General features: G+C 53.6%; 1 protein-coding gene across 1 annotated transcript; it reads left to right on the forward strand.

Moving 5' to 3' along the window:
• The first annotated feature begins 2,829 nt into the window (after positions 1-2,829).
• SLC1A1 (solute carrier family 1 member 1) lies at positions 2,830-57,569 on the forward strand. Its single transcript, XM_075558910.1, has 12 exons — positions 2,830-3,024; positions 28,205-28,345; positions 36,347-36,439; positions 37,407-37,521; positions 38,696-38,738; positions 41,787-41,885; positions 45,647-45,831; positions 47,109-47,216; positions 48,520-48,642; positions 48,865-49,059; positions 51,371-51,505; positions 57,297-57,569. Exons 1-12 carry the CDS (start codon positions 2,934-2,936, stop codon positions 57,541-57,543), a joined length of 1,575 nt encoding a protein of 524 aa, XP_075415025.1. The 5' UTR covers positions 2,830-2,933; the 3' UTR covers positions 57,544-57,569.
• Positions 57,570-70,599: the final 13,030 nt, after the last annotated feature.

Here is a 70,599-nt window from a genome sequence, read left to right on the forward strand (position 1 = left end):
TCCAGGGCGGTGAGTCTGGTTTGGGGTTTTGGTGGTGTGCGGTGGGACAGACCACCAGCCAATCCCTGGGAGAAAGATGAAGCCGTCTCTCCCTGCAAAAGATTCGCAGTCTCAGAAACCGTAGCCGGCCTGTAAGGGTCCCTACGAGCCAGGATCAACTCAATGGCAGTGGATTTGGGGCCTTTTACCGTTAAATTTATCCCAAGGGAGAGAGAGGAAGCCTAGACATGCTGACCTCACCTGCTTCTGTCCTGTGGACAGGACAGACTGGTCGGCTGGAGAGGCTGCGGGACGCACTGAAGGAGGCTGTTACCCATGAGCCCTTTCTCCCGGCTCCCACAGCACGAGGGCAAAGCAACCAACTGTGGTTGTTTTATGACAGCCAGACTCATCCAGCAAACTATTTCTAGGTGACCGCAGAAGCTGACACCTCACTTTGCGTTTCCGAACGCCTTTTCCCGTTTATATCCCAACCTCTTCTGCCAACTGAACGTGCTCTGGCTGCATGCACCTCTCTTTCCCTTCATAACTAGCAGGGGGTACTCGGTCACCTGCCGGTAACATGGAAGGAATCAGTGGCGTTCCTTACACGATGCCAGGCACGAGAAGCAGCTCATTGGTAAAGTATCGTCCAGGGGCAGTGAAAAAGAGGCAGGCCCTGCACCTTCCTCTCGTTGTTGGGGGTAGGCGCGGCGAGTCTGGTGTGGTTTTCTTTAAAGAACATGCAGGACAGGTCTGTCCATAGAGACAGGGCCTAGAGGAATAGTTTCTTAGGGTGATGGCAGGGGAGGCTGGGAAGAAATGGGGAGCTCATGAGAACAAACGTGCAGAAAGTTTCCCAAATGGATTGCAGTGATGATTGCACATTTTAAATGTACACAAGTCAGTGAAGTAAACAGTCTATGAATTCTATGTGAATTAAAAACGTCCTGCCACCGAGTCAATGCTGACTCACAGGGACTCTGGAGGACAGAGTAGAGCTGCCCCATGAGGTTCCCAGACTAACTGCTGGCAAGAGTAGAAAGCCCCATCTTTCTTCCGCAGATGGTTTCAAACTGCTGACCTTGCAGTAACCCCACCACCAGGGTTCCCTTTGAAGAGCAATAAAACTGTCCAATTTTGTAAAGAAATAAAATAAACCAATCCTGATACCCTGATACGAACAGCTGAAGAAGACTGTTGCTGAAATTCTGATGTGCTTCCTTCCAATTGTTTCCCCAGTGCGTTTGTGTTTGCTTTGTCTGCGTATTGTACAGAATTTTACTTCATGTCTGCACAACGTGGCTCTTGCTCTTCCCCCTCATAATATTAGAACCTGGGCTCGCCTGCGCTGCTAAACACTTCATGAACTTCCTCAGACAGGCTGCGTAGCCCACGCAGGGTGCGACACAATATGTGGTCCAAGCCCCCCACGGTGGGCACTGGGGTTTTTCCAGTTTTGTTCGTTTGCTTTGTTAACTGTGGAATGAAGTTTACTCTTCTCTTTCTTGATCTCTTCCCCTATTCTGATATGTCTCCAGTTCTTCCTCGGGCATCCAGTCACCTGGGAGCCCTCTGTTTCACTCCCCTCTCTCTGGAAAGAAGATCCTGGACGCATTCCTAACCCACTAGACACGACTGATAGGCTCCCTCCCTTCAAGGATACTTGTAAACATTTAAACCAAAAGGAAGCTCTGGTTTTATGGGATGATATGCTACCAGAAGCGCCAGTAGAGGAGATTTTTTTTCCCCAGTCAGCATGGAGATTCCACAGGTGAAAAAGGTCATTTAACTGTAGGAAAAGGGAATCCGAAGACAGCTGACAGCTGCAGATGGGAAGATGAGAACGACCGCCCCCCCTCCCAAACAAATTCACTGCCACTGAGTCAATGTCACCAAGATGACCCTACAGGACAGGGTGGAACTGCCCCTCGGGCTTCCCAGACTGTTAACTGTTTACAGGGGCAGAAAGTCAGGTCTTTCAGCCCCCAGAGAGGCAGGAGGTTTACCAACCTCCAGGGTCACCACTATGTACCCTTGAGGGTGTGAAAGGGTGTGAAAAGGGGGTGCGAAGAGAAGACCGCGAAGCAGCACGGAGAAGGAGAAAACCCGGCTGCCATGACGAACGCAGTCTCCCCCACTCCTGCGTGTGCCCAGCCAGGCGTTTGGCACCGGCTGAGGGCCGCCCATCCCGTCCGCAGAACAGCCTGGGCCGGTTCTCAGCCTTCCATGCTTTGCCAAGTCTCCCAATGGCCACAGAGCAGGTGTCCCGGAACAAAAGTGAAATTCAAAGAGGTCCCACTGAATGCGGTCTAGACGCGGAGTGCAGGCCCACGGCACCCAAGAGTCCTGCGGGGCGCTCGCCCCCTCCACTCCTAAAAGCAGTCACTGATACCTGTGCTTTGGCGTGTGTATGGGGGGGCGGGGGTGCCCACTCTGAATAATACCTAGGTCTGTGGGGTTGGGGGGGACGAGGCCGGATTTGCACCCAGCACAGTGCGCCCTTCCTCCAGGAGGCTTCGGGCTTCCAGGGGGAGTAATGGGGACCCAGCGCAGTACTGTCCCCCTTCCTTCGAAGGTACCCCCACTCCCCAAATCCAAGGGCGCTGGGGGCCGGCGATGTGGTGGGGGGCGGGGAGGGGAGGAGGCCGGCGGCCCGCCCCCAGGGTTAGGGCCAGCAGGAAACCCGAAACCGCAGCACTGGCGTGGGCGGCGCCGGCGCGAGCCCCCCGCGGCAGCGCCCCCGGCCCCGCGCCCGCCCCGCCCCGCCCTGCGCGCTGGTTGGCCGGCGGCCGCGGCGGCGGGAGGAGCCCGCGCCGCACGCAAGGAGCCGGCGGCGGCTCGGGCTCGGGCGCGGCGGGCCAGGCGCTGACAGTCGGCGGCGGCGACGGCGGTCCGCGCGCACCCTCTCCGCGACACTCCGGCCCTCCGCGCCCGGTCGCCCAGCAACAGACATGGGGAAGCCAGCCCGGAAGGGCTGCGACTGCTGGCGCTTCGTGCGCAACAACTGGCTGCTGCTCGCCACCGTGGCCGCGGTGGTGCTAGGTGAGCGCGGCGCCTGGGGGACACGCGCCCGGAGCCCAGGCCGCGCGCGCACGGGGGTGGGCGCGCGCCAGGCTGGGCGCCGCGCTGGGGCACGCGACCCGGCGGGGAGCCGGGGCTCGAGCTCGGCCTGGGCTCCTCTCCGGGCGCGTGGATGTCTGTGCGCGCAGAGCGCAGCTGCTCGGGACCGGGTGTCGGGGCACGATCCAGGGGGCTCGCGGGAGAAGAGAATGCTCGTTGCTCCCTTTCTGGAAGCAGACATGGTTTAATTTTTGAAAGCTCTACCCGCGCCCCCCGCCCCCACTGCAGCCCGCACCTTCCCCCTGAACCCCGAGGCCCCAGCGAGCCCTTGCGTGTGGATCGGCGTCCTCCGCGGTTGGTCTAGCAGAGACGCCTTGGGCACAGGATGGCTGGGCTGGGAGATGCAAGCTGAGGCTGCTGCCATGCCTTGCCCCCCCCCCCTCGCTGAGAACGTGCCTTCCCACGCCCCAGCGCCCAGAGCCACCGAAAGCCCGCCTGTGGCGTGTCAGAATTTGGGGATGAGCCAAGTTTGACCCCTGAATTAGGAGTGTGGGCCCATCGAGGGCACGGGACGGTGCCCAGAGAAGCGGGATCCCACCAGGGCCCCTTCCCGGATCTCGCTGCTCCTCCTCCGGAGCACTCTTGTTCTCCCCGGTTGTGCCTCCGTTGAAAGCACCTTGTAAGCCATGCAGGCTTGTTTTGAAACCAGGCTGTATTTTTAGGTGATTCAGCCCTAGCTTGCCGGTACGGGACTGGGTGCTTGCGGGAACCTTGCGCAGACATCCTCATACTTCAGTTCTCAATGTTCTCTGCCGCCTGGTGGGGCTCTGGGGTGCACTTGTCTGGGGCAGGGCGCTATCCGGCCATCCTCTGGAGAGTCACACAGATGTGTTCATCTAGCAGGTGAAGGTTTCTTCGCCTTCTTTCTGGCAGCAGTAGGTGGTCTCCACCTTGCCCTTTGGGAGTAAGAGCTGGGTTTATGGAATGGGCAGGTGGGGGGGGTGGCACACCTGTCCCTTTCCTAATCTCTCCCGCCTTCCTTTCCACCTGCCACTTCCCCATCTTAGAATGCCTGATGTTGCCTGTTCCCTTTCCTTCCCATCTCCTCCCGCCCAAAAAGAAAATTGCCTTTGAGAGTTAATGAGATCATCAGGGTCCAATGCCTTTCTCCAGAACCTTCTGCCCAGCAAAGTCGGGCTCCTGGTAAATCAATAACACCCTGGAATGGCCTTGCTCACAGCCCTTGGTGGGAGCGAAGGAGAGAAGTAGAGATGCAAGTCTTGGCTGCTTCATTCCACTTCTGCAAGAAGCCCAGTCCCTTCCATTCATCACCGCTAAAGGCGCATAGCCCACAGATAAGTGCAAGTGAGGTGGCTTTGTCTGGCCAGGATTCGTGGTGAATTCTTTAAGGAAGTTGGGGATAGCCCTGGGCTTGTGGCTCCCTCTCAGTTCCCTGGGGCATGGAAGAGAAATAAGGCTGCCTTTGCCATCTTGAGGTGTTTCTTGTGTAAGGACACAAGAGACTGGTGTGGGGAGGGTTAAAGCAGTTCCATAAAAATGTCTTCAGGGTCAGCAGTGTAAAACAAAAGCCAGCCCTTGTCATGGAGCTGATTCTGACTCAGAGTGACCCCAGAGGACAGATTAGAACTGTGGCAAAGGCTTCTAAGGCTGTGCTACAGCATCTCCCAAGGAGCAGCTGGTAGATTTGAACCGCTGACCTTGAAACCACGCCCACCATCAACTCCCATATCCTGCCCCATTTAGGCTTTCCCCAGAGCTCGGCCCGGATGGAAATGAGACCCGGTGTCTGTGCAGTCGGTGCTGGCTCCTGGATAACAGTTACTTCAAGAATAAAATTCATTAATAATTATTCACTTTTTAAACCCCAGTTGCCATCGAGTTGATTTCAACTCACAGCGACCTCACGTGTCAGTAGAACTGTGCCCCCTGGGTTTTCGGTGCCCGGTTTGGGGGAAGCAGATGGCCAGGACTTTCTTCCAAGGCACCTTTGGGTGAGCATTCAAACCCAGGAACCATTTTCCCCACCAAAGGGCTTTGGTTAATTAGTGACAATGATCTAGAAGTGACTTCCCATCAGACTTGAAAGCACTGATACTGAGCTGCCCTATACGTTTGTTTTAGTCCCTAGCGACACTATAAGGTTTACGAGGCTGTAAATCTTTATGAGAGCCTCATCTTTCTCCCAAGGAGTGGCATGTGGGTTTGAACCACTGGCCTTGATGTTATCAGTCCAAGGCTGCTTACCGGACAGCAAGTCTTCCTAGAACATGCTATTAAGAGTTATTAAGGTTAAGTCTTACTAGAACATGCTATTAAGAGTTAGTTTTGATAGCTACTTTAATTCAGGAAAATTACAAAGGGGCCTTCCACAGCCCCGACTGTAGACCAGTTGGTGTGTGCGGGCCTGAAAAAAAAAACAAAACACAAGAGCCCATTAAATGTATGACCTGCCCTGTCAAAGTGCCCTCTTCTGATTCCAGGCACTAAAATGTTTGTACCCAGAGGAGGGAGACCTGGTGACGGAGTGGATCCCAGGTTGGGCTGCTAACTGCAGTGTCAGCAGTTCAAAGCTACCGGTCACTCCAAGGGAGAAAGATGAAGCATTCTGCTCCCATAAAATGTTTGCTTCCCAATATCTAATTCAACAAGGTTCCATTTGGAAATATTTTGCATATTGAAATAAGGGATCTAGATGCTTATGGACCACCTGAAAGCCTTTGATTTTTTTCAGACCCAGCAAGTCAGGGAAACAGTAAGTAAAGGTGAACTCTAAATGATTTGTGCTAGACCACCAACCTAAAGGTTAGCAGTTCAGACCTACCCAGCAGGGGTGCGGAAGGAGGCCTGGCATTCTGTTCCCACAAAGGGGGCATGGCGATTGTTAATTACTGCCTCTTTGTTACAGCCAAAAGCATCCTTTGGGGGCAATTCTGCAATGTACCACTTGGGGTCACCATGAGTCAGGATTGACTGAGCCGATGGCGGTGACAGGGGTTTCTAGTTTGGTGTGTTAGGTGTGAGGGTTCACTTTGCACAGACAAAACCAAGCAGCCAAACAGGCTGCCAGCCATCCGGTTCCCACTCAATGGCGATTCCCCGGGTGTCCCAGCCAAACTGCTCCATCGGATTTTCTGGATCCAGAGATAGTCACTAAGGCCCACTCACTGCCTTTGAGTTGATTCTGACTCAGCTCCCCTACGGTTTCCGGGCTGTAAGTCTACCGAGCAGGGGCCCCACCTTCCTCCCAAGGAACAGCTGGTGGGCTCAAACTGCTGGCCTGACCACCGAGAAGCTTGAAGCATCGCCCACTGGGACCCCCTTTGTTGGGCGCAGGCTTGGTTGAGTTTTGTTAAACAAAAACCGTAAGCCTGATGCCAACTCATGGCGACCCTGTGGGACAGGGTAGAACTGCCCCTGTGGGTTCCCGAGACTGTACCTCTTGGTGGCAGTAGAAAGCCCTGTCTTTCTCTTGTGGAGCAACTGTAGTTTCAGACTGCTGATCTTGCAGGAGAACCACCAGGATGCCCAAGCCCTAGAGCAGCGGTTCTCAACCTGTGGGTCGTGACCCCTTTGGGGGTTGAACAACCCTTTCACAGGGGACGCCCGATTCCTAACAGGAGCAAAATGACGGTGATGCACTAGCGGCGAAAATAATGTTATGGTTGGGGGGTCACCACCACATGAGGAACTGTATGAAAGGATCGCCGCTTGAAGAAGGTGAACTGCTGCCCCACAAGGTCTTGTAAATACCTTGGCTGTTCTTATGAGAAGCTTTTGTGAAGATAACAGTGGGGAACCATTTGCATGGTTTTTATTGCCGTCTTGCAGGCTTTGTCTCCGCTCTCAGGTTTAGAGAACAAGCCCAGGGCCTGGAGTTCAGGGTGCTGGATTTGAATTCTTCCTCTGCCACTTAGACAACTCTCTCATTCCCTGGGATTCTGTTTTCACACCTGGAAAATAGGGATATTAGTCATTCCTTCATGCTTTCTTAGGGTTAATGACGATAATGTGGAAACACCCAGCAGGGTGCCAGGCATGTAATAGGCCCTCATGATGTCTTATTTTTAAGGTTAATCAGAGTCATTGGCTTCCGAGAAAATCAACCTTTCTCTCATGAGGCCAGGACTCTGGGGCTGTGTCTGCAGGGTGCCCACGACTGTCTTGTTGACACGCTCTGCCCAGGCAGACGCCGGCCTCCATGATGTTGCTCGGGTTTTGTATGAAAGGAAATGAAACGCATTCATCATTCGGTGTCTGCCCTTGGGAGAAGGTGTGTGTGGGCGGTCCTCTTACCCTCTGACTACACAGGCAAAGGAGGCCACCCATTTCAGCAGCTGCCCCAGGCTCACACAGGCCCCCAGCCTCTTCCCCCTCTGCCAGCTCAGACCCCAGCCTCCCCACCCAACGAACTCCCTACCTCTCAACTGGATTCCATAATCCATTGAAAGGACCACACAGAACTCCCAGATGATACGACTGTGGGGCTTAATAGGGACGCCGTTAATGCGTTACCATGCCCGAACCAGAAATCTTCAGGATCCAGTTCTTGACTCAGGACAGCCTCTTCTCCGCCATGCCTGCCAAGCTGGGCTCTTTCTGGGGCTTCATTGGGCCCCTGGGCCTGATCTCCTCTGCGCCTGGGCAATGATAGCACTTGTTGGCTATGGGCCAGCTTAAAGCCTTTGATTGTTTCAGAACCCCGTTAGCACTGCTGATAAAGGCCCAAGGACACTCATAGCTCAGCCTGGAGACACCCAGCTCTGTCCCCACAAGCCAGCAAACCTAGCTCCCCATGTCAGTGCCTGGAGGTCCCTCCACCTTGCTCTGAGGGCCGGGAAACCTGCCCTGGGTCTGCTGCTTGCATCCTCTGAGGCTCCTCGAGAGTCCCTAGATGGAGGAGGATTATGCACAGGAATCTCAAGGCCCCAAAGACATACTCTGTCCCTGGCTCTTCCTTCTTGAGGGCAGGGAGACACCCTCCTTCCTGGTTGCTTCTGGAAACAAACAAACAAACAAACAGAAACACTAGCACAGAGTCGATTCTGACTCAGCAATCCTCTTAGACAGATTAGAGCTGCCCTGGTATTTCCAAGAGGGTAACGCTTTACAGGAGTAGAAAGCCTCGTCTGTCTCCCATGGAGCGGCTGGTGGCTTCAAACTGCCGAAGTTTCGCATCGCAGCCCAACCTGTAACCACTACGTCACAGGGCTCCTCGTTTCTTCTATCATTTCACACCCAGTTTATAGCAAAATGGGCCACTCCCCTAGCTTAGACTTACAAGGTTTTGGGGGATCACAATTCACCCCAGTGACAATCACTCACACCGGAATCATAATCCGATCAACATCTTCCCTGTCTCCTCTCACGGAGACCCGTAATTCAAACTCCTCGGTCTGCCTTGTTCAGTGTCCTCCTTCCCCGGGCAGCGGAGGAGACTGTAAAGACCGTGGCTGGCTTGGGTCAGGCGCTTCACTTCTTAGTCCTCAGAGAAACATCCATGCTTTGTCACACTGTGGAGGGGTCCTGTGGGCCGTCTCCATGTGAAGACCCCAAAATGGATGTGGGGCTGTGGCTGTCATCCCTAGCCTTCAGCCGTAGCGCTCGGGATCTGGACCCTTACGTCAGAGCAGAAAGCCTCCTCGCTGGTCCCCAGCATGTGGCCCTCTGCTACCAGGCCTCCTCTAGGGGACTACGGGAAGGTTAAAGGTCACCCTTCGCCCTGGCTGTGGAGTCAGGGGGTGTGCATAGGAACCTGGCCGTGACCATGTAAACGGTAGATGGGGCTGTGACCCTGGTCACGTGCCATGTCAGTGAGCCAGGACTGCTTTATTGTTGCCAGTAGGTAGTAGAGGCTGTTCCGACTCAGAGCGACCCTGGTCACGACGATGAAGGAACGAAACCCTGCCCAGGCCTGAGCTGTCCTCACCATTGTCGCTGGGTGTCAGCCCATCTCCTTGAGGGCTTCCTCTTGGTTTTTGAATGACCCTCTGTTTTACCAAACATGATGTCTGTCTCCAGGGCTGATCCCTCCTGGTAAACACGCCCAGTGGGTGTGCAATGAAAGTTTATTGCCACAGTAATGTTTTATGATAGCAATACAGAGGGCTGATAAACATTTGCTTTGGGATTCCATAAATCTCCATTTAAAATGCTTGGGAAGCATCAGACTCAACCAGAAAACACAAACAGTCCTTGAACTAACTACAAGCTTTCCTTCTTTGTTGTTGTTGTGTTGTTTTTTGTCATTGGCTTTTTGTTGTTTTGTTTTCTTTTGTTGCTTTGTTTTGCTCTGCCTTGTTTTATTATCTCCGCAGGTCTGTCTAAATAAGACAGGCTGGATGAACAATCTGGAGGAGAAAACAACCAGACCCACAGTTCCAGGGGGACATGGGAGAGGGGGAGGTGGGGGGAAAAGAAGTGGTGTTAACAAACCCAGGGACAAGGGAACAACAAGTGATCCAAATCAGTGGTGACAAGGGTGTAGGAGGCCTGGTGTGGTGTGACCAAGGGTAATGTAACCGAGAGGAATTAATGAAACCCAAATGAAGGCTGAGCATGATAGTGGGACAAGAGGAAATTAAAAGGAAGTAGAGGAAAGAGCTAAGCGGCAAAGGACATTTATAGAGATCTAAATAAAGGCATGTACATATGTAAATATATTTATATATGAGGATAGAGAAATAGATCTCTGTGCATGTATTTATAGGCTTAGTATTAAGGTAGCAGATAGACATTTGTCCTCCACTCAAGTACTCCCTCAATGCAAAAATACTTTGTTCTATTAAATTGGCATTCCATGATGCTCACCTTCCCAACAATCGCTGAAGACAAAGCAGGTGTATAAGCAAATGTGGTGAAGTAAGGTGATGGTGCCCAGCTGTCAGAAAATATAGCATCTGGGGTCTTAAAGGATTGAAGGTAAACAAGCAGCCATCTAGCTGAGAAGCAACAAAGGCCACATGGAAGAAGCACACCAGCCTGTGTGATCTTGAGGTGTCGAAGGGATTAGGTTTCAGGCATCAAAGAACAAAAAAATCATATCAATGTGAATGGTGGAGAGTGGGGACCCAAAGCCCATCTGTAGGCAAGTGGACATCCCCTTACAGAAGGGCCGTGGGGAGGAGATGAGCCAGTCAGGGTGCGATGTAGCAACGATAAAACATACAACTTTCCTCTAGTTCCTAAATGCTTCCTTCCCCCACTATCATGATTCCAATTCTACCTTACAAATCTGGCTAGACCTGAGAATGTACATTGGTACAGATAGGAACTGGAAACACAGGGAATCCAGGACGGATGATCCCTTCAGGACCAGTGGTGAGAGTGGCGTTACTGGGAGGGTAGAAGGAGGGTGAGTTGGAAAGGGGGAACCAATTACAGGGATCTACATAATATGACCTCCTCCCTGGGGGATAGACAACAGAAAAGTGGGTCAAGTGAGACGTTGGACAGTGTAAGATAGGACAAAATAATAATTTATAAATTATCAAAGATTAATGAAGGAAGGGGAAGTGGAGAGGGAGGGGAAAAATGAGGAGCTGATGCCAGGGGCTTAAGTGGAGAGCAAATGTTTTGAGAATGATGATGGCAACAAATGTACAAATCTGCTTGACACAATTGATGTATGCATGGATTGTGATAAGAGGTGTATGAGCCTCTAATAAAATGTTCTGTTTTTTTAAATGCTTGGGAAGCACAGAATGTTCCAAAAGGAGAGGACTAGATGTGCCCTCCTCTCGAAGGGGTTCCCGGGAGTTGGAATCCATGCAGTGGGAGTGAGTTTGGTCTTTAAGGGGAGCCCTGGTGGCCTAGCAGGCTGTCTGCAGGGCTGGTGAGCTCAAGGTCGACAGTTCAAAACCCTCCACGCTGTCCTGAAGAAAGAGGAGGGGTCCTCTCGTAGCGATGTGCAGTCTTAGAAACCCTCTACAGAAGTCCTCTATTCTGTCTTCCGGGCTCGCTGTGAGTCCCAATTAACTCCACAGCAGTTAGTGCATCTAAAATGATCGTGGAAGCATAGAAGACACAGAAGTAGAAGAAAATAGTTGTTTTTAAAAAGTGAAAAATAAATTGTTTAGAAAATGATGGTGGCAGCAGACGTACAAATATCCTTGATACAACTGATGTGGGGCTTCTTATAAGAGCTTTAACAGCCCCCACAAAGTGATTTTTTTTTAAGTGAAAAATAAAATGGTGTGGTGGTGTTCTGAAAGACTCTTATTTAAAGTAATGGAATAGCCTCGCTCCTGTACCTTCAAAAATCCGTTTCTCCACAGCGCATGAGGAACATTTCCTTGGCCGGGGAGGAATAAGCCAGGGGCTGTAGTCGGGATGTCTGCTTTTAAAGAGAAACATAGTTTTGCATGTGTATTATTGGCAAGCAGGTGGAAATCTATGTGGGAGCTGCTGCTGCTGCTGTTGTTGTTGGGTGCCATTGAGTCAGTGCCGACTCACAGCGACCCTGGACACAACAGACGGACACACTGCCCAGGCCTGCACCCTCCTCACCGCTGTGTTTGTGATGCAGCCCATTGTTGCACCCCGTGTCCATCGTGTCAAGGGCCTCCCTCTCTTTCGATGACCGTCCACTCTACTGAGCATGCTGTCCTTCTCCAAGGACGGTCTCTCCCGACAGTGTGCCCAGAGGATGAGGGTCACAGTCCCACGGCCCTTGCCTTTAGGGAGCCTTCTGGCTGTCCTTCCAAAACAGATTCATTGTCCTTTGAGCGTCTGTACAATTTGAGTTTTCCACCCGCCCGTTATTCAAATGCACCCATCCTTCCTCCGTCTTTCCTATTCCGTGTCCAACTTCCACGGAGGTGATTGAGTCTACCAGCCTTGGGTCTGGCACACCTTAGTTCTCAAAGTAACCTCTAATGTAGATGTATTTATCTGACTTGGATTTGTGCATTTACACGGTAGCACACTACAGATATGGCCATATCATTAGCAAAATAATTAACACTCCTGCAAGGATTCTAGGAGCCTTTCTAGGAACTTGGGAAGTAATGGATTTGTGAGGGTTGCTTTTGGTTGAAATTTTTGTACATATGCACATGTGTATAAATAGATAGATGTTGATTTGTTGTTCAGGAGCCCTGGTAGCACAGTGGTTATGTGTTGGGCTGGTAACCACAAGGTCAGCAGTTCAGAGCCACTAGCCACTCTGGGCAAAAGATGAGGTTTCGCCTTGTAGCACTGTATCAGGAAAATGTCCTGTGGCGGTCCATCAGGATTTCTTGGCTAATGTTCAGAATTGCCAGGGTTTTCTTCCTCGTCTGCTTCGTCTAAAATGCCACTGTGACCTGTCCACTGCCGTTGACCCTGCCGGTAGCTGATCCACTAGTGGCTTCGTGTCCAGCCTCAGCAACACGCAAGCCACCGCTGCACCTCAGACGGACAGAAAGAGGGTAGAGGTGGGTAGATGGAGGAGGATGGCGGATGAAGGGTGGGTAGGTGGTTAGATAATGATGAGCGGATAGAGGGACGGAGACATGGGTGGATGGATGGATGGATGGATGGATGGATGGATTGGTGGATGGATGGATGGATGGATAGAGCTCACTCATTCACTGCCATTGAGTCAATTCCAACTCGTAGTGACCCCATAGGACAGGGTAGAGCTGCCCCTGTAGGTTTCTGAGACTGTTACTCTCCATGGGAGTAGAAAGCCCCGTCTTTCTCCCATGGCGTGGCTGGTGGTTTTGAACTGCTGACCCTGTGACGAGCAGCCCAACAGATACAGACTTGCTACGCCACCAGGCTTAGATCCTTTTACCCCTCACGCCTTCCCTGAGGGACCTTGCTTAATGCAGCCTCTAAGGCAGTGGTTCTCACCCTTCCTCACACCGTGAACCTCTCATACAGTGCCTCATGTGGGGGTGACCCCCAACCATAACACTATTGTCATTGCTACTTCATCACTGTAACTTTGCTGCTCTTAGCAATCTGGCGACCCCTGTGAAAGGGTCATTTGACCCCCCTCCAAAGGGGTCGCGACCCACGGGTTGAGAACCACGGTCTTAGAGAAAGGGCCATTCTGCGGTCTTGGTCCACGTTCCACACATGGAACATGCAGGTGTGGCATGGGCTCTGAATGTCTGTGCAGGTTGCTTTGAGTTTTTTAAACCAAATCAGCACCCATTGGACTCGAGGAGCCGCATGGAAGATGTGACGTCTGCCGCTTGTGTTTAGCACGGTGCTGACCAGCTGTTTCGGGCCAGAACGACCCCATGCAGCCAGCTCCTATAAAGACCTAGACTGCTTTGGGGCTTAGACTGCAGAAACTGCTGTGAGTGCAAATCCGGTGAAGTCGGCAACCTTCGGGCATGAAAACATCAATATACTTGCCTGCATTGTGTGAAGATAGGCACTATTCGACACAATAAGACCACAGAATTAAAGCTTAAGTAGCTTATCAAGAATCTGAGCAGCAGGCGTAAGAAGGACAGCAATGCATCTGAAGGCACAGTGCACAGTATCGTGGGTGACCGTTTACTGCCTGGCGGAGCTCAGGGAAGGGGCTCTGGTGGCAGAGTGGGCTGTGCATTGAGCTGTCAGCCAGGAGGCCAGCAGTTCAAATCCACCAGTCACTCCTCAGAAGAACGAGGAGGCTGTCTGCTCCCACCAGTATTTAAATTCCCAGCACCGCTGCGCGGGGTCAGTCGGCGTCGAATCAATGTGATGGCCATGGGCTGGGTGGTCCCGGGATAAGAGCTCAGCTGATAACAGAAAGGTCAGCAGTTCCAACCCCCCAACAGCTCCACGGGAGGAAGTGGCAACAGTCCGCATCTGTAAAGGGTTACGGCCTGTTGGACGGTTCCACTGGGGTGCCACGTGTCGGAATCGACCTGGCATGGGCAGGTTTGGTTTTTGTGTTCTTGGAGCTCAGGGGTTAAGTCGGTCCTGGCATAAATGCTGATCGCTGAGATCAGAGCAAGCTGGTGGGATGGTGTATGTGTGTACTTGTGTGTGCATGCACACGTGTGTGTACACATACGTGTGTGCGCGCGTGTGGCCATGGCTTGCTTGTGAGAAGAAGCTTTCCACATTAATTACTTTTGGGAAATTGTGATTACCTCCAACAGATACTGAGACTAAAAATAACCATGCCGGGTGCCCAGCAGCCGCTGGCCCGTGGAGGGAAGCCTGAGGCACTGCTGTGTGTGTCCCCTGTGGTTGGATATTGGGGTCACGTTTATGGTGGGGACTCTCAAAGTCCATACACTCGCTTCCGATGACATCACGTGGCCTACTTAAGACCCCCAGGGCAGTGTCTGTCAAAATAGCATGTGTTCTAACTGCTGCTATAAAGTGCAACATACACTTTCTCGCTGAGGGCGTAACCGAAGACTTCCATATGACGTCGGTCAGTGAGTCCAGCGCCTGGGTTCGCTCCAATTGGATTGCGAAGGAGCTCAGGCCTTGTCCTCGCTAAGGAACAGCCCTCCAAGTGAAACAAAGAGAGCTCTGTTGTGAGGCGCCGGACTCCACAGTAACACCTCTGACGGTAGACAGGAAGTGTCCCAGTGACTCACGCCATGCGGGAATGTCACTCCCCTATGTTTGAAAAACATCACCTCAGAGGCTGAATCTTCCCCTTCCTGCAAATAAAGCCAGAGAAGCAAACAAGCCCCTGCGGGTTGCCTCTAGCTCACTCAGGCTGCCCGTAGGTGTCAGAGCGGAGCTGCTCCATGGGGTCCTCCCATTGCTGCTTTGCTGGGATTTTGCCAGGCCTTTCTTCCAGAGCACTGCAGGTCGAACTCAAGACTCCAAACTTGGGTAGCAGCCCAGAACATGAAGCATTTGTACACATAGGGACTCCTTCCAATAAACACAGTAGACTTCCCCACCCCCACCCCCTGTCTGCAGGGAGCAATATGCTCCAAGATCCCCAGTGGGAGCCTGAACTCAAGGATAGTACTGAACTCTGTGTGTGGTAGTTACATAATTTGTTGTCATAGAGTTTCGCCTGTCAATCAGGTCGCAGCTTGATGGCCTTGGTTAGAGGCACTGAGTTGATAAATAGCTCGCTGGAGAGGGACACACCACTCTCTCCAAGAGACATTCCTGTTGGGAAGACACATGGAGCTATGCTAGCACCCTGGAGCTGAGGAGCCACGCCAAGACCCCTGCCAGCGCTGAGATGCTTAAAACGCCACTGGACCCGCAAGACTTGCCACTCCCTAGCCTGTGATCTTCCTGCATTTGGCGTCATTGCATGTGTTGCATGAGTCTGAAGAGGACTTTATAGCTTGGTATCGGACATAGGGGCTAATAGCAGACTTAGGAACTTGATCTGGACTGGGATGTTTTCTCAGTATTCAATAGTTCTTGTATATAAAGCTCTTCCTGATACACATAGGAGTCTCCCTGGGTTTGTTTCTCTAGTCCACCCAGACTAACGCACGGTGGTTTGACACGGTGCCCGCAGCAATGAGCTCACGCAGGACGATGGTCAAGATGCAGCGCTTCCTTCTGCTGCTCATAGATAGGCTCGCTGTGAGTCAGGACCAGGTTGACGGCCCCTAGCAGCCGTCTGGATGCTGTGTCTTGCCCTGTGCGTACAGACTGGTTGTTTCGTTCATCCAGAGAGACAGGAACGATAACTGATAATGAAACAGAAGAGTTATCACGGTGATATGGGTGGCTGGAGCACCTCTAGTCCAGGGGCAGCACCAAGCACAAGATGGCCCTGGGCAGGGAGCTACGCCCCTAGACACAGGGGGCAGCAAGATGGCAGGAGATTTTTCGTTGCCATCCTCAGATGGGCTCGCAGTAGAGACCAGGCTCTCTGTGCCCAGAGCCCTTCTGAGCCGCAGGGTCCCCACCTGTGCCCCCCAGACTGTGTCGGCCGATCTGAGCCTCGACAGCAGCACAGTGGTGTTCTGCCTGGTCTGCAGGAAGAGACCTTTGGGACTGGAAGTGCAATTCAGAAATGACTGGAGGGTGTGTCCATACGGTCTGTTTAGTCTGACACCGTCCCCTCCCCTGGCAGCTATTTGGGTTCAGTGCACTTGGGTGGTTGTGATGACAACGTTAACTTCCTCAGCCAGTAGGAAGAAACCCTGGAAGGATTTGTCTGATTCCATTCTTTCTCTGCCACTGTACTGTGGTTTCTGTTGACTGCTCATCGTCGGGGGGGGGGGGGGGGGAGGGGATGGGGGGGCGGGAATTAAACCCACCACGGGAAAAACAAACAAACCCACTGCATCTTCAGACGTGCCTACCTAGTGAGAGACCCTCCTCCCCAAGCCTTTCTCCACTCTCAGAGCAGAAAGAAACTGTTCATGTAGCAATTCCTGTGGATGTTCACATACTTTCCTTCTGAGCGAGCGCCTTGGTCTCTTGTCTCGGATAAGATTTCTCAAATTGCAAGGCAGTGAGAGAACGTGTCCTTTGCAGGGCCGATGTCTCTCGGAGCCAACCAAACCCGTTGTTGCCAGGTACGCGCCAGAACAAGACCCTGCTCTGCCCTGCACCATCCTGACAGTCTCTGGTACATACGAGCCATTTCTCCCAGGCTCCTACTCGGTCCACGTCCTGGTTATGAACAGATGTTTGCAGAAGTTTCTTCTCATTTTGAGTCTTGCTCCATCGACAGATGGAGGAAGGGCCTGCAGCGTTGCTCCCTCCATGTGATCAGGGCCCGTTCTGCCTTGAGGAGACAGCTCTTCCCTGGTCGTAATCTGAGTTCCTTTCAACCCATGGGGGGCTCCTCTTGTGGCAGAATATCGGACAACATCCTGCTGCTGTTTATAAGCTTTTCCCTGGCCAGTTCCTTCAGAAGCAGGTGCCGGGTCTTCTTTCCCAGTCCGTCTTAATCTTGGACGCTCTGCTGAGACCTGCCCACCGTGGGGTGACCCCGCTGGTATTTGACATACCACTGACGTCATCTGCAGTGTCACAACCCCGTGCAAGCCACCACAGTAAGTGCGGCCAACTGACAGCGCTGGAACCAAGGCCAAGCAGTAGTACTTCCTGAGGGCCGGCCATGAGTTTGTACAGTCACAGAGAGGGTAGACGAAGACGAGGGACCTCCTCAATGAGATGGATGGGTCCACTGGCCGTGAAAGTGGCCCCAAGCCCTCTGATGATCTTGAAGGTGGCATGTTTCATTCTACTCTTGGTCGCTGTGCATCAGAGCTGACTCAGTAGCAACTAACAGCAGTTACGGGCATGGTGCTTGTTGATATTTCCCTCTGTGGGTTAGGGGCCTCCCCAGCTTTCCAAGCAGGAAACTGAAACTTGCCGGGCTTCAGCACACGCCGGTGATGAAAACGGCGGGGCTGGAATTTGCACCTAGGACCATCTGACTCAACACCTAGTCTATTAACCATTAAGCAATGCAACGTCCCTCCTCAGTGGAAAACCCGGCCAAACCCATTGCTTCTGGAGAAGATTCCAACTCAGAGAGCACTTGTAGGGACCAAGAAGCACTGCCCCGAGGGTCCCCAAGGCTGTGGTCCTTAGGGAAGCAGGCTGCCACATCATCTTCATGCCGAGTGGTCCGTGGGTTCAAACCACGGCTCCGACCTCTGTGCTTGCTGCTGAGGATTTAACCCCTGGGCTCCCAGGGCCTCTCGCTTCTTGCTCCCAGCTCCCAGGGGCCCGCTCTGAGCAACAGGACGAGGCACCGCCTGGCCCTGCGCCGGCCTCACAGTCTCTTCTGTGTTAGAACCCGTTGTTGCAGCACTGTGTCTGTCTGTCTCACAGCGGGCCGTGGGGCTGGGGGTCTTTCTCTTTTCTGCTTGACCAGGCATGATGTTCTCCAGAGACAGACCCCTCCCGGTAACACGTCCCACCATCCCTCCGCCAAAGAGCTTTCTGGTTGCACTTCTCAGGAGGCAGACTTGTCTGTTCTTCGGGCACTTTATGATCTACACATTGTCCTTCCTAGCAGACCTCCACTTGCCTAATGGACGGTGAGAATCTTCTGGCAACCAGTGCTCCGGCGAGTGCTCTGGGCCCCCCACTCTTCTCCCACACAAGCCTTCCAGGTGGGTTTGTCTCCCAGTTGGCCCTGCCTGGTAGTTGCTGCCCGGGGTGTGTTGTATCTCCCTTCCCTGATCGTTTTGCTCTTGTATTCCACCATTGTTATCCTGCTCCTCCTTGGAAATGGATCCGATGTCCACTTTCATCACGCCAGCCTGCGCTGAGCTCTTCCCCACCCCCAGCCTCCTTCCCCGGGCCTCCTTTAACTCTTCATTTAGATCAGTGTGGTTCTCAATCTTCCTATGTGACCCTTTCAGACAGTTCCTCATGTTGTGGTGACCCCCAACCATAACATTATTTTTGTTGCTACTTCATCACTGTCAGTTTGCTATTGTTATGAATCGGGTGACCCCTGTGAAAGGGCTGTTCGACCCCCAGGTTGGGAACCACTGATTTTGCTTCTCCAGTGGTGGACAGCTTGGGCCCAGTGGCAGACATCACTAGTCAGTGGCTGCACTCTTTCCCATTGAGCTCTGCAGGGGCCACGGCCTCCTCACAACGTTGGTGCAGGCAGCCTCTGATCATCCAGTAGCGCGCGCATGCACCATGGGAAGCCGTGCCCAGTGAGAGTCCCGTGAGGAGGTAGGGCCTCCAACTCAGCAGAGATGGGTCTCTGGTAGGAGACACAGAACTGAACCCTGCTTCTTGTCTTCCGTCTTTGGGGAGCAGTTGTGCAGGCCCTAAAGTGGGGGCGGTGCTGGCAGGGAGCCACAAAGCCGGGAGGGCTTTCCAGGAGGAGCGGCACCCCCTGGGGGACCATTCTGGAGAAGGTGGGAGCTGCTGTGGCCTGGAGGTATAATGCTCCCTGTGAGCCGGGGAGAGCAACTGCAGGTGGACTCTAGATGCCGCCTCCCTGGCCAGCATCCAGTCACAGGGTTTTATCTCTGCACTTCTTCACCCCTCAGCTTCCTGAGGATAAGAATCCTGTCTTCCGTGGGTCTGTCACACTCATGGGAGAGGCCCCCAAATGCCTTAACCGGGGACTGACTAAAGCTTCCTTGCCGAAGAAGAAAGGCGGTCAGTCCCATGGGGGAGCCCATCCCACTCAGTTGCATGGGTTTGTGGGTATAGACACTGCGGGACGGCTTGCCCAGGCGTGCGCCATCCAGAGGGCCCAGAACAAGAGCAGGTCTCCAGTGGAACACCCTGATGCCACTGCTCCAGGAGCGCAGCAGGGCCCTGAAGCTCCCTGACCCGAGGGCCTCTAGCCAGCCTGCCCTCCTGAGAAAGCGTTGGCTACTGAGGGTTGGATTGGCTGGGCCAAAGTGTACAGCCTAATTCGTCAAGGTGGGAGAGCCTTTGGGGATGTGGTTGTGTTAGTCTGGGTAGACTAGAGAAATAAAGCCATGGATATACATATGTGTATAAGAAAGATTTATATACCAGAGCATTTGAACATTGAGAAAGCATCCCAACCCAGTCCAGATCAAGTTCATAAGTCCGATACTAGCCCACATAGCCTGGAAACTGCTGACACCCAGCAGGATAATACAAGCCTCCACGGACAGATCAGTGGTGGCTGTCGGTGAGGTGCCTTGGCTGGACGTGAACCCCAGTCTCCCCTGTGGAAGGTGAGGATTTTACCACTGAGCCCCCTCGCCCTCCACACCTCTGAGCTGTGTCCCCACACTGTAGCCATCCTGTTCCTTTTTCTATGCCTAAGGGTGGTTTCTAAGGAGCCCTGGTGGTGCAGCTGGTTAAGTGTTTGGCTGCTGGGTGGGTCTGAAGTGTCCAGAGCTGAGCTATTTGTGCCACCCGGGGCTCCCTGGAGAGGCTCAGGGAACGGAATTCCTTGTGTTGCATGGAAAATGCACAGCAGAGAAGCAGGCAGGGCTCTCTGCTCCCTGCAGGGACAGCCTGGAGGTCTCTGGAGATTTCACAGCCTGTGGCGAGGGAGGGTTAAGGGGAAGGGGGGACCCTAAGAATCCATAGCTGGCGGGGAAGGAATGGGCAAGTACTCTCCATCTGGTCAACAGAGGGGTCTAAAAAAACAAACAAAAACAACCAAACTCACTGCCAGTGAGTCGATGACGATTCATGGAGATCCTCTAAGACAGGGTAGAACTGCCCTGTGAGTTTCTGAGACTGTAGCTCTTCACAGGAGTAGAGAGCCTAGTCTTTCTCCCGCAGAGAGGCTGGTGGTTTTCAACTGCTGACCTTGTAGTTAGCAGCCCAACGCATAACCACTACACCACCAGGGACACCTGTACCAAAGGGTCCAGGCGGCCTGAAAGGATGGCTCTCTGTAGCAGTGCCCTGGACGGCGTTGGAATGATACGGGATGGCCGCAGAAATCGACACCTGGGCTTTATACTGGATGCAGGGCTGAGGGCAGCAGGGTTAAGGACCAGGAGGGGCACGGAGTAATATTTTGGGGTGTGTTTTTTGTTTTTTTCTGAAAAGGGGGCGGTAGGTCAATAAGCTTGGGAGTGCACGGTCTGACAGCTTTTCATGAGTTGGCACAAGCTCAGTGACAAGGGGTGAAGAAAACCCTGCAACTGGACGCCGGGCAGGGCGGCGGCATGTAGACTCCACCTGCAGTTGCTCTCCCCCCGCCTTCACGCTCACAGGGCGCATTACACCTCCAGGCCACAGCAGCTCCCACCTTCTCCAGAATGGTCCCCCAGGGGCTGCCTCTCCTCCTGGAAAGTCCTCCCGGCTTTGTGAGCCCACTGTGGCCACGGGGTCCATCCATCTTATTCAGGACCTCCCCTTTTTTTTGCTGCCCCTCTGCTCTGCCAAGCATGATGGCCTTCTCCAGGGACTGCTCTCCTGACAACAAGGCCAAGGTCCCTGAGATGCAGTCTAGCCATCTCTGCCTTTCAGAAGCCCCCTCCTCCGGTTGTATGCTTCCCGAGGCGGTGTGTTGGTTCTTTTGGAAGTCCAGAGAGCTGTAAATGTTCTGTGCCAGCACCGTCATCCAAACGTGTCTCTTCTCCGGTCTTCCTTAATCAACATGCACCTTTCACCTGCATGGAAGGTGACTGGAAATACCTGCGCTTTGTAGCGGACAATCAGTCTCACAACTGCTAACCCACTAACAGAGACGGCCCAGCTACACGGACACATTTGTGTGCAGGAAGACAAACTGATTCATACCCGGCACACAGAACCAATGTTGGAAGGGGAAGGAAAGGGAAGCACACCCAGAGCGTGGGTTTCAGTGAACAGGTGTCATTAGCGCGAACAACCTGCCGGGTGTGTAGAATGGCAGGAGGGTAAAGGGGCAGGGGGAGGGGAGATTGGAAGATGGAGTGGAGAAAGGGAGGCTAGAGAGAGGAAGAGACAGAGGGACAGACGTGTGGCCACAGGAGAAGGTGAAGAGAGAGAGAGAGTGAACAAAGGAATCCCGTGTTAATAAACTTTGGGGAAAGAAAGAAATAATCATGTCTAAAAGGAGCCCGCGCTTCCCCGGACTGGCTGTGGCACGAGCAGCCGGGTGAAGAGACGGGGAAGGTTTCTGTGCGCAGTCTTGAGAAGGCCAGGTGCCGCCTTAGGTGCGTTCGGCGGGGTGGAGAAGGGGTTAAGAGACGCTGGCCGTGGCTGGGAACCGTAGTGTCACTGCCGGGCCCCTAGTGCCCAGGCAGCGTTCTGTGCTCAGCTACAAACTGGAAAGCTGGCAGGACAAATGCTTCCAGAAGCAGCGCAGAAGAAAGGCCTGGCAATCTACTCCTGACAAAGGCTAGAGCCCCCGGAAGCCCCGTGGCACCCCCTCGAGGTTGCCACGCGTCAGTCGCTGGATGGCACCCAGCGGCTGCCGGGCCTCTGGGTCGCAGCTTGGGCCTGGCTTGGCCACCAGCACAGGCAGCTGGGCTTTGCCTGTGAGAAGGGCGTGCCTGGGGAGGCAGACACGGAGCAAGCCCATTAAGGGCTCTGGTGGTCACTGAGTTTGGACAACAGGACTCAGAAGGGCCAAGTCTACTGCTTACTCAGGGCCTCCCGGCAGGTAGCCGACCCAGAACTCCAGGCTCACTGCCATTGAGTCAATTCTGACACAGGAGAACTGCCTGCCTCTGGGTTTCTGAGGCTGTGAATCTCACGGAGGCCAACAGCCTCATCTGACTCCCAGGGAGGCACTGGTGGTTTCAAACGGCTGACTACTCTGGGGTTCAGAGTCCTGGCGGCGTAGGGGTTATGCAATGGGCTGCTAACTGCAAGGCTGGCAGTTCGAAACCACTAGCCACTCCAAGTGAGAAAGACAAGGCTTTCAACTCCAATAAAGAGTTACAGTCTCAGAAATCAACAACGGGCAGTCCCACCCTGTCCTGCAGGGGTGCTCTGAGTCAACGTTGGCTTGATGGCAGTGATGAGTCATGTGTAATGCCACAAGAGGTCCCTCACAGGTAGAAGAAGGGCAGGCGAATCAGCTTCCAGTCACAGACCGGGAACGAAACGGGAGGAATTTGGACAGGGTGTGGAAGTACGTTTGGAGAGAAGACCCGGGCGGAAATCCGCTAAAGGGATGTTGCTGCGGTCAGCCAGCACCGTGTGGGCTCTGAACCACGGTGGCCCGACATCGGGGAGGACAGCACTGTCTGGTCCTGCACCATCTCCTGTGCTGGTCCGCTGGAGCCCGTGGCGCTAGAGCCCGTGGCGGTGGCTGCCGGGCCACTCCATCTCACGAGTTTCTCTTGTTTTGTCGCCCCGCTACCAGAACAGGAGGCCCTTTTCCAGCGGTTGGTCTTTCTGAGGACACGTCTGGAGAAAGTGAGATGCGTCCTATCCTGGTGTGTCTTCTGAGACCACCTGTCTGTTAGCGTGTCCTAGCGTGGTGGCCAGCATGTCGCAGTGATGCTGGAAGGTGGGCCACGGTCAGTTCAGATACCGGGGTCACCCATGGTGGGTTTCAGCAGAGCACACAACCCAGACAGGCTAGGAGGACCAAGTTGGCATGGTGACCACCTTCTGAAAACTAGCCACGGAGGGCCCTAATGATATTGATAGAGTAAAGGGGCAAGAGTTGCTCAATCTCACTCTGGCAGTTATATAATTGTCGATTTGAGAGGATTACAAGTGAAGGGGGTGGAGTCTAGTCTCAATTGGATCATAGCCCATGAGACTTCCCTGTGGACATGGGCTTCTCCTGAGAATTCTGGGAAATCTGTTACTTCCTCCTTGGAGGCAGGAGACACTTCTCCCTCTGTCACACCCTGGGAGACATAGCAGCTGACAAGACACATGGACCTACCCTGATGCAGCCCTGGGTGCTGGAGAAGCCATGCAGAGACCCCTGCAGCGCTGAGATGTTTCCAATGCCACTGGATCCAAAGACTTTCTACCCCCTGGCCTCTGATCTTCTACATTCGGCGTCATTGCATGTGTTTCGTGAGTCTGAAGAGGACTTTATAGATTGGTGTCGGACAAGATGAACTAGAAAGAAAGGCCTAGCAACCTCCTTCCCGAAATCAGCCAGTGGAGACTCAGTGAGCAAATTGTGGGGACAGCACGGGATTAGGCAGCATTTCGTTCTCTTGTATACGGGTCACCATGAGCTGACAGCCGCAACATCATCTTGCCAAACCATTCCCCAACCCCTGTCCCAGATGGGGTCTCTCCAGGCTCCTCCTGCCTCTCGTCTCTCCCTCGCCCGTTGGTACTCCTGGTCTGTCTGTGGCTACCTTCCCGTGCCTGCAGAGCCTCCATCTTCCTCCCCTAACCCGAGCTGCATACCTGGATCAGGCTTTTCTCTACCCTAGACCCGCCTTAGCCACGTGCAGTGGCTGTTCATTATCTCCACGAATAGCTAATCTTCGGAGATGATTTGCTAGTTTCACACATGGCTTATCTCCTCGTGGGGCCCTGGTTAATGTGGAAAAAATTTAAGTATCAGGGATCCAAACGCTCTTCTCCTTCCTGGCATTGTACCATGGGATAACCCAGCTGCTCTGTTAGGTGTAGTAGTTAAGGCTTGGTGTGGTTTGGGAGTTAAGCCCTGCTAATCCCACTTGGCGAGCTCTTCTTGGAGGTGTGGTGTACTTCCAATATAAGTAGATTCAGTAGGAAAGTTTGCTTGCCTTTTGATGGGACTGGACTCTGCATCCAGCCTGTCCTTCTCTGGTTTGGGGGACTTGAGCCAGCAGCCTTCTGTGTAAGGTCTGCCCTTCTGGGAGCCATCAGCATCCTGCCATGTGACCGGCGGCTGTGGACTATTTGCCTCTGCAGACAGACGTCTGGCACCTGACCCGTGGACCTAGTGCCCTCCTCTGTAATGATGTGCGCCATTTCCTTGACATATCAGAGGGGATATGCCCCCACCCCACCCACCAAAAATGGATTTGTTTTCAAAGCTTCGTATTTAAATTTTTTTTACAAAACTTCTCCCCTTCAAAGTATTTTCCATTACGCTTAATCCATTTGTCAAATCTGCGATTCCATTCTTGGAAACATTTTTCAAACTCATCTGTTTGGATGTCTGACAGCACCTCCATCGTTGTTTTTTTTCACCTCTTCTACGTCTTCAAATCGTTGTCCTTTCGTGTCCCACTTCATTCATGGAAACAAAAGTCAAATGGAGCGAAGTCAGGTGAATCAGGTACGTGGGGCAAAAGTGGTGCCTGAGATGGCTGTGTGAGCAGGTGCATTGTTGTGGTGGCAAAACCAGTCCCCCGTCTGCCACAGATCAGACCTTTTTTGTTACACAGTGTTATGTAATCTTTTTAGAACCTCTAAATAGAAAGCATGATTAACAGTCTGACCTGGAGAAATGAACTCCAAATGCACTGTCCCCCTCACATCAGTGGAGCATAGACCTGTCTCTATGTTTACACATATGTGTGCTTCACTTGCATGTCAGGGCTCCCTGGGGTGATACGTGGTCAGAGCGAGAACAGCTTCGTCGGGCCTGTGTTTTTGCTTCCAGTGGAGCTGTGGCCACATTGTTGGGCTGTAGATACCGTTTTCCTTGGTGCAAAGCAGTGGTTCTCAACCTTCCGGATGCCGTGACCCTTTCACACAGTTCCTCATGTTGTGGTGACCCCCAACCATAACATGGTTTTCGTGGCTACTTCACCTCTGTCATGTTGCTTCTGTTATGAATCGTAATGTAAATATCTGGTATGCAGGATATATTTTCACTGTTACAAATTGAACATAGTTAAACAAAGCATAGTGATTAAAACAAAGCAGTATGTAATTATATATTGTGAAATACTTATGTGTTTTCTGATGGTCTTAGGCAACCCCTGTGAAAGGGCCGTTCGACCCACAGGCTGAGAAGCACTGCTGTGAAGGACTTGGCGGATCCCGAGGCATCTGGGTGTTTAAGCCACAGTTCAGGGGAAGACTGGCAACAGTGGATTGACTCACTTCTTGGGGTGCGACAGGGGAAAAGGATGGGGAAAGGGGGCCAAGAGATTGCCCTGGAGTGAAGGGGACAGCTGGGCTGTCCTCCCCACTTAGTGGTGTCTGCTCAGGGGCAGTGGCTCTCTGTTCACACCACGCCCTGTCTTCTCCAGCCATCAGACATCCAGATTAGTTCCTAGTGAACATGGGCTTTTCATTACAAACCACTGAAAACGATGGGTTCTTTTCTCTTTTGCAAATACTTCCACACGGGAGCAATGCTGTCCGCACAAAACCCGAGTCTACTGCTCTTCAGCAAGATGCCCTGAGTGCATTCTGTAACGGTGAAAACCACGGGTGAGTGATGAGTGTGTGTGTTTGTTGTGGTAAAATATTGCCACGCCAAACACACTTGTTGATTCTACATCAGTTCCCATGAGCAATCAGGGCCATGGATTCCGGTTTCCTTCTGTGCGGCCGTTGCCCCTGCCCGTCGCCCAGTGAAAACCGGCACAGACGCACCGCGATGGGTCACACTGGCTCACAGACCCCTGCAGTACAGAGCAGAGTTGCCCTTTGGGGGGTGTGTGTGTATGGGGGGCTTTGGTATTTGTTTATATTAATCATTCTTTCGGGGGCTCTTGCAGGTCTCATAACAATCCATGAGTCAATTATATCAAGTGCACTTGTACTTTTGTTGACATCATCATTTTCAAAACATTTTCTTTCTACTTGGGCCCTTGGTATCACCTCTTCTTTTGTCCCCTCCCTGCTCTGCCCTCCCCCCCTTGATCAATTATATATTATGGTTGTTATTTTAGTATCTCGCACCATCTACTGTCTCCCTTCACCTGCATTTCTGTTATTCATCCCCCCATCATTGTGATCAGTTCCCCCCCCCAACCCTCCCCCTTCCCTCATGTTATCACTACTCCCACCACTGCCTCTGAGGGGTTTATCTGTCCTGGATTCTATGTGTCTAGAGCTCTTACCTGTACCAGTGTACGTACTCTGGTCTAGCAGGATTCATGAGGTAGAACTGAGGTCATGTAGTGGGGGGTGGGAGGAAGCATTCAAGAACTAGAGGAATGTTGAGTTTCATCTGTGCTATACTGCACTCTGACTCATCTCTTCCTTGTGACCTTTTTGTGAGGGATGTCCAATTGTTTACAGATGGGCTTTGGGTCTCCACAGCCCCTTTCATTTGCATCCATATAATTGTTTGTTTGGGATCTTTTGCTACCTGCATCCTGTTGACACCTCATGATCACACAGGCTGGTATGCTTCTTCCCTGTGGGCTTTGTTACTTCCCTGCTAGATGGCTGCTTGTTTATCTTCAAGCCTTTAAGACCCCAGGAGCTTTATGCCTGGCACCATCAGCTTTCTTCACCACATTTGCTTATGCACCCAGTTTGTCTCCAGCCATCGTGTTGGGAAGGTGAGCACCATGGAAGGCCAGGTAATGAGAACAACGTATTCCTGTGTTGTGGGAGGACATGAGTAGAGTCCATCTGTAGAGCTGCCCTTGTGGATCTGACACTGTAGCTCTTCTCAGGAGGAGGCAGCCTCGTCCCGCTCCCGAGGAGTGACTGGGTTCGAGCAGGTCAGTGCCCAGCCCGCTCTGCCGCCAGGCTTCAAGAGCAAGCCCAGTGGGGATGAGTCGGGTTACCCGTTGCAGCGTCAGCAGTTTGAAACACCTTCCGCTTCGCAGGAGAAGAGGAGGCTGTCTGCTCCCTTCAAGACTTACAGTCTCAGAAATCCAAAGAGCCAGTTCTCCCCTGCCCTTCGAGGCTGGCTATGGGGCGGAATCAACTCAGTGACAGTGAGTTTGAGTGCCCTTCAGCAAAGCCTCCTCTTGCTCCGTCCCCTACTCCTGCTGATTTCGAAAGAGCTTTGACCTCTGTCTTCTGCGTGCTGTTTCAGAGAAGTGGGACCACACCGTTTCTCTCCCTTTGCGGTTTAGTTTTCCTTCGTGTCCTGTTTCCAAGACTCATGTGGTAGTGTGTATCCAGCCCACGTTTCTCTTGATGGCTGAGTAACATCGGACATACGTGCCGTGCTTTAAGACCCCCCGGTGGCACGGTGGTTTAAGTGCTTGACAGCTGGCTAAAAGGTGGTCAGTTCAAGCCCAGCTGCCACTCCCCAGGAGAAAGATGTGGCAGTGTGTTTAAACAGCCGTGCAGCCGTGGAAACCCCGTGGGACAGTTCTGGCCTGGCCTGCAGGGTGGCTATCAGTCTGAGTCCACTCAGCGGCAACCACGTTTGCGGCCTGGTATCACGCTCATTTGCCCATTCCTCTGTTGGACATTTAAGCCGCTCCCACCTCTTAGCTAGGTATGGTGAACAGCGCTCCAGTGGACACTCATATGTATTTGTATGTGCAGGTGTGTGTGTCTCCTGTTTTTCGTACACGTATGTGTGTGGGGAGTCCCGGTGGTTACATGTCGGGCTGCTGACTGCAAGCACTTGAAACCACCAGGTGCTCTGGGGGAGGAAGACGGGCTCTGCTCCCACAAGGAGTCCCGGGAGCAGTTCCGCCCTGCCCTGCAGCCTTGCTGTGCTCTGCATCTCCTCCATGGCAGAGAGTTTGGTATCGACGATGGGTTCCTCGTCGTCCCGTCCGATGATAGACGCCATTGAAGGGAGCGCAGAGAACCAACAGAAACTGCGCTGAATTAGAAAACAAGCAACAGATTCTTACAATCACTCGTCCTTACTAGTCACCCCCATATGAGGCTGGGGGTGTCTCAGTCTGAATGCTGTGCTCTTGGAAGTGGTCTCGAGCCTCTTCCTGGTTGGTGAAGCACGCTGCGTGTGCGGTTTCCGACAGACTCAGCCTGTTCTCTCCCCCCCACCCGTCTCCCTTAGGGATTACCGTGGGAGTCTTGGTGCGCGAGTACAGCCAGCTCTCGAACCTGGAGAAATTCTACTTCGCTTTTCCTGGGGAAATTCTCATGAGGATGCTGAAACTCGTCATCTTGCCGTTAATTATATCCAGCATGATTACAGGTATCCGGAGAAAACTGATGTTCTCCTAAGACTATGCCAGGGGCCTTTGCATACAGTGTGCCTGTCTCAGTGTGGCAGAAAATGTAAATGCGCTGATCTCTTCCTCTCCCACACCATCCACCATCCACTCCCTCTCCCTCCCCCTCTTTCTGCTCGCTTTCCTCTTTCCCCTGGTGTGTGTGTGTGTGTGTGTGTGTTGTGTAAGAACCAGCATCGAGTGAGCATGGAACGCAGTTGACACTACAGGTAACGTCACACACACCCAGGGGTGTGCCCAGCCCTGGCTTTATGAATAAGTGTACACCGTATTGACACTCGGGTCAACAGTGGCCGTGCCTGATGGTAAGATAACCCGAGCCTTCCCACTTCTCATTTTTGGAGTAAACACATTATTTTAAGAATCAATAAGAAGGATGGGGGGAGGGGTGGTCTACTCGTTTGGTTGGTTGGAAAAGAAGGGGGCGTGGGATGGATTCCGATCAGTGCCCCTCGCTTTGCCTCAGGGGGGTTCCCTGGGCCCCAGCTCTGCCCCTGCCAGCTCAGCGCCACCTGATCCCAGGGAAACGGTGCGTCCCCTGAGTTGACCTAGCACCTGAGAGCAGCGTTGCCTGACTAGCTCTCCCCTGGTGGCGGACGCCCCGACAGCAGCCACCTGCAGGAGGTGGTTCTTTGCCCCTGCACCGGGGGGGGGGGGGGGGCGGCAGGGGGAGGTCGTGTCCTTCAGACACTGCCTACCATGGACGCATCAGAACCGGAGGAGGTCCTGAAGAACCTGGGGGGCAAGAGGAGGCTGTGGGGAGGGCCCTGGCGCGGGAACTGTGGTCTGAGTGGGTTCTTTCTCGTGAGCAGCCTGCAGCCACTGCAAACCCTGCGGAGCCCCATCCTGCCCCGACCCCTGAGGGTCACCTTGAGGTGGACTGTGGGTGACGGCGACCGGAGAAGACCCTTGGCAAGATCAGATGACGTTCTGACCCCCTCAAGGCCCTTAAAAGCTCCATTTTGTAGGGAAACTGTGTCCGGAGCCCTTGAGCGTGTCTGAGGGAGGGACGTCAGCCAGATGAGCAGCGCCGGGGGGCGGGGATGTCATGTTCATTCCAGGCACCATCAAAGCCAGACCAGAAAAGCCACCACGCTGCCGACAGAGCTCGGGGACCCCTTCCTCCCAGCAGGGCGGGCGGAGAGGCGGTCTCAAAGCAGCCTTCCTCCGGGGGCGGCCGGATGGATCGGCGTGTGCTCCTGGAGGTTTTTGGCTCGGCAGTGTTTATTTTTAAAGTAGGCTCTTGTTTAGCCCGGGCAACTGCCTCCTGTGTGGAGCTTTTCTGAAAGATGGAGTTTGTTACCACAGGGCCCAGCCCCCAGCCCAAAGGGGAGCACGCCGAGGCTGAGCTCTCCAGGGACAGCGTCAGTCAGACTGCTCGTCTGTTTCTGGTCCACGGCCCGGCCTCGGAACTGCCCCTGGTTTGAAAGGACAGTCCGGACGCTCACTCTGTTGCCAGCGTCTGGCTCCAGGACACCTGCAGCCACGCGGAGAAGCTTCCCTGTAGAATTCTCCTGCGTCCAGTTGTGGGGTCCAGTGAAGCACTTGACTACTCGCCGAGGGGTTGGCAGTTCCAGCCCACCCAGAAGCGCCGCGGAAGAAAGGTCTGCCGATCAGTTTCCAAGAGGCCACAGCGACTGAAAGCCCTACAGAGCGTGGTGCTGCTCGCCCCGAGCCGGGATTGCCTCCGTGGCACCGAGCAGCAGCAGGGGTGGTCACCACCTCACAGGGAGGGCTATGGCCGTCATCACCACCGTCATTTCTAGAGAGAGAGCAATCGCAGCTGCTGTCAGGAAGCGGAGCCTTCAAATCTTCCCTTTCTGAGTCATGCTGAGTTCTGTCTGTGACGTTACCATGGGAAACCCAAACCAGGCCCACTGCTGTGAGTCTGTCCTGACTCATCACACACACATACACACACACACACACACACACACACACACGTGTCACCCAGCAGAGTTATCTTGGTAGCACGGTGATTTCATCTCAGCTGCTCCCTGAAAGGCTGGCCGTTCAGCCCCCCAGCCGCCCCCCAGGCGAGAGATGTGCCCGTCTACTTCTGTAAAGCTGGAGGCTGGGACTCATTGTGACCGTCGCAGGACAGAGTGGAACCGCCCCTTTGGGGGTCTGTGCCTTCACACCTTGGCAGGAGTAGACCGCCTCACCTTTTGCATGAGGAACAGCTGGTGGGTTTGAACGACTGACATTGAGGCTAGCAGCTCCTGGCCGACTCAAGGAACTCCACTGTAGAACTGTGAGTCGGAATCGGATGTGGGTTGGGTTTCCATCCTTTAAGGAAGCAGGTTGCCAGGCTTTGCTTCCAAGGTCCTGCAAGATGGATTCGAACAGCCAACCCTCTGGATTAGTGGTGGAACGCAAACCTCACGTGCCACCCAGGACCCGGCTCCTCCTGTCCTGTTACCATGCAACACCCCTGCCCCCACAAAGTGCTCAATGTAGTCCTAGAACAGTGGTTCTCAACCTTCCTCATGCCGCGACCCTTACAGTTCCTCATGTGGTGGGGACCCTCCCCCAACCATAACATTATTTTTGTTGCTCCTTCATCACTGTCATTTTGCTACTGTTAGGAATCGGGTGACACCTGTGAAAGGGTTGTTTGTCCCCCAAAGGGGTTGTGACCCCCCAGGTTGAGAACCGCTGTCCTCGAGGCTGTGGGTGTGTGAAGAAGCGCCGTTACTGGGATGAATCAGCTTGTGCTATCTCCAGGAATCCCGTGGGACAGAGCAGAGCTTCCACATCAACCCCCTGCCCGCGAGCCGGAAGGAGCTGGCTGCAGCATATTTGTCAAAGAAATTTCCTCCAAGAATCTCGTTACGGTGAAGCATTTTGTAGCCAGCTGGGTCCTGGAGTAACTGCAGAGCTAGCAGCCCCTGGCCAAACCGTGAAGACAAACTAAGGCGTATTCACATATTCTGGAAACAGTTCCCCACCTAGCTTTAGTTAGCTTCACCTATGGAAGGAAATTCTGAGCCGTGTGGAACTGCACCGCGAGACCAGTTCTTTGGCCAGCCGTGAGCCTGGCGCCTGGCTGCCCAGAGGGTGGGACCTGCTCGTGACGGACATCAACTGCGGAAAGACACCTCTGGGCAGTCACCGTTAGGTTAGGGCTGCAGGTGCTGCACCTGTTACTCAGAACTCTGCCAAATTGGTGATTTTTTTGGTCCTGTTTTTGTTTACTTGTTCGTTTGTTTTCACCTGCCATTATGACACACCACCCCGGTGACAGAGGCTTGCATGTGACTATGAAGCTGGACGTCAAGCCACCGGTACCTCGTCTGCCAGTAGGGTCACCCACGGGTTACCGTGAAGCTCTTAGGCTAAAACCAGGAAGAAAGGCCTGGTGGTCTATATTAGCCAGTGCAGACTGTTTGGATCACAGCCGAGCGTTGGCGGGCGCATTTGCTTTAGACGCTTCATCCACAAGGGTTGGTGTCTATAGGAAGCCAATCGAGGTTGACGTAGCTAGCTAGCCAGGGCTAAGAGGTCGCCAGTGAGATGGATCGAGACCATAGGCATGATGGTGGCCTGGGACGCGCCAGCAGTGACACAGGCCCGGGCAGTGTGTTGTCCTGTGGTACGTGAGGTCACCCACCATGACTTTGAATCTGTCTACTGCTAGCTGACACCGTTATTGCTGTTACTACGAGCTGTTACCATTGCGCGCCGACAATGTCCTGGGCGATGGATGGATGGAAGGATGGATGGATGGATGGATGGAATGGAATAAGCTCATTTATAACCACATAGGACCCGTGGAAGAAGTCCAGCCAGAGTGCTCCTTAGAGGCAAGGATGGCAAGACTTCCTCCGCGTCCTGGGACGTGTTATCAGAAGAGACCGATCCGCATAGAAGAACACCGTGTTTGGTAAAGTGGAGGGGCAGCAAAAGAGAGGAAGGTCTCCAACGAGATGGACGGACACAGTGGCTGCACAGGGGCTGACGCCTGGAACAATTGTGCGGGACCAGGCGCAGTTTCCTCCCGTTGCGCAGACGGTCGCTGTGGGCTGGAACCAATTTGGTGGCACAGCGAGACATGTTAGGGACATCAAGTCCCACAGGCCTTGCAGTTCAGTGCTTCGCCTACGGAGAACAACTGAAAATAACATGTTTAAGGCCCTCGTGTGGGTTTACAAAAGCAGTGCATGCTCTTCACGATAGCTGCGGAGAGCGAGGGCCTGTGAAGACGAGCGTAAACCGCTGCATCTGTCAGCTGCTCTTCGTCAGCTGGGCTTCCTCTAAGACTTTTCTCCCCCCCCTTTGTCAACACAGCTAAGATCATCTTGGCTCGCTCTTCGCGTTACCGTCTTATAAGCATGTTTCTCATCATTGGAAATTCACCTGGAGGATAAATTGAACGGCTCCATAATCTCCGGCCTTGTGGCTGTACCACGGTGTCTTTAATCGTTCACTTATGGCTGGATCTCTAACGAGTCTCGGGGCCAAGTTCAGTGGTCAATCACACTAATTGCACTACCCGTCCTGGCCAGCATCATTTCCTTCCTCTGCTCATGGCTTCCCAGTTCTTGTGAACAGCATCATTGCCTGCGGCTTCTGCTGAGGACACCTAAGACTGGCGTGCAAAGGGGGCTCTGAGTCACCTCTGCAGACACGTGGGACGGCTGTAGCGGTCCAGGGGTAGAACCCCACCTTGCATGTGAGTGACCTGGTTCCGATTCTGGGCTGATGCACCTCGATCATAGATACCTGTCTGTCAGTGGGGAGGCTAAGGTTTCTGTGATGCTAAGCAGGTTTCAGTGGAGCTTCCTGACAAAGGCAGACCAGGAAGGGAAGCCGGGGGATCTGCTTCTGAAAACCAGCCAATGTGATCTATGGAGCAGCCGGGGTGAGATCCCCTTGGGCTGGAGTTGCTAGGAGTCTGGGTCTGGAGACTGCAACAATGGCCACCTGGATAGGTCTTGCTTCCATTGCTGCTGATAAAATAGCCAGGTGTTGTCTGGACTTGGCAGGGTTCTCTGGAAAGCCAGAGTTGAGTCAGAGGTGAGAGGTACAGGTTCCTCCTTGGTGAAAATCCTCACCCCAACACAGCCCTTCCCATAGCTGGGTTGAACGAGGCTGCTCTCTGACGGGCTGGCTCCTCCTGGGCCAGGGTGCTGGGGAAGAATATTGGCAGTACCATGGACTGCTCCTTGGCAGAAGTCCGGCCAGCGTGCCCAGAGGCCAGGATGGCAAACCTTCGTCTCGTGCTTCAGACATGATGTCCGGAGAGGCCAGTCCTTGGATGAGGACATGCTTGGTCAAGTGGAGGGGCAGCGAAGACGAGGAGGCCCTTCACGAGGCGGGTGGACCCAGTGCCTGCAACGATAGGCTGAGACGGAACAAGCGTGAGGATGACACAGGGCTGGCAGGGTTTCGCTCTTGCACATGGGGTCACTGTGCGCTGGAACTGACCTGATGGCACCCAACCACCAGGCCAGGGCAAAAGTGAGGCAGCCACGCCACCTGTCAGCGAGCGGTCTGATCTCCAGGAAGAGACTGTCCTTTTGAGTCGAACTCCAGTGTGAGAATGCAGTCCCTCGTTCTGGTCCACGGTGATATGATGGTAGTGGCCGAGGCGGTCGACCCAGCACTGTTGGTAAGGCCTGATTACAGGGCAGGATGCGGGACAGCCCCACGGCCTGCAGTAGGTAGCAAGCCTTCCATGCCCAGAGGCCTGCCATGCGCAGGTGCAGGCAGCGGCTACATCACCCACAAAAGCAACGGGGGGGATCACGGCCCTCACCTTGGATTGTTCCCACGTGAGCCCCGGGAGACGTTCCAGAGGAAGCTATGATGTCATGATGATCGGCCCAGTCTCCTCTCACTCCAGCCACTCCCGCCCTCCGTCTGCTGATCGCTCCGGTGAAAGCTGTTGTTTCCAGACACGGAGCTCTGGTCTCCTTAACAGCGACCCCCGGATGTGGTCAAGACAGTTCCCCGACCTCCAGACAAGGCCGGCGATGGCCAGTTGATGGGCGTGCTGTGACAGCCTTGCTGATAAGTCTGGTCTCTTGCTTTGGGAAAAGATGCCATTGTGTGCGCTGAGACAACTTTCCTACCTCCGTGGCGACGAGTTAAGAACTAACCATCATGCAAGGACAAGAGCCACAGCATCCAAGGGGGGCCTTTCCTATTTAGAGACTTAGCAGCTCCGAAAGAAAGAGCAAGCAGCCATGTCGACACAGGATCCAGCCACAGGAGCGCCTCTAACTTGGATTTGTAGGCCCAAGGGGACAGGTGCCCGGGGTGCTAGTCTCCCCTCACTGTGGTGCAAGAGAGGGTGCCAGGCCTTTTCAATGATGCAGACCCGTGGTCTTGAGCAAGTGCAGGTGATTGTAATGGAGCATTTGTGGCCCGATGGCTTGATCCAAAGTTGGGGGGGGGGTCCATTCATAGCACATTCAAGGGCAAGTAAGAGTTGTCTGTAGTGGATTTTGCCCTTTCAGATCTACCAGCCAGCGCCCAGAGGGATCGAGACGAGGCCAGCGGCTGCCACAAAGCTGTACAGCCTTGGAGCAGTTGGTTCTGCTCCGCCTTGCAGGGTCCCAGGGGGTCTGAATTGACTCAGTGGCAGGGGGCTTGGTTCCTGAGCTTCCTGGCAGAAAACGCAAAAAGGGGAACCATCTGGGGGCACATGGTTCTCATTATGTCACCTTAGCTCCTTGAGGTAAACTTCATGCCGAGTTCCAGGTGGGGTTCTCCTGCGGGGTGCTGAGTGATGTTTGGAGAGCAGCTGCAAAAGGGGCAGGTGTTTGTCTCTCCGTCACCCCTGAGAAAACCACGGGCCCCAGAACACCCCCACCCCCCAACTGCTCTCTCCAGAGTCTGCGCTTGGGAATCTCAAGTGCTTGCGTCTCCCGTGGTCTCTCTGCGAGTCACAAAAGAACTTAAGTCCGTATCCATTTTGCTTTTCCTCCTAACACAACCACCTGGACCAGTGTTTAGATCTGATGGGCAAGGAGCCTGCAGGGTATGGAAGGCTGTGAGGCTTCTCTTGTCTTTTGTGTCTAATTTGTTGATGTTGTTTTGAGGAGCCCTGGTAGCATAGTGGTTACAAGCTAGACTGCTAACTGCAAGGTCAGCAGTTCAAAACCACCACCTGCTCCAAGAGATGAGGAAAGAGGCTTCTGCTCCGATGAAGAGTGAGTCTCAGAACCTCACAGGGGCGGTGCTCTGCACCACAGGGTGGCTGTGAGTCGGCAGTGAGGAGCTTCACTTAGGTGTCCGTATGGTTTCCTTTGATGTGTGCACTAGACGCATGCTGAGAAAGATGCAATCAGGCAGTCCATCTCATCGACTCAAGGACAGTGTCCCAGTGAACACCTGGTGGCTCTTCCTCCTCCCCCTCCCCACCCACCCTCCCAGGTCACCTCCTTGCCCCTTCTCTCTCCCCTTGCCCCCTCCCCTGGCCTCCTCACAGTCTTCAGAGTCTTTTCCTCTGGTGTGGAAACCATTGTTTGCTCTTCCTTTATGACAGTGGTGTCATGAAAGATTTATCTTTATGAGACTAACTTTACTTAGTGTAATGTCCTCTGATTTCGTCTGTCTCATTGGGTGTTTGCCAGACTCATCCTTGTTTTGGGTTTTGTTTGTTTTATTTTTACGGGTGCATAATCCTGTGTGTTTGTGTGTGTGTGTGTGTGTGTGTGTGTGTGTGTGTGTGTGTCTGTGTGTCCTTTCTGTGCAGATGGAGTTTCTGATGGGTGTGAGCATGTCTGTTCGTGGCAGGGTCATAAGGTATTTGTGTTTGCATGTGTGCAAGGATACACCACACCGTTTTCCATCTCGCTCCTTCCCTCTCACCCTCCCAAACCCCAAGAGACGGGGACCTCCTCGTGGGCACTGCCAACGGCTCCCAGCTGTCCCCGTCGTGCCTTGGGGAGCAAGCCCCGGGTCACGCGGATGGGTCATCTGGAAATGAACCCCTTTCGCCCCTTTCCCTTCAGGCGTTGCGGCCCTGGACTCCAGCGTCTCTGGGAAGATTGGCCTGCGGGCCGTCGTGTATTACTTCAGCACCACCCTCATCGCCGTCATCCTAGGTAATCCCCACCCCCTCACCACCACCACCTCCCGCCCCTGTGACCTGGCGCTCAAACACTCGTGGGGCCTTGGAACGCAGGGGTTGATCATGAAGCAGCACGCAGCTGTTCAGCTTGATGGGCACGCAGCACTCTGGCATCCTGGCTGAAGTTGTCCCCATCCTGGTAAGACACAGGAAGGGGGTGACACCTCTCGCCTCATCAGGGGCAGAGGGTGGAAGGCAGCGATGCCCAGAGCTTACTCGAGGAGCACTGAGCTAGATCTTCGACCCGTAGCCGTGGAGCCTGTGTCTTGTGGGAACGTGTCTCCCAGCATGTTTGTGTCACTGACGCTTCACATGTTCCCGGCAGTCAGCAGAACCTCTGCCACGTGGGGACGGGAGAGCGTTCCAGGCAGAGGAGAGCGCCCTTCTTGACCCTGTGGCACTCCTTTGTGACCTGCTTGTCCCAGCCTTTGGGGCCTTTGAAGGGGGCCCAGGACGAGGGAGGAGGGAGGAAACCTCCCTCAGATGATCCTGGTGGTCAAACTCGATAAGTTTGAGGGTCGCCCTGGGTGTGGCTTCAGATGGCCTGCGTGGCAGTGAGTTTGGGGTGATGGTTTTTCGTTTGTTTGTTTGTGGTGTGGTGGGTAAATATTCCACACTGAACTAGTTCCCTGGGTAGGAAAGTGAATCTGTTATCCCAACACCTGCCTAGGCTGGTCTCATCAGCTGGAGGAGAGACTAGACGAGCAGGTTATCAGGTGCTTCTGGAAGTGATTCTGGGATGCAGGCCTTCACTTAAAACCACAAATAATTCCTTTTTAAAAATGCCAGAAATGATTCAGACCACCGCTGAGGTCTAGCTGGGCCACAGCTTCCTGCTTCAGTGCACCTGGTCCTTCCATGCCTGCTGTATCTGACGGGGAGGGGCCAGGTGCCGGGGCTCTGGAAGGTTCTGAACGCCCTTCGGGCTCCTCTGTCCACAGGAATTGTGCTGGTGGTGACCATCAAGCCCGGTGTCACCCAGAAAGTGGATGAAATTGACAGGGTGGGCAGCACCCCCGAAGTCAGCACGGTAGACGCCATGTTGGACCTGATCAGGTGAGTGACCTGAGCAGAGCGGCTGTGAATCAGACTCAGGTTTGGTTTGGTTTTTATTCAGTTGACGGGGGTCCTGGTGGCGCTGCCAGCTTGGCGTTTGACTGCTAACCACAAGGTTGGTGGTTCAAGACCACCAGCCAATCTTTGGGAGGGAAATGAGGCTGGCTGTTCCTGTAACGATTCCCGTAATGAATGGTAGGGTGACGATGACTGGGAATCAGCTCGTTTGCAGCGGGATTGTTTTTTGGTTCTGGGATAGGGCAATTGATAAAGAATGTTCCATCATTTTCCTTGCATAGACAGCCCTTGTAGATCATTCTCAACAGTACACAGATGCTGTTCCCATAGAGGGGAGCCAGGAAAACTCTCAGAAACCACAAAACGATCCACGTGCCACCACCTGCCAATTTGGGGTGGTTGGTTTTGGTTTCAGTCGTCTCCCCAGACTTTACTGCATGGCACAGATACGCGTTGCTTGTCTTCATGGAAGGGTCTCTGGGCTCCCAGCCTAGGTCTCATCGGTGACCCGGTTTCCTCTGCACACTCGGATTTCATGTTGTTGTTGTCAGGTGCCATCAAGTCGACCCTGACTCATGGCGACCTGTGTGCGACAGAACAAAACCCTGCCCCACTCTGCTAGCCTCACAACTGGGCTTGTGTTTGAGCCCGTTGATGCAGCTGCCGTGTCCGCCCAGCTTCCTCACTGCCCGCTGCTTTACCAAGCAGGATGCCCTTCTCCAGGGACCCATCTCTCCTGACAACCCGTGGGACGAAGTCTTCCCATGCTTGCACCTGTATGTCATAGGTGTGTCCCACAGTCATACGGAACGCCTGGGTCTCGGTAAAAACACGTCCTCATGGACGAAGACAGAGGCGTGAGAGCTGGAAGCGCTGGCTCCCAGCTGAGAGCGAGTTGACTCGCCAAGAAAGCCATCGGTGTTCCAGGTCTCTGTGAGACGGTTCCGCGAGGGCTGGCTCATGGGGGGCTTCTTGCCCGGGATTGACGTCCGGCAGGAACAATGAAATCTTCACCCAGGCAAGGGTTGTGCCGTGGAGACGCTGGGAGAAAGCGCAGACTCCCACTTCTGAGTTGTACACCGGTCCATCGGTGTCCTGGCTGTGAGGGCAAACCCCTGCTAGCCTGACCTGATGCAGCCTCTCCTGTCTCCCTCAGGAACATGTTCCCGGAGAACCTCGTGCAAGCCTGCTTCCAGCAGGTAAGGCTCAGACTTTGATCCCCAGTCACTCCCCTCTTCCCATCGCCAGATCCGAGTGGTTTCCGTTGTTTTTAACGTTGTGACCAGTGGTGGGATTCCAACAATTTAACCACCGGTTCGCTGCCCTGATGACCCTCTCCAAGGATGAAAACGTGTCCCAAACCATAGTTAACTGTTTCAAACAGCTGACACTTACATGGGAACATTTAAGAGGCACAAAAAGCAGATTGTTATAAGAGCTTTCAAATATGAATGAAAAATGCTAAATACTACCTGACCCAAAACCATACAACTGTTCTCTAAGATAGTTCCATTGTGCGCTGGGCCGGCGACCTCACTTGCAGTAGTCCTTGCTTCCATCCGAGCACCCTGGCCTGTGTGGTTTATCCGTAACCATCTTGTCACCGTCGCCGGAGGGTCCCACTCCGTTAGAGGCAGGCCAACGAGACCACCGCCATTGTGTTGGATAGGTTACAAGCAGGCGACTCCTGAAAACATGGTGTTCATCTTTGGAAAGCCCCGTTCTGCGTCTGCTGAACTCAACTGCGATTGTTAGGACGGTATTTTTAGCTCTTTGAACATTTTCAGGAATTGTGTAATTCACTCGTCATCCTGTGGACAAAAAGACAAAACAAAGGACAGCCCGTCAACTCTGCTCGTCTGGTGCTCTTTCTGTTATGTTTGTTTACTGACGTAAACAAAAGGCCAAGGGAAGGAAGACGCAGTATCTCACTGAAAGCATACTGACTTTTAAGAAATGCCTGAGTAAGTACGACAAGCATCGTTCTGCCTGGTTTTTCACACCTGTGGACGGAATGACCTGCACCGCAGGTGCTTGGAAAACACTGTTCCACAGATGAAGGTTCCAGAACCGGGAGTGCCAACCTGTGATTCCCACCTTGGAGAGAACCGATGACAAGGGCCGCCGTCACAGCCCTCCCGCCAACACAACACAACTCTAGGTGCCAACCAGCCGAATCCCCCCACTGGCTGTGACCCCAGAAATGGACCGGCCTGTCCCAGAGGGCCACAGGAAGCGAGCCCACGGATGGCGGTTTTCAGGGGACCTCCTATCCAGAACCCCTGATCTGCCCTGCATGCCACTCCCCTGTCTGTGTGCTCATCCCCCCCCCCCACACCCCGGTGCTCAGATGGAGCAGGGGCAGGAGCCCCCGTCAGGCGTGTGTTCACTGTGGCGCCCGGTCCCCGTGGCTGAGAAGTGTGTTGTGTTCATGGAGACACTTCCATTCGCTGTCTTCTCTGCTGGTGTTGGGGGATGGGTACCTACCCTTTGCCTGGGACCCAGTCTTCTCATTCATCCTGTTCCCCTGGCTGGGAGCAGTCATGAGACCCTGGCAGAGTTCTCACCTGTGCAGAAGACGCGGCTTCTGCCCCCTGCCAGCGAGCCTCCTGCACATCCCCGCCGTCGTCAGCAGAGGGGAGCCTGTGGCCGGGAAGCTGGACGTTCAGGTTTCGGCAGCTTCCCGACTATGGCAGATGAGGAAAAGCCTCAGCTTCATGCGCTATCAGCTAGTAAGAACCTGTGGATCCCAACGGTCCAGTGTGATTCCATCCTGGCAGCGTTTGGTCCCCATGACCGGGGCCACCCTGAATGCATAGCCGCTGGTCGGGGCCCCACAGAACTCCTCTAAGGAAGGCAGGGTGTTTGGTTCCTCCAGGAGTGTGGGACCCTCGCTTCTCTCCGTTTACCTCCCGCCGCCGCCGCTGCCTCCTCGCTGTCTCAACGCTGCAGGACAGCTGGCGCTGTCACCAGCAGCTGTGTTCATTCCATAAAGAGCGCGAACAGGGGCCTCAGTGTGGACGCACAAACACAGCAATTCACTGGCTCCCTGCTGGGTGCCAGGGGGCACAGACCCGCCTCTGTCCTGGGGGCCCCTTTGCAGTCAGCCACAGTGGGCATTTGTGAGGACCTGGGGGCTAGCAAAACCCGAGAGGGGCGGCATGCACACCTGATGTCTCCAGAGACTGGCTCTTTCTTCGACGTCCCTGCCGAAGCTCTGCAGAGCCAGGCAGCTGCAGGAGGGGGCTTGAACAGAAATCCCACCCGTTGAATCGTCCACCAAAAAGTGGAAAACTGAAACATTGGTTCTGCAGTTGCCGGAGAATCCAATCTTCCTTTTGCAAACCATTTCTTCTGTTGTGGGCACTGTGGAAAGCAGACAACGGGAGAACGGGCCCCGTGTGGCTGTTTAGTATGTGTGTCATTTAGCGATGCCACTGGATGGCGCTCTGCACGTTGACCGGCCAACCGCACCCACCTTTTCCAAGCTGTTCCTCCCCCACTGACCTGAGCTCGTGCCCGAGTTTCCTGTCCAACGAGTTTCCATGGTCACCTTAACCCCTGAGAGAAAGAGAAAGAGCACAGCGCCCAAGGCAGACAAGGCGGATCTTCCTTGGCATTTATGAAAGGCTTGGTGGCCCCACACTTGTAAGTGGGGAGGGGTCTTTCCTGGGGGGGTGGCGGAGGCAGGGTTTGGGTTAAAGGTGATACAGCCACTGGAAGTGCAGAGTGGTGACCATGGGTGTTTTGTTCACCACGCCCAGGCTTCAGGGCACGATGTGGATCAGGGATGTGATCAGAGAAATCAGCGGAGGCGTGGCCACACAGCGAACCAGAGGCTGTCTGGACGGCCACGCCTCGTAGCGCCCTGGGCATTGGAGGGGAGCTGCTCTGCAGAGTCGGCCGTTGGCACGGACTCGGGGTTTCTCAGCGCACCTGCAAGTAAAGCCTCCACTGTCCTCAGTGTGACTGCCCCACCAGCTCATCCCTTCTTAACAAGAGTCAGAGAACATTCTGGCTTCGCTGGATGGTGGCTGTGGGGGTTTCACGGTGAGGCTGGCCAGGCTCTGCCTTCGGTTCCCAAACCTCCAGATTCCTGCTGTCCAACAGGGAGTCCCACAGAGGTGACAGAAGTAGAAAAACACACCCCACCCCGAATCGCTCTTTCCTGTGGTCTTGCCCTCGGAGGTTTCGAAAGTGCTCTCCGTCTGATGGCTGGGGTGTGTCTGTTCTCCCCCAACGTGCAGTACAAGACCAAGCGGGAAGAAGTCAAGCCCACTGGTGAGCCAGGGAGGAACAGTACAGCTGAGGCCGTCACAGTGACCATGACAACCGCCATTTCCAAGGTATGCTTGCCTCCTGGGGCCCCCTCCCCACTCTCCTTCCCAGGGCCAGCAGCCTGAGACAGGTAACTGCCAGAGCGCCTCTCGGTTCTGCAGACTGCCGTGTCCCTAGGCTCGTAAGGCTGCGTAAGCGTGGGGTGCAGGCCCCCACAGTGCCTTACCCAGAACTCTCTGGCTAGGTGTGGGCCAGACTTCAGAAGGGTGTGCTCTGTAAAGACCGTGCAGGTGATGGAGCAGCATGGACTCTAGCTTCCCACTCACTGTCAACTCTCAGGCACCCGAAGGACAGGTAGATCTGCCCCCATGGGCTTCCGAGCCTGTGGCTCTTACAGCAGCAGGGAGCCCACTCTGCCCCCAGGGCTTCGGCTTGGTTTCCCACCGTGCCCTGTAAGAGTGGTGGACGCTCTCCTGGGAACTGCGAGATGTTCGCTAGCAGAGTGGGAACATTTGAACGACGCTGATGGCGTAGGGGGGATTTCAAGGTCAGCTGTTCAAATCCACCACCAGCGCCGAGGTAGAGAGAGGAGGTGTTCTCCCGTAGAGATTTCCAGCCTCGGAAACCCTGAGTCACTGAACAGAACCGAACCGATGGCCGCGAGTGTCGTTTCGGGTCTATTGTGAGAATGACCCAAATGGGACACAGACAGGAAGTGAAACACACGCTGTTGGAAAAACAGCGCTGGGCGGCTTGCCCGGCTCAGGGTGGCCACACGCCGTCAGCCCCTAAAAGACGCACTTCTCACCTTGGCCTTTGTGTGACTGAGTGCCATGTCACCAAGTCATTCCTGACTCTCAGTGACTCCTGAGTCACAGAACTGCCCCCCGGGGCGTCCTGGGCCGCCAACTTCGCAGGGCACAGGGCTCTCTCCCATGAAGCCCCTGGGACGGTTCAAACCAACCTTTCCGTTCTCGGCCAGATGCTTAAGTGCTGCACCACCAGGGACCTCCAGCCATTGCTTCTGGAACTTTCTTCTTCCCCGGCCTGGGAGCCCTTGCTCGCATCTCCTGTTTTCATACGACAGTGGTGTCCTGCTTACAGTTCATTCCACTCCGTCTTCTGGTCGTGGAGCAGCCTGGTGGTTCTGTGGCTCCGGCACTGCGCTGCTAACCACAGGGTCAGCAGGCGAGGTGGCTAGTGCAAGGTCGGCGGGTTAGTTCAAACCCGCCAGCTGCTCCGTGGCAAGGGGAGGCTGTCTGCTCCCATGTGAGTTGACGCTGGCTCGGTGGCAGCGGCCTTGGTCTCTGGGCTCTTTGTTGTCCTGAGTTTGTGCTTCTTGTGACTAGACTCGTCTTGCCAGCTGAATCTTACTTAAGACCTTACACTATTGCTAGTGCTTTGTGCTGAGCCCTGGTGGTGTAGCGGTTACATGCTGGGCTGCGATCCCCATGGTCGGCAGTTTGAAACCACCAGCAGCTCCCCGGGAGAAAGCCTGGGGGGCTTTCCACTCCCATAAACAGTTACAGTTTCAGAGACCCACAGAGGGTCCCTATGAATCAGCACTGACTCGATGGCAGAGAGAGAGGTTTGTGCATACTCTAGGGCCTAGAGTCTAGGCCAACAGTTCTCAACCTGTGGGTGGCGACCCCTTTGGGGATCCAACAACCCTTTCACAATGGTCGCCCGATTTATAACAGTAGCAAAATGGCAGTTCTGAAGTAGCAGTGAAAATAATTTTATGGTCACCACAACATGAGGAAGTGTATTAAAGGGTCGCAGCATTGGGAAGGTTGGTCTAGCCTCTCTGGGGGTGAAGTAGTTTACACCTTTGACTGCGAAGCACACGCCAGAGATTTAAACCCAGCAGCCACTGCACAGGCGAAAGATGAGGCTTTCTACTCCTCGAAAGAGTCACAGCCTTGTTCTGTCAAAAAGAACAGGGATAGAGACACCAGATGACCCAGCAATACAACTTTGCTGGGCATAGACCCCAAAGAAGCAAGAGACAGGCCACAGGCGGACGCATGCTCCTCCGAGTTCAGTGCAGCATAGTTCATAACCGCAGGAATCTGGAGACAGCCCAAATGGCCATCAGCAGAAGAATGAATAAAGAAACTGGTGCGTGCACACTGTGGAGTAGTATGCATCCCTGAAAAGGCGGTGATGAGGCCACGAGACACCTCATGCCATGGGGGGACCTGGGATCCGTCAATCACAAAAGGGCAGCTATTGTATGAGTACACTACCAGAGGGATGGACACAAGACAAGGCGGCTTCTGCCCTCGGGCCACGTGACCGGTTGCTCCATCTCCCAAGCAACGAGGTAGAGAGGCTGCCTGGTGCCCGTGAGCCGTCATCACCCCCTTGAAGGTGCCTCTGAAAGCCCCTTAGAGGGGCCCTTACCTCAGGAGGGCTCAGTGTCTCAGGCTGAGGGGAGAGGGGGAAGGCCATTCAGTTGCTCCCACACAACGTTGCACAAAGGTCACCCCAAAACCAGCGGGCACTCCGACCAGAGTGCTAATGTGAACCTTAGTGGAAATTCCCGTCAAGCTGTGGGCAGGGGCACACGCATGTCTCACAGGAGGTGATTCCATTTCTGCCGGTTAGTAAACCAGGTGGAGCACGCGCCCATCAGGAATAAACACTCCCCCAGCGCGGACATAGAGCCAAAGGGAGAAGACGCCCGGTCCTGTGTTCCTAACTGGACCCTTGGGATGTACCTTTGGTGGCCAAGTCCATGTGCTGTAGACTCAGAGGACTTTAGACCTTGTGTTTCCAAGGCATGTACGTCCTTCAGAGCCCGTATCCGGAGGCTCTGGGGTGGAAAGCTCACTGCGTAACGGGCTTTACCTCAAACTCACCTGCAGGAGCCACCACCCTTTACCTCCTGGACTGAAGGCTGAATCCCCCTAGTCCAGGGCTCCTCAAACTTTTCCAACAGCGGCCAGTTCACTGCTCCTCAGACCGTTGGAGGGCTGGACTGTAGTTTTAAAAAAAAAACTATGAAAAAATTCCTATGCACACTGGATAAGTTGGCTGCTATGCAGGACAGGCAGCAGCAGTAAAAACACCCGGCGGGCCGGATAAATGTCCTCGGTGGGCCGCATGTGGCTCGCAGGCCATAATTTGAGGACCCTTACCCTAGTTGATGGGTGTCTGTAACTCCTGAATCTCTTTGTATCTTAGACGAAAACCCATGGTTGATGTTCATTTGTCTAAAATTCTTCATAGCCGCTTGTCCATTAAGTCTGGTGTTCCAGGCTTGGCTAACACAGGTGGTGGTGTTGTGCTAGGTGCTGGTGAGTTGGTTCCGATTCAGAGTGACCCGCTGTATAATAGAATGAAACACTGCCCAGGCCTGCCCCTTCCTCACAAAATGCTCCACCGCATAAAGATCTTGTCCTTCCTGAGTTGTTGGGGGTTTTTGTTCGTTGTTGGTGGTGGGTTTTTTTCTATTTTCCTGAAGCCGAGGCCAAAGGCAGCTCATAGTTAAAATCACCCCAAAAAGCGCCTTGATTATGAAAGGCTTGTTGAAAGTCCCAAGAGCTCCAGAGGGGGAGGTCTCCAAAAGAAATATGCAAAAGGGCTCAAAATGTTTTTAACTCAGAGTCTCTGTTGGGGCCAGGAAGCCGCGGGGGCAGGCATTGCTTCCAGCGCCGCTTTTCTTGGAGTCAAGTGTTTCCAAAAGGATCGTGGGCAGCGTGGCCCGTCCGTCCCTGCTGGTGATGCCTGGTGCTCACGCCCTGCCATTTCGGGGCCTGTGCCATCTAACAGAAGTCCAGTCACACGGCTGTGTGTGTTTTCTCCCCTCGGCTTCGGTCCCCAGAACGAAACCAAGGACTACAAGGTCGTGGGCATGTACACAGACGGCATCAACGTCCTGGGCCTGATCGTCTTCTGCCTCGTCTTTGGAATCATCATCGGGAAAATGGGAGAGAAGGGGCAGGTTCTGGTGGATTTCTTCAACGCCCTGAGTGAGGCCACCATGAAAATCGTGCAGATCATCATGTGGTGAGCGAGCACTCTGTACCCTCAGAAGTCGATAAGACCCCTGGGTTTCCCCACTGACCTCGCTCCAGAGAGGCGGCCATTCAGTATCAGCCAGGTGCCGTCCAGTCACCTTCCACGCAGGGTGTGTCACTCGAGAACTGGGCTTCATGGGATTTTCACTGGCTGGCTTTTTTTTCCCCTCTGGGAGGTGGCCATGCCCTTTCCCAGCCATCTCTGGGTGAGCACAGACCTCGAGCTCTGGGGAGCATGACCGGGCCTCCATCCAGGCCCTAGATGGGAAACTAGCTCCAGGTACTACCTCCGCAGGCGCTCGCTCACAAACGTCAGCTGTGGCCCTGCCCCGCAGCTCTAGGAGCTCATCCCACCCCCAACAAGCAAGGGATGATTTCTCAAAACGCACAGTGAGTGCCTTACGAGGTCCCAGGAAGGAGTGACATGCAAAAAATGTACTTCCCGGCAGCTTAGGGCTGGAGCTTATCTGCCCAGAAACTGTAAGGGGTGGACACACCCCAGTGGCACGCCCCCCCCCCCCCATCTGTCCCCAGAGATGCCAGGAGAGCCACCTTTCCTAGACACCACGGGCCACTTATCTCACACCGAATCTGCTCAACGCTATTATGGAGTGCGTACCTACCGACAGGGATACGGCAGTTGCTCCATCTCACCCTCCCTGGGAGCCAGCATGTCAAAGGGACCTTTGCGGTCTACTCCAGGCCTGGGAGAAGGGCAGGGTTGAGGCCCGCAAGGCGTGCTCCAGGGCTTAGCCCCGAGCAGAGCCGGAGCATACGCTCAACACACCACAAACAGCCGCTACAACCACACCTGGTCGTGATGCTCATCTGCCTGTCAAGGACACTGACCACGGCCATCACCAGTTAGCCTAGAGCTGGTTCTGGCTCGTGGCACCCCCGCCCTTGTGTGTGGCAGAGCAGAACTGGCCTCCACAGGCCCCCAGGGATGCTTGTGGGCACAACAGCCTGGCAAAAAGAAGGCAGGGCTAGTGGGAGCTGAGGGTGCGCGTTGGGAGGTGCTGGTCAAGCTAGAGAGAGATTTTGCAGTCACCGTCCATGGGAGGTGGGGCATCGTGAGAACCTGTTGGCCCCACGATGTGACCTGGCTTGCCCCTGCTCAGCAGGCTGGACTGCTGAAGTGATGGGACTCGCAGGGCCTGGGTCCGAGCCAGCAGCTCTGAACCTGGCTTCCCTAATGTGGCCGTGCCCGGGAGAAAGGGGACCCTCTCACGGCGCTGCATCGAAGCTGTGCTTGCATCCCTCTAGCTACATGCCCATCGGGATCCTCTTCCTGATCGCCGGCAAGATCATCGAGGTGGAGAACTGGGAAATCTTCCGGAAGCTGGGCTTGTACATGGCCACAGTGATGAGTGGGTGAGCCGTAGACCGGACACTGCCGCCGGGCACGGGACGCAGTGCGCTGAGCTGACCTCAGCCGTCCAAAGGGGCCGGAGGGGGGGGGGGCGGGCAGCGCATGTGGGAGGGGCCGCTGTGCGCGCCACCAGCTCTCGGTAGAGCAGCCTGAGCAAGACGGTCGCCGTCTCTACAGGTCGCCTTCAAACTCCGTGGTGGTTCCTCCCCTGGCATGTAAGCACGGCCCCTGGGGACCCAGAGCCTGGAAGGAACCGGGAAGCCAGTTGTCAAGTGGACACTGAGCTCTGCACACCCCACATGTGTTCTAAGAGAACTGTGCCCCCGGGGTGCTCCACGGCTGGCTTTCCCATAAGCAGGACACCCAGTTTTGCTTCTGAGACGCCTTGGGTGGACTTGAACTGCCAGCCCCCGAACGCATCATCACTGTATCCGAGAGGCTGCTTTAGGCTAACAAGAAGTGGGAGGAGGGGCCGAGGGTGGGTCATTTGCATATCCACTCCCACCCAACGAGGACCCCTAGGGGTGTGGTGAATATGTATTTGGCTGCTAACCGCAAGGTCAGCAGTTCAAATCCATCTGGCACTCCGTGGGAGAAAGATGGAGCTTTCTGCCCCCGTAAAGAGTTATAATGTCCGAAACTCACACCTGTCCTGTAGGGCCACTGTGAGTCGGTACCACCCGGATGGCAGGGAGTTGGGTTTCGGGTTTTAAGGCTATGGGAAGACAGAGATGAAAGAGAGGCCCAAAGTCTGCGGAAACCAGGGACTTTTGTCCTGAAACTGTGTCCTCTGGAGTGACAGAGGACAGGGCGTCCTGGCACTGGGGTAATGGGTGTCATTGGGTCCCTGTGGGGCCCGAGAAGGCCTCAAGGAGGACAGGGTGAGCTCCCGAGGGGCTGAGGTCTGGAGGAGGGGGCCGTCAGTGAGCCTTATAGGGTGTGGTAGTTGCTGGGTGCCGTCCTGTCTGAGAAGGATCATGGCCTCTCCAGGCTTGTGGAAGCAGGTCATCGCTGGTCTTTCTCTGCAGTGTCACCGTCTTGGTGGGTGGCCGAGCGCTCCCTTGTATTGAGGGGGTCAGCAGGAGGAAGTGGGGAGTGCTGGGGTCACAGACAAGAGCACACACGGGTTGGCAGCAGCCCGTGGCTGAGTTCAGAGGGGCCTGTGACAAAGGCTTCAGCCGCTGAGCTCCCCCCTCCCTGAAGGGGGCACGAACGCCTGCCCCGTTCTCCCTGGGTCATGATGCAGGTTGACAGGAGGGTGAGGAGGGGGCCCTGTGCGTGAACGAGTCCTCTCCCGCCCTGCAGGCTCGCAATCCACTCCATCATCATCCTCCCGCTGATCTACTTCATCATCGTGCGGAAGAACCCTTTCCGCTTCGCCATGGGGATGGCCCAAGCGCTCCTGACGGCTCTCATGATCTCTTCCAGGTAAGAAGGAGAGAAGTTTCTGCAGCAGCCTCCCTCACCTCTGTCTGGGAAGCCCCCCTGTAGCTTCTGGTCCTGGGAGCTGGCGCGAGGCATGACCTCCTCCATACTCTCTGTCCTTCGCCCTTGAATGTGGCCCTCATTTCTGGCACGGCTCGTGGGGCTCCAGGTGTGGTTTCTGGAAGAGGACTGGCCCCATAATCCCTCTCTCCTTTTACTGTGCAGCTCAGCGACCCTGCCTGTCACCTTCCGCTGTGCTGAGGAGAAGAACCGGGTGGACAAGAGGATCACTCGATTCGTGCTGCCTGTCGGGGCCACCATCAACATGGACGGGACGGCGCTCTACGAGGCGGTGGCAGCCGTGTTCATCGCCCAGCTGAATGACATGGAGCTGGGCATCGGGCAGATCATCACTATAAGGTGAGAGGAGGGCGAGGGGGTGTCCCACTTGCTTTGTCACTGCCGTAGGGTTGTCTTGTGCAAAAGGAGGCAGTGTTCGTCCGGGTAGACTAGAGAAACAACTCCAGGGACCCTCATGTGTGAAAGAGAGAGCTTTATATAGTGCAGATCAAGTCCATGAGCCCGATATCAGCCCATATGCACAATTCCAGTCTGTAAATTCCTCTTCCAGACTCATACAACACATGCAATGCCACCGAATGCAGGAAGATCACAGGCCAGTGGGTGGAAGGTCTTGTGGATCCAGTGGCAGTGGAAGCATCTCAGCTCTGGCGTGGGTCTCCATGTGGCTCCTCCAGCTCCAGGGCTCTGTCTCCATCAGCATAGCTCATGTGGCTTGTCAACAGGAATGTCAAGCAGGGAGAGATTGTGTCCCGCCTCCAGAAAGGAAGACAGGAGCTCCCAGAATCCTCAAAAAAAAAAGGCCTTACCCACACACAGGCATGATTGGCTGTGACCTGAATGACAGGCTCGCCCCCACCCCTTCGCGCACATTGACAAGAGATGATGTAACTGCCGCAGGGGCCGAGAACGGTCCAGTGGTGGGTGGTTTGTCTTGGCCAGCGGAGTCCCTCCCTGAGATGAAACAGGCTGGTTAGAAGAATTGGGATCATGGCCCTCAAGGTTGCTGCCTCAGCTTCTAGCCAACCAGAGGCATGGCTCGGGTCCCCAATGCAGTGCACCCAGTAGGTGCTAAACACCGAGTGGGGTTGACTAAGGATGGACCAGTCTTGCTTTCAAGGATCATGGGAAGACTTCTGAAGATTAAAACCCACAAACAGCATTGCCCTCAATCTTATTCCATCGCCTAGTGACCCGAGTAGAACGGCCCCCATGGGGTTTCCTCTTCCGCGGGGCAGCTGGTGAATGTGAGCGGCCTTGTGGTGAGCCGCTGAGCGCGTTACCCCAAACAGAACGAGTGTGAGGCTGGCGCAGGATGGGCAGGGCTGCTTTCCTCCTGTCCGACGCAGGGTCGCGATGAGTCAGCACAGACTCCAACAACTCTATAAGCGGCGCTAGATAACCCAGCCCCGGGAGGAGGGCACTGAGGGAGTGGATTGCTCGCTTAAGGGACTGGCAGTGGCCCCACTGGGGTGGTGCTGGGCCAGAGAACTGAGCTGCATCGGAATTCACAAAGGGCAGGTTTTCACCATCTACTCGAGCAGGCGATGTTCAGGCCTCTAGTAACTGGAATCCTCTGCGGTCGCTACCTTGGTGCTCCCAGAACGGTTTACAACCTCAGAAACCCTATAAGGTATTTCTGCTCTATCCAGTGGAGGCCCCAGGTGGCCAAATCACCTCCACGGTCGACATCATCACCACTGGCTCAACTAGGAGACCCAGAGTTACCATTAACCTGGGGCAACTTCTCTCTGGCGCTACCTGAGAGAGGCTGATGCCGGAAAGGTCTCTCTGCCTTTTATAGGTCACCTGAAATCCCCTTGCCCACCCACCCCGGCCTTGCTCCCTCTGAAAGTAGCAGACCAGTGGCTCGGGCTCGGGCTTGGATGACCCTGGGGGTCAGAGTGGAACGGTGCCCAGTGGCCGCAGGCTTGGCTGTAGATCGCCAGGCTGTTGTGCCAAGATGCCCTGAGTGGACGTGAGCCTCCGGCCTTTGGGTCAGCAGATAAATGAGTTAGCCACTGCACCCCCCAGGGGCTGCCACCACTCTCCCTCTACCCGTCACTCAATTCCTGACGGCGTGTTTGGGTGCTCAGGAAGTGCCTGGGGGTGGGGTGGGGGGAGCAGATAAAGACAGGAGGAAGAAACCAGGCTGATAGATACCTGGCACGTACTCCTGATGAGTAGATGGATGGATGGAGGGTGTGTAGATAGACGGGTGGATGGATAGATGAGAGAGAGCTGAAAAGGGATGGATGAATGGGTGTATAGACTTGTGTGTGGATAGAAGGATGGACAGGAGGGAAGGAGGGAGGCAGGCTGGACAGCTGGAGGGGCGGAAAGATAGATCGATGGGTGGGTAGGAAGATGAAGCTGGAAAACTCTTGCCTGCCTCTCAAGTCTTTTGTTCATTGTCTGTTGCCCCCGCCCCCCCCCCCGCCCTTGCTTTGTGGTGACTTGCCCCTCCTCCCCAGCAGGAGAGGACCTCCCACTCCTTCCGGTCCCCGCCGTCCTCGATGCCCCAGAGGCCAGTTCTGAGCGGCCAGTGTGCGAGGACAGAGCAGTCCCAGCTGCTGGGACGATGCAGGGCTCCGTGAAGGGAGCAAACCCGGGTGTCTGACTCCTGGCTTGCTGTCTGCTTTCCCCACAGTGTCACGGCCACAGCCGCCAGCATTGGTGCTGCTGGCGTGCCCCAGGCCGGCCTGGTGACCATGGTGATCGTGCTGAGTGCTGTGGGGCTGCCCGCCCAGGACGTCACCCTCATCATCGCTGTCGACTGGCTCCTGTGAGTTGGAACGGGACAGTGGGCTTCCTGGGTGTGCAGTCTGTCATCTCCTCGCCCCGAGAGCCTCGCGAGCCGCGCCCCTCTGCCCCGGCCATCTGATAACGCGCTTAAACATTAATGTCCGGAACTCTGAGCCACGGCTTTAAAAGCCAGAAATTTCCATCCACTCTTGGTAGCTGGCAGCGCCCAAGGTTGTGGGGTGCTGGGTGAGGCCTGGGGTAAACAGAATCCGTAGCTGGGCAAGGTTCCAAGCACTCTAAACCCCACAGGCCAGCCCAGCCCTGGTTCCGACCCCTGTTGCTAATCAGCACCCCTCCCCAGCACCTTCAGAACTGCCCGGGGCAGTGGTGTGTAAACAAGTACAAACTTGGGTGTGAGTTCCGGAACCTCTTGGGAGCTCGGTTGCACGATCCGAGACAGGAATGATCCGTTGGCCTCGCTGGGTTTGCTTCAGGCAGCAGTTTTCAACCTTCCTATTGCTGCAGCCCTGTCGTACCCTAACACTAGCCCTCATGTGCTGGTGACCCCAACCATAAGATTATTTGCATTGCCACTTCATCACTGCAATGTTGCTACTGTGATGAATCAGATGACCCCTGTGAGAGGGTCGTTCAGTCCCCCAAAGGGGTCTCGACCCATGGGCCGAGAGCCGGTGGCTTAAGGACTAGGAGAGCCACTGTGCGGCACCTTCAGAACTGTTGCTGGCAGGCGCCAGTGTCCTTCAGTGGCAGGTGTCAGTGTCAAGGCTACAGTGAGTTGGGTCCGCCAGCCAGTCTCTTTTTTTTTTTTTTTGAGTTTATTTCTATTTTATTTATTTTTTTATTTTAACAATTTATTGGAGCTGATACAATTCTTTTCACAGTTCATACATATACATACATCAATTGTATAAAGCACATCTGTACAGTCTTTGCCCTAATCATTTTTTTCTCTTTTCTTCTTTTACATTTTATTAGGGACTCAAACAACTCTTACCACAATCCATACATATACATACATCAATTGTATAAAGCACATCCATACATTCCCTGCCCCAATCATTCTCAAGGCATTTGCTCTCCACTTAAGCCCCTTGCATCAGGTCCTCTTTTTTTTCCCCCCCTCCCTCCCCATTTCCCCCTCCCTCATATGCCCTTGGTAATTTATACCTCGTTATTTTGTCATATCTTGCCCTATCCGGAGTCGCCCTTCCCCCCTTCTCTGCTGTCCCTCTCCCAGGGAAGAGGTCACATGTGGATCCTTGTAATCAGTTCCCCCTTTCCAACCCACTCACCCTCCACTCTCCCAGCATCGTCCCTCACACCCTTGGTCCTGAAGGTATCATCCACCCTGGATTCCCTGTACCTCCAACCCTCATATGTACCAGTGTACAGCCTCTGTCCTATCCAGCCCTGCAAGGTAGAATTCGGATCATGGTAGTTGGGGGGAGGAAGCATCCAGGATCTGGGGAAAAGCTGTGTTCTTCATCGATACTACCTCACACCCTAATTAACTCATCTCCTCTCCTAAACCCCTCTATGAGGGGATCTCCATTGGCCGACACTTGGGCCTTGGGTCTCCACTCTGCACTTCCCCCTTTATTTAATATGATATATATACATATATACACATACATATATACATATACACATATATACACAAAAATACACACACTTATATCTTTTTTTTTTGCATGATACCTTATATCTGGTCCCTTGGGCACCTCATGATCGCACTGGCCGGTGTGCTTCTTCCATGTGGGCTTATTTGCTTCTGAGCTAGATGGCCACTTGTTCACCTTCAAGCCTTTAAGACCCCAGACACTATCTCTTTTGATAGCCGGGCACCATCAGCTTTCTTCACCACATTTGCTTATGCACCCATTTGTCTTCAGCGATCCTATCATGGAGGTGTGCAGTCAATGATATGATTTTTTGTTCTTTGATGCCTGGTAACTGATCCCTTTGGGACCACTCGATCACACAGGCTGGTGTGTTCTTCCATGTGGACTTTGTTGCTTCTGAGCTAGATGGCCGCTTGTTTCTCTTCAAGCCTTTAAGACCCCAGTCACTATCTCTTTTGATAGCCGGGCACCATCAGCTTTCTTCACCACATTTACTTGTTCACCCACTTTGGCTCCAGCCGTTGTGTCGGGAGAGTGAGCATCATAGAGTTCCAATTTAATAAGAGAAGGTATTCATGCATTGAGGGAGTGTTTGAGTAGAGGCCCAAGGTCCTTCCGCCACCTTAATACTTAACCTATAAATATAGACACATAGATCTATTTCCCCATCCTCCTATATATATTTGCATGTACATGTCTTTGTCTAGACCTCCATGAATGCCCTTTGACTCCTAGCTCTTTCCTCCATCTCCCTTGACCTTCCTCCTGCCCTACTACCATGCTTCATCGCCACCTGGGCTAGAGTATACCTCTTCTCTAAGCAACCTTACCCTTGATCATTTCCCACCAGGCCTGCCACTCCCCCTTCTCTACCATTTGGGGTCCCATGTTTTTCCCTTGTCCCTGGGTTTGTTAACACCACTTCCTTACCCTCCCTACCCCCCCACCCCAAGTCCCCCCAGAACTGTCGGTCCCGTTGTTTTTCATCCAGATAGTTCATCCAGCCTGTCCTATTCAGACAGACCTGTGGAGTCACTAACATGCACGAAAACTAGACAGAGGAACACAAAGCAACAGTATACAACCAGACAACAAAACAACAAAAACAAACCACTGAAAAAGAACAGAACAAAACAGTTCACAAGAGAAAAGCTTGTAGTTAGTTCAGGGATCGTTTGCTGGCCCTTAGGAGCGTTTTCCAGTCCAGTCTGTTGGGGCACCACGCCCTGGCCCCAGAGTCCACTTTCAGCATTCCCTGGGTGCCTTGCCACTCCATTCCCTTGCTGTTCCGCTGCACTCCCCCAGTGCTTTGCCTCGGTGTGGTGGGATCAGGTCAGGTGCAATTCCCACACTGTGTCTCCGGTGCTGGCCCCTGTATCGCCCTTAGTCACTGAGGGGCATCATGTCTCATAGTAGGGCCAGCCATGTTGTTCTCTCTCTTTCTTTTTTAAATCATTTTATTGAGGGCTCGCATCATCACATTCCATCCATCCATCCATCCATCGTGTCAAGCACATTTGTACATTTGTTGCCATCATCATTTTCAAAACATTTTTTCTTTTTTTTGTAGAAACTTGTCTTAAAACATTTTCTTTCTACTTGAGCCCTTGGTATCGGCTTCTCATTTTCCCCCTCCCTCCCCCACCCTCCTTCATGAACTCTTGATTATGTATAAATTAGTGTTTATTCATGTCTTACACTGACCAGTGTCTCCCTTCACCCACCTTTCTGTTGTCCATACCCCTGGGAGGGGATTGTAGGTAGATTATTGTGATCGGTTCCCCCTTTCTCCCCTACCTTCCCCTTACCCTTCTGGTGTGGCTACTCTCAATATTGGTCCTGAGCGGTTTATCTGTCCTGGATTCCCTATATTTCCAGCTCGTATCTGTACCCGTGTACATGCTCTAGTCTAGCCAAATCTGTAAGGTAGATTTGGGATCATGATAGTGGGGGGCAGGAAGCATTAAAGAACCAGAGGAAAGTTGTATGTTTCATCAGTGCTATACTGCATCCTGACTCCAGCCAGGCTTCTCCTCTCTCTCTCTCTCTCTCTCTCTCTCTCTCTCTCTCTCTCTCACACACACACACACACACACGTGCGTGCGCAGCTAAAGAACACAGAGGTGAGAATATGCCTCAGTGACTGCCCGGTTTAGGGTCAGAACCACCCTGGTCTGTGACCCCCACTCTGTGTGCTGGGCTGTAGCTCCTGGGTCTGTCCCCTCCCGTGCTCTCAGGGAGAAATGGAGCAGCAGAACCCTCTCCCGGACATCCCGGGGACCCCCATGCTGCGTTCTTTCCAAGGGGAGGGTCACAGCAGCCTCCTGAGTGGACTTGAAGAGCCAGAGTCACAGGCAGAAAGCATGAGCCCCCTCCCCCCCCCCCCGCCGGGCCTCGGAGGCCATGCCTTTGAGCCCTCCCCCAGCTGACTGGGAGGACAGACCCTGTGGCTTCGCTGTCTTGTGGCGGTGAGGGGGGACTTGCTCATCTCTTTTCCCTGCTCTTGGGAAGGGAGCCCAGGGTCTCCGTTGCCCGGCCACCCAGAGGAGCCGGAGACCTCGGTGAGGTCAGAGTCTAAGGGCCACCCACGTTGTTGTACAGTGGAGTCGGTGCCGACACGCTGCCACCCTGCGTGTGATGCAACAAAGCACCGCCGGTCCTGCGCCAGCCTCGCGGGGGTGCTTCTGTGTGAGCCCACGGCCGCAGCCACGGTCTCCATCCATCTCCTGGAAGGTCATGCTCTTCTTTGCCGCCCCTCGACATTACCAAGCATGGTGTCCTCCAGGGACTGGTCTCTCCTGACAACATGCCCAAAGCACACCTACACACACCCATGCCAGGGGCCAGTCCAGTCCCATGACCTTGCAGTACACACCTGAGGGGCGTCCAGACTGGACACGCATCAGCATTGCTGACCGCTCTTGGCCAGCAGGTGTCTGTCATTCATCATCACGCGTCTTCACACACACAGTTGACCCAGCTGCCCACCACGGTCCGAACAGCCTCCCCCTGCCACAGTCCCTCCCTGCCGTCTGCCTGCCGCTTCCCCAGGCTGCCCGCCAGCAGAAACCTACTCCTCCCTGGCCTGTGACCCCCAACCCATGCTCTGCCCTTGCTCTGCTGGCCGGTGCATCAACAAAGTGGGCGAGTCCGTAACGAAACCAGTCCGCAGGCGTGCCTGCAAACCTGTGGGCACTGCGGACATGCTCACCCCGTCTTACACACACACTATCACGAAACACACCCACGTTCTCTCAGACACAGACAACCCCCAGTGCACGGAATCTCGTTGAATCTGGAAAAGCCACAGGGCAGACAGGTCAGGAGGGAAAGGCTGACTGACTGTTCACCATGCCTCAGGTCCTAGCTTGTCTGTGGGGCTCGTTCCCTCCTCTGCGAGGAGGTGCCTCAGTTACCCGGGGCTGCTGGAGCCCACATGTCTGGGTGCCTCGCTTTAACAACAGACTGCATTTCCTCAGCACGCTAGAGACGGAAGTCCAAGTCGGAGTTGCGACCGGTCGCTTCCCGGTCAGTAGTCTTGTGCTCCTCAGCGGGTTGATGACCCACGCCACCCCGTGTGGTCCACTCACATAACAAGACTCCCTGTTGCCAAACAGGGTCATACCGCCATGGGAGTGGGGAGGGCTTCAAAGAGTTCATGGAAAAAGAGAATGAAAGATCACATATTTCCCCCCATGAACCCCTCTTCTTGCATTGTGGCTATGGAGGTGTCAAGACATAGAGGGGACACGAGTCTGTCTTGCTGGCTTGGGGAGCCATAGTTCTCTGTTGGGGAAGGAAGAATATACGGTCCTGTGTGCTCAGTCTAACCTTCCGCCCCAGACCTGAGAGGACCTTTGGGTTGGGTCACGAGGAGGGTGTTTCCCCAATTTGCTTCGTTCTCAACCTGTGGGTCGAGACCCCTTTGGGGGTCGAACGACCCTTTCACAGGGGTCGCCCGATTCCTAACAGTAGCAAAATGGCAGTGGTGAAGTAGCAACGAATGTAATGTATGGTTGGGGGTCCCCACCACCTGAGGGACTGTCTGAAAGGGTCGCGGCATCAGGAAGGTGGAGATCCACCGTCAGGGTCCGAGGTCCTTCCCCTCCCCTGTTGGTGAGGCGCGAGGGGCTCCCCTCTGGAGCCTCGGGGTCCTCTCCGCCTGTCTGACGGCCGCCCTCCCCGCAGAGACCGGTTCCGGACCATGGTGAACGTGCTGGGCGACGCGTTTGGGACGGGCATCGTGGAGAAGCTCTCCAGGAAGGAGCTGCTGCAGATGGACGTGTCCTCCGAAGCCAACGTCGCCAACCCCTTCGCTTTGGAGCCCCCTGCGCCCGACGCTGATGGCTCGGAGGTCAAGAAGTCCTATGTGAACGGGGGCTTCGCGGTAGACAAGTCCGACTCCATCTCCTTCACCCAGACCTCACAGTTCTAGCACCCTGGCTTCCGACGACCACGCGTGGGGTGGACATCTTCACCAGAGTGGACGCTTAGCCAACGGAAACCTCGGGGGGGTGGGGGGGCGGCACACCAGTGGCCAGCTGTACACTTGATTTGATATGCAGACGCCCTGATTGTTCTCTCTGCTGGGACTCGCGCCTTTTCCTCTCTGCAGGAAGGGGGCTGCAGGGGGTGGGGGTGGGAAGGAGTAGAGACAAGGACCCTTAGGTCACCGGGGTCCTTTGCCCCCTGCTGTAAAGCAGCGTTTGGCGTGAACTAACAGCTGTCGGGGGCAGGTCGTGGATGTGGAAAGGACGTGGTTTTGTCCCGTGCAATCCAGTGTTGGGGGAGGGGGTCTGTTTGGGTTTTTTTCTAAATATTCTATCATTGATGACAAATTTGTACTCAGGCTTTATACTGGCATGACTTCCTTTTAACGTTTTTATAGATGACGATGACGCAGCTCCACAGGCGCCGGCTCATGTGCCAAAAGGTCCACCCTGAGTCCATCCCCCGCCAGTGACACTGCTCAGGAAGGAAACGGCCCCGCTTACAGTTCGGCAGTGACAGTCTGAAGACGGGCGTAGGGATGGGGGAAAGCAGGGGGCTTTTTCAATGTACAGTATGAATCTGTGGGCCACTGAGAGCCCGTGTTCAGTGTAGAGTCAGAGTGGTTGTGTGTGTGTACCTATGTATGTATATATGTATATATGTGTGTGTGTGTATATACATATATCTGTTTATATGTATATGTGTGTGTGTGCGGGTGTTTTCATGAACTTTGCCAGACAGAAATCAGACTTGCACCGTCAATGTGAAATCTACAATTCCTCCTTGTACTTGAGTAACCACATCAATTCCAACTTTGACCGGCCCTGGGCCTCGTCAGAAATCCTCTCAGGAGCACAGGAACCGGAAGCCACGCAAGTTGACTGTCAGCCGTGCCCTGGTGGTCCCTGTACAGTGTCCGTACCCTCACACCCAGGGGGCACCCACACGGGCTGCGTGCAAGATCAAATACAACACAGGGCGCGCACCTGACGCTTTTTAAATAGCAGGAAGACTTCACTCTCCCCAGGACCGTCGATGCCCGGATGCCACTCCCCCTGCACTTTAGGGACCCCCAGGACATCCCGGCCAGTCTCCAGCTAAGCTGTGGTTTAAGGTTGAGCCTTCAGATCCCCGGGATTCGCAGCCTCAATCTCACGCCAGGAAGCAGTGGTGTCGGAGATCTGAAGAAAAGGTTTCCAGGGTACGCTCGTCCCCTCTCTCCTCCAGGGGCAGGGTGGGTGGGTGTCCTCACGACAGGCCGCCCTCGCTTTACAAATATGACAGACACACAGCCTGTCGCTACACGCCAACCCCACTGAAATGTCCAGGCACGGACAGTGGTTTGTAGCAGCAAAGGGCCCTGCATTGCAACTCATCAAAGACCTCCTCCTGAACATTACCGAGAACGCTCTGTGTGCCGTACACCGAGAGACACGTGGTGGTGTCTTGGCTGCTAAGCCCAGGGTCAGCAGTTTGAAACCACCAGCCCGCTTTCTGCTCCTGTGAAGACTGACAGCATGGACACCCTGCAGGACAGACAAGCATGTGTCTTGGATCCGAATGGCACTCTACTGCTCCCGCCTGTGTGCAAATTCCACTGAAGGACGGGGGCTTGTTTGCCCTCTGAGCAGTGCAGTGCCCGCCTGCAGTGGTCTCAGCCCGGCTCGGTGAGAGCTTAAGCCCTGAGATCCAACCTGTGCTTTCATACCCAAACCAACAAACAGGAGTCGTGCCAAAGACACCAGACATGTCCGTGCTCAGTCTCAGCCCCTTGTACCTCCGATGCCCCCGAGGATGACGCTGCATTGTAACAGACGGAGTCTCTACCCGCCGATGGCGATTCCACGTGGGATTTTTAAGCGCAAATATTAATGTTTATAGGAAATAAATCTAACCCACAAACGAAGCTGGATCCGTGCTTTGTCTCTGGCTGACTGGTTCCACCCACCCCCACCCACAGCAGGTCGTTGGGGCACAAGTTGGCAGACTGCGGTCACCTTTCTGGGGGAGTCTGCCTGGGACCATCAAAGGGGCCATGTCCCACATCTGTCTTCTGGGATATTTCCTGTGGTTCCCCTGCCCTCTTATCTGCTCCTTTATCTTCCTTGGATAGGTGTGGGAAGGCAGCAGTCCTCTGGGGCAGATGATACAGCGATAGCTATTCCAAAACCGCTTATACCCCCAAGAATGAGAAGCACCCAGGCTTGGGGATCTGCCTCTTACCGTTACCCTCGGGGGGTTACAAGGCCAAAACCACAGCACTATCGTGAATAGCCTAGGCGGCTCGTGGGTGTGCCAGGTGGTTACGTGGTTGACTAGTAGGCAAATATACGTGGTTCCAAGCCCCGTGGTTCCACCTGGGAAGACAGACTTGGTGACCTTTTCCCAAAAGGTCCAAGCCTCAAAGCTCCCACGGAGCAGTTCTCTGAATCGCGACGGTGGCCCCGACTCAGAATTGGTTTGGTTTTGACGTCCCGCAGAGAGAGGAGTAAAGGAGCACGTCACGAAGGTGCTGTCAGCAAAACGAAGAATTGTTACCTGGCTTTGCAACATGGCGCAGGCACGTCACCCCTGGGGGAGAGGTAACGATAGAGGCCCCCTAGTGAGACTCAAGTGCTTGGTCCCCTAAAGAGGAAGCCCCGCCTTTTCCTCCACAGAGCCAGGTCCAGAATGCTTTCTCTCAATAAAGTGCCCCCAAGTAGTTTTCCTGTGATCTGAGCGAGAGAGAGAGAGAGAGGCGCAGTATGGAAATGAAGTACACACGAAGGCACCACAAGCCCATGTTTTTACCCCAAAGCTATGTATTTAAAATTTTTAATAAAACAACCTTATCACCTTCAAAGTACTCTCCATTACGCTTAATACACCTGACAAATCTGCGATTCGATTCTCGGAAACATTTTCAAACTCATCCGTTTGGATGGCTGACAGCAACTCCCTCATTTTTTTCCTTCACCTCTTCTACATCCTCAAATCACCGTCCTCTCGTGTCCCTCTTCGTTCTCAGAAACAAAGTCTCATGGAGTGGGGTCAGGAGAGTCGGGTGTGGGGCAAGGAGGCATGCTGTTTTTGCCAAAACCTGGCGCACTGAGATGGCTGCGGGAGCAGGTGCGCTGTCTTGGCAAAACCAGCCCCGTCTGCCACAAATCAGGCCTCTTTGTCTCACACTGTTCAGCTATCTCTTCAGAACCTCTAAATACAAAGGTTGATTAACAGTCTGACTGTTGGAATGAACTCCAAATGCACTACGAGTGGACATTTTTGTCCCTTCGGGAAGTTGACAGAACAAGGTTTGTCATCAATCGACATTTCACCTTTTACGAAACAAAACCACTCGTACACTGGCGGTTTCCCCACAGCGCTGTCTAACCTGTATCCCACAGCACAACCGTTTCTGTGGCATTTTTCCTGAGCAGGAAACAGTTTCACAGCCACATGCTGTTCTCTGAAATCAGCCATCACAAAACTCGAGATCTAAGCGAAACTGGTTTTACAAAGAAATTCACTGACCAGAGAGCTTTCCCAGGTGACACCACTGGGTGCACTAACTCAGAGCGAGTTGCTCAGTGTTTGCCTAGTGGGGAAAATGCATACTACAGAAGCTCTGCTCTGCCTAGTGCAATTCTGGTTGGTTGGTTTTTGGGGTGTGCCCCTGCTATCTTCCCTGGTTGTCATGGCAGCCAGGCATGTTGTTGTCACTGGGCCATCGAGTCAGCTCTGATTTGGTGAGCCCTGGTATGAGGGTAAGCCGAGCACTGCTGCCAGAGCACCAAGCAGAATGCGTTCGGCGTTCTCTGGTCAGCGAGAGGCTGCACCCAAGTGCTCTCGGTGAGATACTTAGAAGACACTCGTCTCAGTCTCCTTGAGGCGCATTCAGAAAACAAAGTGGTCAGGACGGTGGCGTCCAAGTGATCTGCTCTCACTAAAAACACTGCCATCGAGTGGATGCCAATTCAGTGGCTGTAGGACAGAGGACACTGCCCCTGTGGGCTTCTGAGACTGCGAATATTCATGGGAGTAGAAAGCTCTCATGGTGCTTTCAAACTGCTGATCTTGTGGTTTGTAGGCAAACTTGTAACCCCAATGCCACCAGGGAACTGGTGAGCCAGTTCAGTTCAAGGCAGAGAGGTTAGCTCTGAAGAGTATAGCCACTGTATTTTAGGATTCTCAAGGGGTTATCTGGACAGATTTTTCTCAAAGGACACAGGAGGACTGCAGGGGCTCGTTTGAAAGAAGTTTTAAGGAAGTTAAAACTACATGGATGAGAAAAGGTCTGGGAAATTGTACCAAGGGATCTAGCACAGCCCTGCGCTGCTCGCTGTCTGAGGCTAGCAGGGGCTGTCAGGGGAGCTTCGCCCTACAACCCTGCTCCTGCCCCTTCGGGCTTTGTTTTAACATTTCCAAGATCCTGTGTCCCCAGAAGGACGGTCACACTGCCGTTTCCACAAGGCAAATCCTTTAGGGAAAGGTTAGAGAGTTGCAAAGACCACTTCCAAAATATCTGTAGCTTGATGGGGGTGGGGGGAGGGGAGGCCGGTTGAGAAACAATTGTCTTGCACTTAGATATTTTTGTTGACTTGAGGTGCCGCTGTTGGTAGCAACACATTTTGACTTACCCTCATTTGGGTGTGTGTATTCTTTCCTCCCCCCTCCCTCCTCATTGACTCATTTAGTTAAAATAAGAGAGACCACCACGCCTAAGTGGATACTCTGGAGGCTAGAAAGTAGGGGCTCAAACACCAATGTACCCCTTGGCACAATTGGTGACGTATCCGTTGTCCTCCAGTGAGCACAGAGTCTACGCGAGCACCGGAAGAGATTTCGCCAAAATCCAGAGGTGGTCTGGACTGTGACAAGGTCTGATTCAGAGAGTGGGGATGGCTGCTCAACCGGACAGTCCAGAGCGACTTGCGTTCTGTGTGGTTGAATTAGGATTGGCCGAAAGACTATCAGAGGCACTGAAAGCAGCTTTGCTGAGAACTGGGACTTGGTGTGGACTGGTGGGTAACATGTATGTGGGATGATATGCTTGGTCAGAGTAAGGTAACTGAGAACACACACCCTTCAGTTAATGGGTCTGAAACCTATTAAAAGTGCTCAAGCATGTCTGTTCCGGGGTGGGGGGGGCTGTCCTGGTCCACTGAAAAGAAGATTTATCAATAATGCTGTGAGTCTAGACCCTTCGGGTAAAGGCTTTTGCATCCTGAAGCTGTTTGGTCATAGAGGAAAGAACCCCCTGGGAATAGATTGTGACATCCTGCATCTGCCAGACCACAGTGGAAAAACCTTACCTTTCAGGTGTATGGTGAGGTCAGCCCAAAGGCTCAATATAGAACTATTAGAGAAGACAACTTTAAAAGTCAACCTGGATCCTCAGCTCGTGTTGAGGCTTTAAACTTAAAATATGAGTCTTCACTGGTAGGCTGTTCTGCTTACACACACCAAGGGCCTCTGGCTTTAGACCCATGCATTGCCCTTCCTTTTGATCAAGGAGTTCTATAAACTTCTTGAAGACACAGGATGGTGCACTTCCTTCAGCCTGGATGTCTCCATTTCAGTTCTCTGGTGGCCACTGGCCTTCGTGTAAGTCTCGAAGATCCCAGATACTGCTTTGGATGGTTGGACCTCATCCTCTGCCTTCCGGTGCTGAGCGTGAGCACTCTGCCCCCAGCAATCTTTCTGGGAGAGGTTCGAGTGGAGTGGGGCCACGTTTGAGGATCTCTGGTGGTTATGTAATTAGCCGTCCAGGCAGGGGCTCCAAAGACCCATCGGCAGAATTAAAAAAAAACCTCACTGCCATCGAGTCAATACTGAGTCATAACAACACTGTAGGGCAGAGTAGAACTGCCCCTGTGAGTTTCTGAGACTAACTGGTTACAGGAGTAGAAATCCTCATCGCTCTCCCGAGGAGCAGCTGGTGGTTTTGAACTGCCAACCTTTGGGGTGGGCAGCCCGGTGAGTAGCCACTGCATCCCCTTAGCGTCATGGACAGCAGGAAATGTGTCCTTAACATACGGAGTCACATTAGTCCTGTGCTGGTTTCTGGGTCATATCATTTGAAGACACTTCTTTACAACATTCAGTTATTCTAATTATAGTAACCATCAGTATCCTAAGGACAGTTGACCAAACTGATCTAATGCAAGACCTATACTTTTGATAGCCAGCTGAAAATGTCAAAGGAGGGGACACTTGGCTGGTCAGTAATGTGAGGTCAGGTGGTCCTCTGGCTCTGGACCATCAGAAAACCTTCACACTGATTCAGTCACGGCGATTAGATGGCGTGGGACCATAGGTTCCTGCACACCCTGTGGCCCAGTTGATAAAATCTGTCTTGAAGCTTCTTCCCTCTGCGATTGCGATGATGAGAGTCCAGGATCATTAACAGAAAGGTGTCCCTCAACTGGGGACATTCAAGGAAGCCCCTTGGCCAACCCAGCTACCAAAGTGACCACCTCTCCCATGCTCGCGACCATTTCCACCGCGCTTCGTTGGCCGGAGAGGGGAAGACGCTCTTGCCTGATGATGGCATAGGTGATGGGCTTCGCCTCTGGACAGAGCTGCAGCTAGTCTGTTACCCATCAACACGTCATCTCTGAACATGAAGCGTAAGTTTGGAAAGGCACAGCCTGAGCTGCGATTTGGATGGCAGGGCGACAGGCATCACCCGGGCATTGGCATGCTTGCTTCTATGACTAATAATGTTTATCAAAGACTATTATTGTTTATCAAAGACTATTGCTGAAGTCAGGTGCATGCTTTACACAATTGATGCATGTATGGATTGTTTTAAGAGTTGTATGAGCCCCTAATAAAACGATAAACTTTAAAAAAGTGTGTGTCCTGCCTCCAGGCAGGAAGACAGGAGTTCCCAGAATCCTCAGAGAAGGCCATGCCCACACAGAGGCATCATTGCTATGACCTGATTGACAGGCTAGACTCCATCCCTTTGCCACCAATTCCAGTATGGGCAACTCAATGGAAAAAAAAATCCTCACAACTGGACCCATGGATAAAAGCATGAAAAAAGGACAGAAGGTAGAAGTTGTCAAGAATTTCATCTTGCCCAGATCCAAAATCAATGCTCCGGGTGGCAGCAGTCAGATCATGTGGTGCAGTGCATTGGTCAGTCAGCTGCACCAGACCCCTTTAAAGTGTTAAAAAGTAATTTTGAGGACTAAGGTGCACCTGACTCAAGCCAGGGTATTTTGTATCACTTCATATGCATGTGAGAGTTGGACACTGGACAGGGAAGGCCAGAAAAGAGCCAGTGCATTGGAATGACAGTGCTGGCAAGGAATACTGAAAATACTACGAACTGCCAAAAAACAGACAAATCTGTCTGGGAAAAAGCCCAGCCAGAATGCTTCTTAGAAGCGAGGATGGCAAGACTCCGTCTCCCAGTGTACTTTGGGCGCGTTGTCAGGAGAGACCAGGCCCTGGGGAAGGACCTCCTGCTTGGTAGCGTGAAGGGGCGGCGGAAAGAGGAAGCCTGTCTAGGAGGCAGATCGAAACCGTGGTCTCAACATTGTTGTTATCAAACGTAATCGTCTTTGTGAGCAGGGAGCAGGACGAGGCAGTGGTGCATTCGCTTGTACATCGGAACTGACCTGGTCACATCTAACAACATCAGCAGCAGGGTAACGGGGCAGTTTGGGGCAGGTAGCTTGAGAATAAAACATTAAAGGTGGGTTAAGGGAAGCAGTGGCCGGAGGGGACCAGAGAGAAAAGAGGAAACGTTCGGCTGTACTGACAATTGGCCGCTAGAGGTCAGGACAGCCCACCCTAGCACAACTGTCCCCGGATGCCCTGCAGACAGGCTGAAAAGAAAGGGGCCAATACCAGGGGTCAGCGGCAGTTAGAGAGTCAACCATTTAGATGTTCAGAGTCCTGGCATCCCGGTTCCTCGACCTGGTCAGCTGGCTTGGTCATGGTATCCTGTTAGCAGGCTAGCCTGCTTCTGGATTCGTTGGAAGCCTTAGAATATTAAACATGAAACGCCTTCCTGAGGGACTGCTTAACATTAGGAGCCCTTAGCATGCAATTTTCTGTGGGGAAAAAAACGTGAGTTTACCTAGGTCAAAATTACCACAATGTGGCCACAGATATTTTAAAGAGTCTTTGGTAATCCCCTGCCAATGTTCCCTGTATGAAACAGCAGCGGACCACGTTAGTTACGTAGGTCCATTGAAACAGCAGCGGGCCACGTTAGTTGCGTAGGTCCATTGAAACAGCAGCGGGCCACGTTAGTTGCGTAGGTCCGTTGAAACAGCAGCGGGGCCACGTTAGTTGCGTAGGTCCATCGAAACAGCAGCGGGGCCACGTTAGTTGCGTAGGTCCATTGAAACAACAGCGGGGCCACGTTAGTTGCGTAGGTCCGTTGAAACAGCAGCGGGGCCACGTTAGTTGCGTAGGTCCATTGAAACAGCAGCGGGGCCACGTTAGTTGCGTAGGTCCATTGAAACAGCAGCGGGGCCACGTTAGTTGCGTAGGTCCATGGTGGAGTACTCGCAGGAGAGCGAGCATGATCTTGAGAGCTGGCATTCCTCATCTTGCTAAGCACCAACACGTGTTTCTTACTGCACAGCAGGCTGCTTATTCCCTTAATCAGCACACGGAGAGAGGAGCTCAGCGGTGCTGACAAGTACTAGCCACTAGATGTCAGGACAGTCAAGTTTAACTCAGCTTTGCCTTAATGCCCAGTCTAGGGCAATGTAGCCGAGCGGAATTAAAGAAACCCACATGAAGGCTGAACATGAGAGTGGGACAAGAAGAAAGTAAAAGGAAATAGAGGAAAGAACTAGGAGGCAAAGGGAATTTATAGAGATCTAAATACAGGCACGTATATATGGAAATATATTTATGACGTTGGGGAGCTAGATCTATGTACATATATTTATAGTTTAGTATTAAGGTAGCAGATGGACATTGGACCTCTACTCAAGTACTCCCTCAATGAAAGAACACTTTATCCTATTAACCTGACATCCCACGATGTTCACCTTCCCGACATGATCGCTAAAGACAAAATGGGTGCATTAGCAAAAGTGATGAAAAAAGCTGATGGTGCCTGGCTATCAAAAGATATAGCATCTGGAGTCTTAAAGGCCTGAAGATAAGTGGCCGTCTAGCTCAGAAGCAACAATGCTCACATGGAAGAAACACACCAGCCTGTGTGATCACAAGGTGTCTATAGGATCAGATATCAGGCATCTGATCCTCAGGCACCAGAACAAAAAATCATATCAATGTTAATGGGGAGTGTGTGGAGGGGGGACCTAAAGCCCATCTATAGGCAATTGAGCATCCCCTTACAGAAGGGTGGCAGGAAGGAGACAAGCCAGTCAGGGTGCAGTATAGCAGCGATTGAAACAAACAATTTACCTCTAGTTCCTTAATGCTTCCCCCAACCCCATGATCATGATCCCAATTCTACCTTACAAATCGAGCTAGACCAGAGCATGTACACGGGCACAGATAAGAGCTGGAAAGACAGGGAATCCAAGACAGATAAACCCCTCAGGACCAATATTGAGAGTAGCTATACCAGGAGAGTAAGGGGAAGATGGGGGTAGGGGAGGAAGATAGGGGGAACCAATCACAATGATCTACATATAACCCCCTCCCTGGGGGATGGACAACAGAAAAGTGGGTGAAGAGAGACATCGGTCAGTGTAAGACATGAACAAATAATAATAATTTTTAAATTATCAAGGGTTCATGAGGGAGGGTGGAAAAGAGGAGCTGATATGAAGGGCTCAAGTAAAAAGAAAATGTTTTGAGGATGATGATGGCAACAAATGTACAAATGTGCTTGACACAATGGATGAATGGATGGATGGATTGTGATAAGAGTTGTACAAGCCCCCAATAAAATGATTTTTTTAAAGATTTTAAAAAGCAGCATTTTCCCAAGGACGAAGTTCAGAGGGCTTGAGAAGGAGGAAACACCTGAAAGGTTCTGAAGGAAGGTCGGGGCTTGATTAACTAAGAAGCCGGCTCTTTTAGCATCTCAATATTCTGGTCTCTGGCTAGAGAGCCACCATTGTCGTCAGGGCAACTGGTTTGGTTTTTTTATTCTGTTGTTGATCTGAGTTTGGACTTTGACCCTAACTAGAGGTTGCTTGTGTGGGGGACACCCGGGATGGGCCAGGCTGGGACAGGAAGGGAGTGGGAAGCAAGCAGCAATCGATGGAGAGGAGCCCGTTGGGAACTCCAACCCCACCCACCCACCCGCATGGTCAGGGAAGAGGCCTGATGGGTCCTCTAGTCAACCCAGACTAACCCATTCGTGCTATGCTGTTCAGGAGTCCAAAACCCAGTGGCTATGGTCAAGATGTCAGGAGCCATCGGTCTCTGGAGAAGGGCATCAGGCTTGAGGACATCTGGCAGCGAAAAAGAGGAAGGCCCCCATGAGACGGATGGACACCGTGGCTATAGTCATGGGCTCAAACATCACCCCCACGGTGAGGATGGCCAGGTGTGGCCAGTGCTTTGTCCTCTTGGACGTAGGGTCGAGATGAGTCGGAACCAACCCGACTGCACCCACGAGCAACAATGATCAAGACAGCATCAGGGCAGCTTGACATGGGCCACTTAGCCTCTCGCTGTGTGGGATTTGCACTGGGGATTCAGCTGCCTGTGGAAATTGAGGCGGTGGGGGTCACACCCTCCATGTCACCCCAGTCCCCACTCAGCATGATGTCAGACTCCTCTGCTCCTGACCATCATAAATCCTGCCTGGCCGGTAGGCATTTGAGTTTGGAAGCATGCACCTGGGAAACATCTCATTGTCCCGTGAAACCTGGATGGGCAGGTGGGGAGAGGTCAGAGGTTGCCACCCCGCAGGGCCCAGCCCAGTACTGAGCACTCACACAATAGTGAAATACCCCGTTGCCTCCGAGTCGGCTGGGATGACACCGCGTGTGATCCAATGCCTGGTATGTCAAACACAGATTACCAGGCCTTTCTTCCATGCCACTCTGGGTGGGCTTTAACTGCCAACCTTTCTGCTAAGAGTCGAGCATGGAACCCAGGGACTCCGGTGGAGTGCCTGCTGCTGAGTGGATTGCACACATCTGCCCTAGGATGCGTTCTAGGCTTATCGCCCACAGAACCACCGGAGTGTTCGAGTCATTAACCTTTCCATTAGCAATTGAGAGCTTCACCAGGGTACCACCTGAGTTTAGGTACATAAACACCAAACAAACCCATTGCCACCGTGGCCATGCTGACCCCTAGAGGCCCCCTAGGGGTCCTGGGCTGTCAATCTCCATAGGAGTTTACACACTCACTGCCACTGAGTCAATTCTGACTCTTAGCGACCCAATAGGACAGGGAAGAACTGTCCCAGACTGTACCTCTTTACAGGAGTAGAAATCCTCACCTTTCTCAAGCACAGCGGCTGGTGGTTTTGAACTGCTGGCCTTGTGATGGGCAGCCCAGTGTGTAACCCACTATGCCACCAGGGCTCTTGGAGCGCACAGTCTCATCTTGGCCCTGGAGAGGGAAGCTGGTGGGTTTGAAGGCCTGGCCGACTTTGTGGTTAGTAGCTCACCACCTAACTCCCAGCGCCAGCCGCCAGGGCTCCTCGTGGGAGCAAGAACAGTGCCTGCCTGTGTGACTCCCAAGGTCAAGGCTGGAGTCAGCCTGCTCCTAGCTGAACAGCGATACCCACTCCGTGTGCAGAACACCAGCATCTGCGTCGGCCTCCCTCCCCTGGATGAGAACCGAGTGTAAATCGAACAGATGCCGAAGGGGTTTTGACTACAGCATTGATTTGGCTAACGGCCAGGGCTAGGATGCCACGTGACTCAATAAACAGAAGAGGTGGACATCCACCTGTGCTGCCCATCCTTACAAAACACCCAGTGACTCCCACAAGGTCGCCCGGCACTTCCAGCCACATCCCTGGATGTCACCCCTTTTAAAACAGGTATGGTGTTTTACCTGGGTTCCAGTCACCCATTCAAGTATCAGTTCACGGAGGAAGAGGGAGGGGAGGTTGTTTATTTGGAGGTGTGAGAAGAGCTTCCCCAAAATGCCATTCACAGACACGGTTCCTTCGGCACAAGAGAACCGAGCAAACCAAGTTGCTTGTTGACCTTGAATAGGAAGGGATGTTGAGATAGTTAAGGTTTATTGTGCCAACCTGGCCAATAAACATATGTGGGGTTAACTGAAGGGCAGAGGGATAAATGGCTCAGTGAGTCTCACCTTTCTAGTTCTCGGGTCTCTTGCTCTCTGATGGCCAGACCAGGGTGCAGCTGCCTTAGCCAGTTCCCTGCTTCAGCTGGCAAAGTTCACTGCCTGAGAGACATCCCTGAAGAGAAGCCACATGGACCTACCCTGATGCAGCCCTGGGTGCTGGAGCACCTGTGTGGAGACCAGTGCTTAGATACGTACATGCTCACTGATTCGGCATCATCGCGTGGTTTTGTGAGATGGAGGAGGACTTTGTAGATTGGTGTCAGACATACTGACGGACCTGTGGGCTTGGATTGGACTGGGTTGCTTAATGTACACTTACCCTTTATATAAAACTCTCTTGAAATCTGGAACTATAAATTTTAAAACCATAAAAAAAAACTCTCTTATACACATATGAGTTTCTGTGGATTTGTTTCTCTAGTCTACCCAGACTCACACAGATGCCCTGTGCCGGGAGACCCAAGCTGCCCGGTGCTCTGAAGAAAACGCTCGCTTCAGTTTGGTTTTTTTGTAACTGTTGGGAGTATCCGGGAGGCACCAGAGAGTCTCAGGGGGACCATAGCCATTCCTGAGGGGCTCATCAAGGCATTTCGTTAAATAGCAGCTTCTTCCATCTTGGGAAAGAGGTAAGTTGACGTTTTTTGTTGTTGTTGTTGTTATTTTTTAATCAGGAGTTTTATTGTGGAATAACTTATATACCGTAAAATTTACCCGTCTTAAGTGTAGTTCAACTTGTTAAAACTTAATAAATCTATTTTACTCAGCAGCTAGGATTGCCATCTAGTTTTTT

This window comes from Tenrec ecaudatus, chromosome 10 (assembly GCF_050624435.1).
Source record: "Tenrec ecaudatus isolate mTenEca1 chromosome 10, mTenEca1.hap1, whole genome shotgun sequence".
Classification (NCBI taxonomy): Eukaryota; Metazoa; Chordata; class Mammalia; order Afrosoricida; family Tenrecidae; genus Tenrec; species Tenrec ecaudatus.

Bases quoted from the DNA above. Each gene is read 5' to 3' on its own strand.
- SLC1A1 (XM_075558910.1), top strand. From the start codon at position 2,934: ATGGGGAAGCCAGCCCGGAAGGGCTGCGACTGCTGGCGCTTCGTGCGC. The intron at 3,025-28,204 runs GTGAGCGCGGCG...CGTCTCCCTTAG, and splicing joins CGTGGCCGCGGTGGTGCTAG to GGATTACCGTGGGAGTCTTG. The intron at 37,522-38,695 runs GTGAGTGACCTG...TGTCTCCCTCAG, and splicing joins GCCATGTTGGACCTGATCAG to GAACATGTTCCCGGAGAACC.